Source organism: Martes martes, assembly GCF_963455335.1.
Source record: "Martes martes genome assembly, chromosome: 4".
NCBI lineage: Eukaryota > Metazoa > Chordata > Mammalia > Carnivora > Mustelidae > Martes > Martes martes.
In genome coordinates, this window is record NC_137891.1 from 93,231,901 (window position 1) to 93,303,581 (window position 71,681).

The window sequence follows — 71,681 nt, forward strand, 5'->3', positions numbered from 1 at the left end:
TAATGAAGCGTTTTTCAGAGTGCGTTTTCTAAGTTCTCCCCTCTTCCCCCCTCCTGACCAGGCTCCCTTCACTAACCTTTTATTCACTGCGAACACGTAATAAATGTGGGCTGAATTTGTGAGCTCAGCACTGGGCTTAGCCGACTTTGCTTAGAGAATTCAGCTGTAAGCCACTTGTTGCCCAGCCAGACCCTCAAAATGAAATCCAGGCGTTCAGGGACCTTGGCTGTGCCGCAGCAGGGACATTATGATATGGCCTCCTTGGGTCCTGCCTCAGATGCTTTCCATCTACCTGTTCTAAGCAATGCACTTGCCCTTCCCCACAAGTTCTTGGGACAAAACGTCCTATGCTTTCACCTTTATGTGGCTTCAGATGTTGGATTTTAATTAACAAAAATTCTGCAGCAGAAATGTGGTTATGAGTCAGGGATGTGTACGTGTGTGCTCGCCTGTGTGTGAAGCCAGTCTCTCAGCACCAGCTAAAAATGTGAAGCTGCCTGTCGGTGCCGGGAATTGAGGACACCATATGCTTGCATTTCTAGGTCTTCCTAAGAGTTACATAACTGCCCCCAAAGCCAGGGGGCAGGAGCAGGGCCAGCCGTGGGAGATGTTTCCAAAGAGGAATGCTGAGGAAGGACTGACCTTGAGAAGACCGGGAGTTCTGGAGTTCGCCAGGCCATGGAATGTTCCCAGCCTCAGGGCTTAAACAAAAACTGTATTCAGAGAGCGAGTGCTCTGTTGAGAACAAGCCCTGTCTGTCTCCCTGCTTTGTCTTGGGGGTTTATCAAGGTGAGCCCTTACTCTTTGGGGCACTGACTACTGAATTTAGAGCTGGACACAGCTGCCAGACCAGAGCCCTGGTAATCCTCCCAGCCATCTCTAATTAGCAGGCTTTGGGGCCCAAGCATCTTTAGGGCCAGGCAGAGGTGAGATAAGAGCTCTAGCCTCACCTAGTCACAGAATATGGCTCCAGAAAGGCATTGTTGGGAGAGGAGAGCTGTGGGAGGGGACAGCCAATCAGCAAGGGCTTATCAGAGGCTTGCTCTGGTCATCTTTGCGGGAGGGAGGTATCTGATTGGCCCCTTGCCTTGTAGAGAACTCTCCTCACCACCCTCCCTGGCCCCTGTCGTGCTTGACTAGAGCTTATTTTTCTTTCAAGGCTTCAGTTCTGAGGTCTGAGACCTAGAGCAGCATTTTTCAGACTCTGGGTCATGACCGTTAGTAGTGGCTCACACCCAGCATTAGGAAAAAAAAAAAAGATGAACAATAAAGTAAGCTATCCAAGCACATCAGACATAATAAAGGTCATGTTATTTCAGGTATATGTATAAAATTAATTCTTACTGGTGATGATAGTTAAAAAAAAAAAAAAGAAAGCCTCTGGTTTAGAAGCTATCTATGTTCATATCCTTCTTACTACAACATCAGAAGCCCTTGCTCAACCTAGTTTAGACAAGAAGGGTGTTTATTATATCACTAAAAAGGATGTTTAGAGATGGAGCAGGCCCTAGGGTCATCGATACAGGCTCTACCATGCGACCAAGGATGCCAACACTTCCTGGTGGGTTTTAGCCTCAGGCTGGTAGCAAGATTTGCAGAAGCTCTGTGTCTGGCTGTCCCTGTGTCTCTGCAGAGTGAGGACATCCTCCCTGGATGCCTTCTGGCTACTGTCTCTCTGTTGGTGGAGAATCAGTCACAGCTCTGGTCTCAGACCTGTCACTGGCAAGGAGGGCGTGACTCCCATGAATAGAAGAGCCTGAGCAGGAGGCCTCCTGGATCTGGAACCAGGAGGGAAGGGGGCATATCTGATCAGAAAGAGGGTTCTGACATGCGCTAGAAGGCAGAATGGGAGAAGGTACTTTCAGAGGCCTAGAATACACGAGAAATTCCTCCAAGTTAGGAAAAAGAGAGCAACCCCAACAGAAAAGGAGACAAAAGATGGGCAATTTTCATAGACGAATTAACCCTAAAAGCTGACAAATAAGACAAAATACCCAGTCCTTATTAATCACCAAAGAAGTATATATTTAAGTGAGGTTGTACACCATTAGGTTAACAGTTAGAAAGCTGGGTAACTCCAGTTGCTGACAACCCAAACACACTGCTGGTGGGAGTGTGGACAGATGCAGCCATCTTGGAAGGCAGTCTGGCCTTGTCAAGTGATGTAAATGTGTGCACTATATGACCAGTGGTTCTGCTCCCAGGGAAATTCTGACAGAGGCCACTGGGGACGTGTGTGATGATGTTCCCTGATGCCTTATCTGTGGTGGAGGGGACTCGTCCACAATTCTGCCATCCATCCCTGAGAAAGAAAAGGTCAGATACGGTGGGCACACCACCAAGGTACTATGCATCACTTAGGGGGGATGGATTAGACGTATCCATGGCAATATGGATGGATCTTAAAAACAAAGTTTGTTGTTGTTGTTTTTTAAAGAATCTGGTCATGAAATTTTTAAAGGTCATTTTTTGATGTTGGAGACACGTACTGGATTTTTCTGGGTGAAGTGACACGATGTCTGGAATTTGTGTTCAAATACTGAAAGAAAAAAGTGAGCATGGGAAAGGGAGATTAGAGGGAACAAAACTGAGGAATGTGGGTAATTGTTCAGGCCTGGTGATGGCTACATGGAGCGTTACTACATTGTCTCTACTTGTGTGTACCTTAGAGATTTTTCATGACAAAAGCTTGAAACAACACATTCAAATAAAAAGCTGCACATTAAAATGGTACCCGTAGTGCAGAAGAACACAGTGAAAGGTGGTTCTGGCAAATGAAAGACAAAAGAAAATAGAGAAAATCTTTGGTGTTCCATCTGAGAGGCTGAGAAGACTTGCCTCCCTTGGAGCATGGGCCTGGGAACAGGGAAGGACACAGCATTTGCAGGCCTACAAGATCTGCTCAGTGCCCACCTTTATTTTCTCCAGGAGCCTCCCTCTAACGCCCAAGGCTTGGTTAGGCTTCTCTTGTGGGTTTCTGCAGCACTGGGGGCTCTCCTATTCTGCCATTGACTCCGCGGCGTCTTCGTGCACCCTCTTCCCAGCAGATGTGTGTAACAGGGCCTGGGACTGTGCATTGTGTTTTGCTCAGTGGTCTGTCCCCAGGATGTGGCACAGGCTCTACTGCATTGGCTGGTCTCTGTAAAATCAGCTGAATGGAAAATAATAGCCAAGGCTTGTTGGTCATGATCTCATTTTATTCTCACAACTCTGCGAGGTCGGAAATCCTACTTTCCCTATTCGATCAACAAGGAAATGGAGACTCTGAGAGGTTAAGAGATGTGCTCAGTGTCAACTAGCTGAAGCAGGGCAGAGCCAGGATCCAGCCAGACCTTCTCCCTGAGAACCAATATTTTCCATTACTGTACTATACCATCCTGGGGGAGGGATCGCAGCCCCGGAGGCTGAGAGGAGAAGCTATCTTACCTGAAGCGCTTTGAGAGCCGCATCAGGTACTCCCAAACCAGGAGCTGAAGGTGGTGGTATGGGCTCTGGAGTTAAAGGCATGGCTGAAAGGGAAATGGTGTGATCAGGGAAATGGGAAGCAAAGGAAGAGAGCTTGCTGTAATAGACAGCTGCTGGAGGCCAGCAGGTGATGGAATCCAAGAACGCTTTTTCTAAATTGTGCAGGGTTTGAAACTAGAGGGTGAGATCCAGTGCTCCCAGATGGTGTGTCTTTCTTTCTAATGGTTCTTAATCAGTGGTTCTCACTGGGGGGGGCGGGGGGTGGTGGTGTTGGCCCCAGGGGTCATTTGGCAGTGTCTGGAGAGAGAAGGGGTAATTAATGACATCTAATGGGTAGAGGCCAAGGGTGCTGCTGAACGTGCTATAATGGAAAGGACAGCCCTCCCTGCCCCCCAACAAAGAATTATCCAGCCCTGAATGTCAGCAGTGCCAAGAATGAGAAACCCTGCTTTAAAGCTATGGATTGCTCTTAACCTGTAAGATTGTTCTGACCATTCACCCTCTTTGCTTCCTCCAGTCATCTCTCAGCCTCCAGAAACACTGAATACAAGGACTTGGCAAAGACAGGGCATTGTCAGGAGAAGCCTGCATGCTGGCAGGGCCTAGGGGGTTTCATGTGTTGGAGGCATCATCTCCTCTGATGGTTCTCCACAGTCCTGGACCACTGCGCCATGCTGCCTTCCCACTCTCTGATACTTAGTCCTGGTTAGTGGTTAACAACCAGCTCTGAGAAAACAGCCCTGGTTTGATAATTTCCACACTGTACATATTCCATCCTTGGCCAATATCAAGCTTGCAAAGGACCTGAAAATTGAACAGTCAGATGAGCTGGTGGGAGTTAGCTCTCACACACCACGGGTTAGACCCAACTTTGGATCTCCCGTATTCTCTCTTCAGTCACACAGACATGTACTGAGACGATGGCTTAACAAAAGTTTCTCACTCTCCCAACATGGGTATTTCTTTCTCTGTCTTTTTAAAAAAAGATTTTATTTATTTATTTGACAGGGAGAGAGACAGCGAGAGGGAACACAAGCAGGGGGAGTGGGAGAGGGAGAAGCAGGCTTCCTGCTGAGCAGGGAGCCTGATGCAGGGCTTGACCCCAGGATCCTGGGATCATGACCTGAGCCAAAGGCAGGTGCTTCATGACTGAGCCACTCAGGCGCCCCAGCTCGGGTATTTCTGATACAGCTCTCCTGTGTGGCCCTTCCGTGCAGCTCAGGACCCAAGCTCTTTCTGTTCTGCAGCTTACCTTCCTCTAGGGCAGTGGCTCTCAGCTAGAGAGCTGGAGACACAATTCCCTGGGTCCCTGATTCAGCAGCTGGCGGGTGGGGGGAGGTGGGGGGGAGGGGAGTGCTGGGGAATGGGCATTTCTTATCAGTCCCCAAGTGATGCTGCTGGATGGGGCACACCTGTTGAGAACCATGTTGGAATCACCTGGAGAGCTTTAGCAAATCCTGATGGCTGGGTTCCACGTTCTGACATCCTGATCTGATTGGTCTAGGAGGCACCCCAGGCGTGGAGGTAGATAGGAAAGTTCCTGGGTAGTTTCAGAGTGTAGCCAAGGATGAGAACCCCTGTTTTAAGAGCCTTGCTATGTCTTTTTTCATTCAGCAGATGGATGTAGAAAGAGAATGAGGACTTTATGGGCAAGGGCTTACTTAGGGCCAGGCCTGGAGGTGATCTTTGTATCAGTCAGCTCATATCTCATTGTATGCCTGCATCTCACAGGGGAGGCCAGGAAATGTGACCTTACTGGGGCCCTTGGGTGGAAAGGGTGCATAGTCTTTGTTGAACAACTAGTGAGTTGATGCCATACCTACCCGTAACTGCTACGTTGGAATGGTTATGAGTGGGCCCACAGATGTCGGTGCGTCTATGTGAGCTGTAGTAGTTGCTGGCTTTAGGGTAAGTTGAAATGAAAAACTCCCAGTGGCAACATAGGGTGTGTTTGAGTCCCTAGAGGGAGGCAGCTTGATGTAGTGGAAAAACCAAGGCTTATGGATCTGTGCTCAAACCCTTCCTCCACCACCTTCTACAAGTTACTAACCTCTCTGAGTCTGTTTCCCCTCTGTAAAGTGGGAATAATTTCTACTTCTGACTGCTTCATAGGATTAAATGAAATGACCATTAAGCTGCAAAGACAGTGCTGTGGTGTACAGGTCCCACAAATGTCTGTTCCCCTTCCCTTAGAAGATACTGTTGTGTCGGCACCAGAGCTCAGGGCACGGGGGCAGATGACCTGTAAAGACTCTGGGCTTCCCTCCCGGCGCCTGCGTGGAGAGCTGAGTGTGCTGCGGAAGGGCTAGCTAGCTGGCTTTCAGGGTTCTGCTCTGTTCTCTGGGAGAGGAGGAACCCACCCACAGGCGACTCTCATTGTAGCAAAGGATGAAACTATGTTTCTGGGACTATGTTCAGTTGGTGCGAACATCCTGGGATGTCTCATTTTAGGAAAACTTTAAGACCTTGCAGCCAGTTTTAAATGGAGGAATGATCTGTACTACAGAAAGGTTCTTGACGTTACTGAACTACTTCTTTATAAACCGTAATGCTTTCCAATGCATAAATTACACCAAGGCAGCCCTGACTTCGGGAAGGGCGGGGATCCTTGCTCCCTAGAGAAGGCAGGGCCAGGAAGGACAACGTTGGAACCACTGAAGAGTGGGCATAACACCGAGGTTGCAGGAGGTAAGGGACTTGCTGCCTTCCAGCTCACAGCCCTGCCACCGCCTGGGAAATAGATCTGTGGCTGCATAGCTGGCCTGGGATGAGAGCCACCTGCCCTCACGCTTCCCAGTTCCACAAGCTGTGGGCTCGGTCACCCAGCAGCGCCTGGAGGCAAATCCACTTGAGTAACTGTTCAACGGCCTATGCTTAATTTCCAAGAAACTTTCCGTGACCTTATGTTTTTACACCAACTCTACCCTTCCCTGTTCTTTTTCATAAAACCACTGTCTTTCTCTGGTCCTCGGCCCCAGCACCAGCCTTCTGCCACTAATGCCAACACTTGCTTAGTGTTTGCTTATAAGGTACCAGCTGCGAAGTTTTAGGAGGCTGGTCTCTGAGCTCAGCTGTCTGGGTCTGAGGCAGATTCCCCCACTTCTGCCACTTTTTAACTGTGTGACATCAGGCAAGTCAGCCCACTTGTCTGAGGCTCACTTTTCTCATTTGTAAATGCTGGCGGTTTAGGACATTGCCTGGCACAAGTCACTGTTTCTTGGACTTGGGAACACCAGGTAGCTCTCCTAGATTTATCTTCAGGGGACACTGGGAGCACAGCTGCGGTTGAGATGTGCGGAAAGCTGGGGGTGGTGGGGGCTTCGGAAGTAGGTCACCCGTTAATGAACCCTTATGAAGAGCCAGGCGCTGTGCCAAGCCCTTTCCACGATTTACTTCACCTTATTCTTCACAGCACCCCATTAGGGAGGAATGGCAGTCTCCTCCGTTTTGTAGGCAGAGGCTCGGGGAATGTAAATGCCTTGCCCAGATTGCCTACCTATTAAACTGAGGAAGCAGGCTTTCCCGACCACTGCTGAGGCCACTCCACTCTAGGCACATGGGGTCAGGGGCAGGAGGAGCGGACATGGACCCTGTACATGAAACAAGCAAGCCTGAGCCCAGCCAGGAGGCTCTCCACCCTATAAGCCTCTGAAACTGTACACAGCAGGTCGGCCTCCAGGAGGGCAGGAAACCAGAGCCCACCAGCTAGAGCCTTGCCTTCGGAAGCCATGTGAAGTTGTGGACAAGTCCCTATGCCTCTTTCCCCTTCTGTTTATGTTTTTTATACAATGATTTTATTGTGATTTTTAAATTGAGGTATAATCGAAATCCATATTAGTTTCAGATGTACAGTTTTTGTATATATTTCAAAATGATCACAAGAAGTTTTGTCGACCTCTGTCACCATGCATAGTTACACATTTTTTCCTCATGATCACTTTTAAGATGTAGTCTCTGATCCTCTCTCAAATGCACAATACAGTATTATTAACTGTAGTCACCATGCTGTATATTATATCCCTAGGGCTTATTTATTTTACAAGGGGAAGCTTGTTACTTTTGAACTCCTTCAGCCATTTCGCCCACCCCTCCTCCACCCGTGCTTCAAGCAACCACCAATATATTCTGTGTATCTGCGAGCTTGGGATTTTTATTTGATTTAGAATCAGTATAAGTGAGATCATATGGTATTTTTCTTTCTCTGATTTATCTCATGCAATAATGCCCTCAAGTTCCATTTACTGGGTCTCAAATGGCAAGATCTCATTCCTTTTATGACTGAATAATATTCCAGAATACACCACATCATCTTTATTCATTCAACCGTTTGATGGACACAGGTTGCTTCCAAATTTTGGCTATTAGAAATAATGCTGCAATGACATGGGGGCACAGAATGCTTTTGGAGTTAGTGTTTTCATATCGTGTGGGTAAATACCCAGAAATGGGCCTGCTGGATCTCAGGGTAGTTCTAGTTTCTTTAGCTTTGTTCTTGTTTGTCAAGGTTGCTTTGGCTATTTGGGGTCTTTTGTGGTTCCATAGAAATTTTAGGATTTTTGTTCTAATTCTGTGAGGAACATTTTTGATATTTTGATTGGGATTGTGTTGAATGTGTAAATTGCTTTGGGTAGTAGGAACATTTTAATGATATTCTTCCAGTCTGTGAGCATGGATTATCTTTCCAATTGTTTGTGTCATTTTTAATTTCTTTCATCAGGGTTTTATAGTTTTCAGAGCACACGTCTTTTACCTCCTTGGTTAAGCTTATCCTTAGGTACTTTATTCTTTTTGGTGCAATTGTAAATGGGAATTTTGTCTTAATTTCTCTTTCTGCTACTTCATCATTAGTATGTAGAAGAAATGCAGCTGATTTCTGTATATTAATTTTACATCCTGAAACTTTACTGAATTCATTGATTCTGATAGTTCACTACAGGAGTCTTTAAGGTTTTCTATGTATAGTATTATGTCATTTTCAAACAGTGACAGTTTTACTTCTTCCTTAGCAGTGTGAAGGCCTTTTTCTTGTCTGATTGCTGTGGCCAAGACTTTCAGTACTATATTGAATAAAAGTGGTAAAAATAGACACTCTTATTCCTGATCTTAGAGGAACAGCTTTCAGATTTTCACCATTAAGGATGTTGTTAGATGTGAGTTGTTCATATATGGCCTTTATTATGTTGAGGTGTATGTTCCCTCTGAACCCACTTTGTTGAGAGTTTTTTTTTTTATCATGAACAGATGTTGAATTTTGTCAAATGCTTTTTTTTTTTTTTTTGCATCTATCGAAATGATCATTTGTTTTTTATCCTTCATTTTACTTATGTGGTGTATTATATTGATTGATTTGTGGATAGTGAACCATCCTTGCATCCCCAGAATAAATCCCACTGGATCCTAGTGAATGGATCCTTTTAATGTATGTTTAAATGCAGTTTGCTAATATTTTGTTGAACAGTTTTGAATCTATGTTCATAAAGGATATTGGACTGTATTTTTACTTCTTTGTAACATCTTTGGTTTTGGTATCGGGTAATGCTGTCCTCAGAATGTATTTGGAAGCTTTCCATCCTCTTCCATTTTTTGGAATGGTTTGAGGAGATTAGGTATTAAATCTTCTTTAAATGTTTGGTAGAATTCATCTGTGAATCATTTTCATCCTGACTTTTGTTTCTTGGGAGTCTTTTGATTACTGACTCAATTTCATTACTGGTAATTGGTCTGTTCAGATTTTCTTTTTCTTCCTGATTCAGTTTTGGGAGGTTATATATTTCTAATAATTATCCATTTCTTCTGTGTTGCCCAATTTGTTGGCATATAATCTTTCATAGTAGTCTCTTCTAATCCTTGTGTTCCTATGATGTTGATTGTTCTCTTTAATTTCTGATTTTATTTATTTGGGTGCTCTTTTATTTTTTCTTGATAAGTCTGGCTAAATGTTTATCCATTTTCTTTATCTTTTCAAAGAACAACCTCTGGGGTTCATTTATGTTTTCTATTTTTTTTAAGTCTCTATTTCATTTATTTCCACCATGATCTTTATTATTTCCTTTTTTTCTACTTTCTTTGGGCTTTGTTCTTCTTTTTCTAATTCTTTTAGTTGTATGATCAGATTGTTTATTTGAGATTTTTTCTCAGTTCTTGAGGTAGGCCTGAATCACTATAAATTTCCCTCATAGAACTGCCTTTGCTGTGTATATTTCCTGTTTGATTTCTTTGTTGACCCATTGGTTGTTTAGTAGGATGTTGTTTAGCCTCCACATGTTTGTGTTTTTTCCAGTTTTTTCTTCTTGTAATTGATTTCTGGCTTTATATTGCTGTGCTTGGAAAAGATGCTTGATATGATTCCAGTCTTCTTAAATTTATTTTTTGTTTTGTGGCTTAACGTGTGATCTGTCCTAAAGAATCTTTGTTTTGTGGTTTAACCTGTGATCTGTCCTAAAGAATGTTCCGTGTGTACTTAAAAAGAATAAGTATGCTCCTGTTTTTGGATGTTGGAGTATTCTGTATGTATCCGTGAAGTCCACCTGATCTAATGTATCATTCAAAGACACTGTTTCCTTATACACTTTGTACCTGGATGATTGATCTATTGATGTAAGTGGGGTAGTAAAGTCACCTAATGTACTACTGTCAGTTTCTCCCTTTATATCTGCTAATGTTTACTTTATGTGTTTAGGTGCTCCAGTATTGGGTCCATACATATTTACAGTTGCTATCTCCTTTATTTGGATTGATCCTTTGATCATTCTGTATATATGGCAGCATAGAGGGCTCTTGGGCTTTTTTTTCCCCCCATTCCATCGCCCTGTGTCTTCTAATTGGAACATTTAGACCATTTACTTGTAAAGTAATTATTAGGGTTTACTTACTGCCATTTTGTTAGGTGTTTTCTGGTTGTTTTGGTGGTTCTTCTCTGTTCCTTTCTTCTCTTACTCTCTTTCCTTGTGACTTTAAGGTTATGCTTGGCTGTGCTTGACTTTCTTTCTCTTTATTTTTTGGGTATCTATTATAGGTTTGTGATTGCCCTGAGGTTCCTATATAACATGCTAAGTATATAGTAGTCTATATTAATTGTCGCTTAAGTTAGAGCATATTCTAGAAGAACTTTATTTTTACTCCTTCCTCTACATTTTGTGTGCATATTGTCATATTTTACATCTTTCTTATTGCGTGAGTTTAAATTTTTAGATATAATTGATTTTTGTTACTTTTAAGAATCTTTATACTAACCTTATAAGTGATTGCTCTGCTATCTTTACTGTATGTTTGCTTTTACTCATGAAATGTTTTCCTTTCTAACGTACTTCTTTTCTTTTTAAAGGTTTTTAATTTATTTCTTTGTCAGAGAGAGAGAGAGTGCGTGCGTGTACAGGCCGGCAGAGTGGCAGGCAGAGGCAGAGGGAGAAGCAGGCTCCCTGTCGAGCAAGGAGCCTGATGTGGGACTCCATCCCAGGATGCCGGGATCATGACCTGAGCCAAAGGCAGCTGCTTAACCGACTGAGCCACCCAGGTGTCCCTCTAATGTACTTCTAATTATGGCCTTTTCCACTTAAAAAAAGTACCTTTAACATTTCTTACAAGGCCAGTTTAATGGTGATGAACTTTTTAGAGGTTTGTTGGGGATAATTCTTTGTCTCTCCTTCAATTCTGAATGATAACTTCGCCAGGTAGAGTATTCTTGTTTGTGGGGTTCCCCCCTCCCCTTTCAGTACTTCAAGTATATCATGCCGTTCTCTTCTGGCTTGCAAAGTTTCGGATAGAAAATCAGCTGATAGCCTTATGGAATTTCCCGTGTATGTAACCACTTGCCTTTCTCTTGCTGCTTAAAAAAAATTTCTTTTTTACATTTTAATTATTATGTGTTATGGTATGGATCTCTTTAAGTGCTTGGAACTCTCTGTACTTGCTGAACCTGGATATGTTTCCTTCTCTAGGTTAGGGAATTTTTCACCTATTATTTCTTCAAGTAAGTTTTCTGTCCCTTTGTCTCTCTCTTCTCCTTCTGGAACTTCTATAATGTGAATGTTTGCTTGCTTGATGTTATCCAAGGGATGCCTCAACCTATCCTAATTTTTAAAAAAATTCTTTTTTCTTTTTGGTGTTCAATTTGGTGCTTTCTGTTCCTGTTTTCCAGATCACTTACCCATTCTTCTGCATTCTATAATCTATGGTTGCTTCCTTCTAGTATATTTTTCATTTCGGTTCTTGTATTCTTCAACTCTGATTGGTTCTTTTTTATATTCTCTATCACTTTCTTGAAGTTCTGAGTTCATCCACTCTTTTCTCCAGTCTGGTGAACATCTTTTTTTTTTTTTTAAGATTTTATTCATTTATTTGACAGACAGAGATCACAAGTAGGCAGAGAGGCAGGCAGAGAGAGAGAGGAAGGGAAGCAGGTTCCCCACTGAGCAGAGAGCCCAATGCGGGGCTCGATCCCAGGACCCTGGGATCATGACCTGAGCCGAAGGCAGAGGCTTTAACCCACTGAGGCACCTAGGCGCCCCTCTGGTGAGCATCTTTATGACTATTACTTTGAACTCTATTAGGTAGATTGGTTATTTCCATTTCATTTAGTTCTTTTTCTGAGGTTTCATCTTGTTCTTTCATTTGGAGCACAGTTCTCTGTCTCTTCATTTTGGTTGACTTTCTGTGTTTGTTTCTATGAATTAGATGGAACAGCTACTTCTTCTAAATTTGAGCTCCTATGTGTGGTCATCCCCTGTATGAACTGTGTTTCCATGGTGACTTTGGCTGGGTGGCTGCTTGGAGATGTGGCTGACATTGGCTGAGGGTCCTGGGGCACTCCATGCTGGAACTGCCCTGGTGGGATGGCTAGAGCTGAAGTGGGCATGGGCCAGGGAAGTTTCAGGGCTCTTTGTGCAGAGGGTACCCTGGCGGAATAGCTGAAGCTGAAGTGAGTGCAAGCTAGAGGGCCCTGGGGCACTCCACACAGGGGCACACTGATAGGGCAGTTGGATCTGAGGCAGGTGTGAACCAAGGTTTGCAGAGGCACTCCATGCTGGGGGTGCTCTGGCAAGTCATCTGGAACTGAAGTGGTACAGGCCTAGAGTGTTACAGGGTGCTTTCTACCTGTGTCACCTTGAGGAGACAGCTGGAGCTGTAATGAGCTCTGCCCAGGGATATCCTGGTGTGTACTACACTGGGACCACGTTGGTGGGATACCTGGGGCTCCCGTGGGCTAGGGGCTGAGGCTCACTAAAGTGGCAGGCCTGGGGCGCCTGGGTGGCTCAGTTGTTAGGCATCTGCCTTCAGTTCAGGCCATGGTCTCAGGGTCCTGAGATTGAGCCCCAACTTGGACTCCCTGCTCAGCAGGGAGCCTGCTTCTCCTTCTCCCTCTGCTGCTCCCCTGCTTGTGCTCTCTTGCTCTCTCTCTCTCTCTCTGTCAAATAAATAACAACTTTTTTTTTTTTTAAGATTTTTATTTATTTGACAGACAGAGATCACAAGTAGGCAGAGAGGCAGGCAGAGAGGGGGGGGAGCAGGCTCCCCACTGATGAGAGCCCGATGTGGGGCTCGATCCCAGGACCCTGAGATCATGACCTGAGCCGAAGCCACCGAGCCACCCAGGTGCTCCTCAAATAAATAAAATCTTTAAAAAAAAAATGAGCTGCAGGCCAGCTAAGGTGTTGAATTCTGCTCCTGTCCATGTTATCAAGGTAGAAGAGACTATATCCCTCTGGATCAGAGGGATTTCCAGCAGCAGCCCTGCCATTTTTGGGGTGCTAGGCTAGTTTCTTTATATTCTGGTTGCACTTTTAAACCATGGCTTTTTTTTGTGCCCCAGAGTAGACAGATCTGCTCATGATCCCTTGGTGTTATCCCTCCCCCGCCATAATTCATGGTGGTGGGGCTAGAAGTTCCTTTTGTTACCATGTTTCCATCTCTCTTGTCATTCTCTATGTGGGCTCTTGTTGTTGTGCAGAAGCTGTTCAGTCAGCCCTCAGTTCTTTTTCAGGGGGAATTGCTGTATAAGATGGTATAGATTTGGTGTGTCTGTGGAAGAGGTGACTTCTGGATCTTCTTTGTCACCATCTTGGACCAGAACCAATCTCGTTTCTTTTTCTTACCTAATTGCTCTGGCCAGGACTTCCAATACTATGTTGAATAAGTGGTGAGAGTGGGAATCCTTGTCTTTCAGCTATTGGGTTTGTGATATATGACCTTTATCATGCTCGGGTATATTCTCTCTGCACCCACTTTGTCAAGAGCTTTTTTAAAAATCATAAATGAGGGTGCCTGGGTGGCTCAGTGAGTTAAGCCTCTGCCTTCGGCTCAGGTCATGATCTCAGGGTCCTGGGATCGAGTCCTGTATTGGGCTCTCTGCTCTAGTGGGGACCCTGCTTCCCCCTTTCTCTCTGCCTGCCTCTCTACCTACTTGTGATCTGTCTCTGTCAAATAAATAAATAAAATCTTAAAAATAGATAAATACATAAAAATAAAATAATAGGGGTGCCTGGGTGGCTCAGTGGGTTAAGCCTCTGCCTTCGGCTCAGGTCATGATCTCAGGGTCCTGGGATCGAGCCCCGCATCGGGCTCTCTGCTCAGCGGGGAGCCTGCTTCCCTTCCTCTCTCTCTGCCTGCCTCTCTGCCTACTTGTGATTTCTCTCTCTGCCAAATAAATAAATAAAATCTTTAAAAAAAAATAAAATAAAATAATAAATGAATGTTGAATTTTGTCAGATGCCTTTCCGCATCTATTGAGATGGTCATATGGTTTTTATCTTTTTATTTATTAATGTGGTATATCGTGTTGACTGATCTGTAGGTGTTAAACCAGCTTTGTATCCATGGAATAAACCCTATTTGGTCATGGCATATGATCCTTTAATGTATTTAATGTAATACATCATAGTTAATGTATGTAATGTATATTTATTTTTTTTCTAATATTTTATTGAGGATTTTTACTTCTGTATTCATTAGGAATATTGACTTGTAAATTGTTCTTGTGGTATCCCTGTCTGGTTTAGGTATCAGGGTATTGCTGGCCTCATAAAATACATTTGGAAGTGTTCTCTCCCTTTCTATTTTTTGGAAATGTTTGAGAAGGATTAGTGTTAATTCTTTAATGTTGGGTAGAGTTCATCAGTGAAGACTTTGGGTCCTGGGCTTTGTTATTTGGGAGATTTTTGATTACTGATTCAGTCTCCTTATTAGTAATTAGTCTGTTCAGATTTTATTTCTTTATGATTCAATCTTGGTAGTTTGTATGTTTCTAAGGAATTTATCCATTTCTCCTACATTGTCAAATTTATTGGCATATGATTATTTATGGTAGTCTCTTATGATCTCATCTATTTCTGTGGTATCAGTTGTAATGTCCCTTCTTTCATTTCTGATTTTATTTGAGACCTCTTTCTCTCTCATTTTTCTTGGTGAGTATAGGTAAAGTTTTGTCAATTTTGTTTATCATTTCAAAGAACCAGCTGTTGGTTTCATTGATCTTTTTTGTTGTCTTTTTTATTTCTGCTCTGATCTTTGTCATTTCCTTCCTTCTGCTAACTTTGAATTATGTCCCTCGAGGTAAAGTTACATTGTTTGAGATTTTTTTGTTTGTTTCTTGAGGTAGGTATTTATCGGTATGAACTTCCTTCTTAGAACTGCTTATGCAACAACATAAGTTTTGGTATGTTGTATTTTCATTCTCACTTGTCTCAAGGTAACTTTTTTTCATTTTAAGTTTTTAATTTTAATTCCACTATAGTTGACATAAAGTGCTATGCTAGTTTCAGATGTACAATACAGTGTACAATACAGTGATACATTACTCAGTGTTCTTTATGATAAGTGCACAGTACTTTTTGATTTCTCCTGTTTTCTTTCTTGATGTTTTAAGTAGCATGTTGTTTAATCTCCACATATTTGTGATTTTCCCAACCTTCATCTTTTTTTTTTTCTTTTTTAAGATTTTATTTATTTATTTGACAGACAGAGATCACAAGTAGGCAGAGAGGCAGGCAGAGAGAGAGAGGAGGAAGCAGGCTCCCCATGGAGCAGAGAGCCCGTTGTAGGGCTTGATCTCAGGATCCTGGGATCATGACCTGAGCCAAAGGCAGAGGCTTTAACCCACTGAGCCACCCAGGTTCCCTCCCAAGCCTTCATTTTATACTTTAGTTTCATACCATTTTGGTCAGAAAAGATACTTGATGTGATTTCAATCTTTCATTTTTTAAGACTTATTTTTTGGCCTAACATATGATCTGTCCTGGAGAATGTTCCATGTGCACTTGAGAAGAATATGTATTCTGTTGCTTTATGATGGTATATTCTCTAGATCACATGAATTTTAACAGATACATAATATGCCATATGAGACTGATGTTTCCTTATTGATTTTCTGTCTGGATGATCTGTCCATTGATGAAAGTACAATATTGAATTTCCCTACTGTTACTATATTACTGTCTGTGTCTCTCTTTAGGTCTGTTAATATTTCCTTTATATATTTAGGTGCTCCTACACTGGGTGCATAAATATTTACAACTGTTAAGTCGTCTGTTGGATTGACCCCTTACCATTATATAATGCCCTTCTTTGTCTTTTACTACAGTCTTTGTTTCAAAGTCAGCTGTGAGTATAGGTATACCAGCTTTCTTTTGGTTTCCATTTGCATGGAATATCAAATGTCTTTTCCATCCTTTCACTTTCGGTCTGTGTGTGTCCTTATGTTTAAAATGAGTCTCTTATAAGCAGCAATAGATGGGTCTTTTTTTTTTTTTTAATTGTTTCAGCCACTCTGTCTTCAATTGGAGAAGCTAGTCCATTTACATTTAAAGTAATTATAGATAGGTATATACTTACTGCCATTTTGTTCATTGTTTTCTGGCTGTTTTGTTTTTGCTATTTTCTTTTGTCATCTGATGAGTCCGTTTAGTGGTATGCTTAGATCAAGTTTTGCTTTGTGGCTACCGTGAAGTTTACACATAACAACTGTATTTATAACAGTATATTTTAAATTGATAACAACTTAAGTTTGAATGCATTCTAAGGCTCTATATTTTTACTCCCCTCCCCACCCCCACGTTTTAGGTTATAATGTCACATTCTATGTCTGTTTATCTTACGCATCTGTTAAACATTGTAGTCTTTTAACCTCCATACTAGCTTTAAATTGATCCACCATCTTTACATTAGATTATTCTAAATTGTACTATATAATTACCTTTACCAGTGAGATTTATATTCTTATATTTTTGGTACTTTCTAATATTTTCTATCTCTTGTGAAGTTCTCACTGTGTTCATTCATTTTTTTCCCGAGTTTGGCGAGGCTGTTTCTTGACCATTACTTTGAACTCTTTACTGAATAAATCATTTATTTCTGTTTCATTAAGTACTTTCTCAAGGTTTTATCTTGTTTCGTTTGATAAATGTAACACATTAGATAAAACAACCCCGTCTTCCCATCTTTAAGGAGTGGCCTCATGGAAGAAATGAACCTTAGAGTTCAACCCTGCCCGAGCTTTGGATTATCTCAGACCTTTGTGGCTGTCCAAGCATTATTTTTGGTGGCTCCCAGTAATTGAGGGTGAGCCAAGATCTGCCAGTGTCCAAAGAGGAGGAGTTCAGTCAGCACCTAGGTTCAGGCTGATTGGAAGCCAGACCCTTAGGCAGCAGCTTTTAAAGAATGCAAATACATATGGTTCTGTGGAACGGCAAGCTTAAGTCCTCCTGGGCACCAAGAGGGCACCAGGGCACCAGGGCCAGGCAATCTTGAGGTGTCCTCTGGGTAGTAGTCTCAGACATTAGGGTGCCAGACAAATGTAAGAGTTCCTTTCTGGGAGATACTGGCAGCTTGGAGCAAGGCAGAGGGACCATGCAAAGATGATGTGTCTACTGGCCTCTATCCCCACAGCGCATCTTAGTAGACCCCTAGATATATACCAAACTGGAAGTCTGCCCCTCAGGCTGAAGCTCCTGAATGAGCAAATGGGTCTGTCACAGAGAGACGTGGTGTGTCTTTCGGTCTGCTGTCTGTGCAGTGCCCTGGTGGTGACAGCCAGACAGGAATCATCCCCCGAATTGTTAAGAGTCCCATGGGATCCAGGAACACGTGCCCTGCTGGTCACCAAGTGCTCGGTGATTGAGGGGCATCCCCTGGGTGACAGCCATAAAAGCTGGAGCACCAGACACATGGACAAGCTCCTCTCCAGGAGATACTGGCGCTCTGGAGTGTGGTGGGGGGTGGGGGGAAGTGAGAAGTCAGCACCAGCTGCTGAGGTCTCTGGAAAGGATGACAGTAGGGTGTTAACTGTGGCTTAATTAGAAGCTGGCCCCTCAGGCTGATGATTTAAGATCAGCAAACAAGCCTCTTTCCCTGAAAGCCTGGGTGCCTCTGAATCGGCTGTTCTGTGCTGGTCCTGGGGCAAGTAAGCCTGTGCACAGGCTTTTGAAGAGCAGCTTTACAGTTTGCTCTATAGCCCTAAGGGTCTCATGGACAGAAACCCCATTATTTTCAATGTTCAGTGTTTTGGGGGCTTGTGTCTCAGGGGCAGAAGCTCTAGTTGCCCAGTGTAGAGTACAAAACCTTTGCTTCTCAGGAAAAGCTCTGGGTTTTGAGTAGCTGCCATTGCGGGTGCTCATGCCAGGGGTAGCGTTAATGGCCAGATTGTGATTCAGCCTCCCATACCTGCATCAGTGTGGGTTTTTCTTGTTTGCCTGATGTGTGTAGGCCTCACTTTAGTTTTTAGGGTTGTTTTTCCAGAGGAAACTGTTTCAAATGCAGCTGTAGATTTCATGTGTCTGTGGAGGGAGGTGAGTTCAGGATCTTCCCGTGACGCCATCTTGAACTGAAACCTGCCTTTCTCCTTAAATAGGGAGTACTGGCCACCGTGCTAAATGCCAGCTTCTTTTTAAGGCACTGAGCCGAGCATGCGGGATGAAACAGAAAAGGTAGGTGCCTGGACCTCACAGAACTTACAGGTTAGCAGGGGAAAGTGGCTATGAAATTAATAATTACCCAATAGAACAGCACTGTGAGTTCTATGAAGGAGTAGAGTACTAATCAATTATCTTATAGGAGATAGTAACCTAGTTGGGGTGAGGGCTGGGGAGTTTTGGAGATCATGTGAGGCCCAGGACAGGGATTTACATGCTCTGGGACGCAGGCATGTCCAAGGACCTGTGTCCTTGGTGTCTCTTTGTCTGTAGATCTCTTTGCCTTCTACCATCACTGGCCATGGTCTCCCACTGCTTCTTGACATCTTGATTCCATGCATGGCTTCTTCTCAATCTTCTCTAATTTCCAATTTTAAAGTTTTGGGAGAGAGGCAGAGGCCCTAACTCATAGATTGCTGGTAGACCTGGGCATGGATTTCTCTTGGGTGAAGTGTCAGCCCTGATTTAAGAAACTGAGATTCAAGGTCAGGGTGAAATGTTAAAAATATAGGGGTGGGGAGAAAGTCTGGTAATGAACATTCATTCACTCAACAAGTACTGAATGTGCCAGATGTTGGGGGAGGGTATGGCCTGGACTGTATACTCATGAACTTGTAGTATACCAAGGAACACACTAATACATAGGCATAAGTGCCAGGTGTGCAAAAAACAAGGGCCCACTGAGCCTTCCTGAAGAAGGAATTGGGCCTGAATGGCATCCAGAAAGTTGAGTCGATTAGCCAGCAGAATGCTGGCTGGGCCAACACAGGGTGGGGGTTGCTAAGGGGACTTGCAGGATGCTGGGGACAGCACTGTGTAGCAGAGGGACTTCCTGGGATCCTGAATGGGGGAGCAGAGGTGTGCATATGTGCTAGAGTTGAGGGTGAAGACATGGACGGCGGGAGAGGCAGCCAAGTGGAGCTTGGAAGGTGGGAAGCCATGGTTCTCAGATTTTGGCACGCATCCGAATCACCCAGAAGGCTTACTGAAACAGATTGCTGCATCCCACCTCCAGTTTCAGAGTCAGTCTGCAGGAGAAGAAGCATTTCCACCAAGTTCCTGGGTGATACTGGTCCAGAGACAACATGCAGAGAAGCACTGGGTTAGAGGAAGGCCAAGAGTGAGGGGACTGGCCAGGAGGGAAGGAAGGCGCCTGGAGAGAAAGGGATTTATTGGCAGCCACGTGCTCGTCTCTTTACATATTATCGCAGTCCTGAAATGTCATCCTTATTCTAGAGTAAAGGAAGCACAGAGAGGCAAAAATCTGTGCCCATGGCCAGTTAGTCAGTGACTGTGTCTAGATTAGGACACAAAGCCTGTTCTCAGCCACACTGAAATGGACAGTGAGTGGTGATTGACGGCTTGGTGGCCGGGGCCCCAAGTAAGGGAGATAGAAACTTCATGGGACTTCCAGCTTTCTGTTTGGGCAACAGGGTGGTAGACGTCTTTGCCTAGAGCAGGTTCAATTTGGGAGACCTCAAAGTCGGGTTTGCCTTTGGGGTTAGGACTGGCGTGTTATGCTTTCTGAATAAGTACAGATGTCCGGTAGACAAGTGGATGCAAGAGTCTGGGGACTCAGGAGAGAGGACCGGACTGAGGGGCCAGAAAGCATCACGTGGGTGACATCATGTTAGGAAGCCCGGGGAATGTGAGGCAGGCAGAGGGAAGGGTATGGGGACCTCCCTGAGGAAATGAACAGCCAAGGAGCCGGCGAAAAGGGGGCTGAAAGCTAAGGGCTGGGCAGTGATGTTGATGGTGGTTTCGGGAAGTGTGTGATGGAAGCATTGCTGCTGTAGAGGTCAGGCAAGGACTGGGATGTGCTGCTGGATGTAATAAGCAGGTCAGTGGTGACCTCAAGCAGGCCAGTTTCAAGCGACAGGTTAATGGGAGGCAGGAGGTGGCGGATGGATCATGAGGAGGTGAGCAAGTCTTGGGAAGAGGCTGGTCGGGATGGTTCTATTGCGGATTTGTAGGTCTGAACAGTAGCTGGGGTCAGTATTCAGGAGCAGTTTCTGTCACTGTTCTGGAGCCTTCCTTAGCGACTACGAACAGGGCTTAAGGGAGAAGCCAAGTGCAACATAGAAATGAGCCCAGGTGTTGTCTTGCTTTTAGAAAGCTTAGAAAGGGGCGCCTGGGTGGCTCAGTGGGTTGAGCCTCTGCCTTCGGCTCAGGTCATGGTCTCAGGGTCCTGGGATTGAGTCCCGCATCAGGTGCTCTGCTCAGCAGGGAGCCTGCTTTCCCCTCTCTCTGCCTGCCTCTCTGCCTACTTGTGATCTCTCTCTCTGTCAAATAAATAAATAAAATCTTTAAAAAAAAAAAAAAAAAAAGAAAGCTTAGAAAGATCTGGCCCCTTAGGAGGCCTGGTTTGGGTCCCAGTTTTACCCATCACTTAGCTGCTTCCTCCAGAGCAAACTTTGGGCTATAAAACTTTTTATTCAGAGGACTGTCCGGAAGGTAGAAGTATCCTGGTGGGAAGGGAACAGGAGGTTCAGAGCCTCCCCTGGTTCTGCTCTTTTCTACCCTCCCTCCGGGTGTCTCGAAGCCTAGGGCTGCTCAGAACAGTGAGAAGCCCCAGCCTGGAGGCCACCTGGGGTCACCGACCATCATCATAGTAGTGTGTGTGTTCCCTGCTCAGTTCTCCGGGATGCCAGAAAGCAGACACGTGGTGAGTAGGGGCGGGGACAGCAAACCTGCCAGGGCTGTATGGGTTTAAGCACATGGCAGGGGTCTCCTGCCACCATCACGACAGTGAAGCCCAGCATGTCCTCCAGCAGCCAGTTATTACCTGTCTCATGGTCCAGTAATCCTGACAACTCTCTCTGCAGCTTTCTCCTTGTTTCCTTATGTCGGGCTGAGCAGATGGCTCTTTAAAGATGGCTGGCTTACAGGTGCAGAGCTCATCCCAGGGGAAGGGGCCCCGAGAAAGGAAGAGCTGCTGGGTTAAGGGCAGACCACCCCGCCCTCCCAGTTCCTCTGACTGGAGGGGGTAGGGCAGTTGACAGCCAGTATGTGGGAATGGTCTGTCCCCCCTTCCCCTCCCAACTGCACAGCTTGGAAGTGAATCGCAGGCAAGAGGCATGAGCAATGAATTAAACTTCGGAGGAGAAAAAATACTTGAACAACTTCTCTGATCACGCGCAGAGCACGGTCACTCTGGGGCCAGTGGTTAAGGACTCTGGACTGTTACCTGCCTGAAGCAAGGACAGCCTCGGAGCAACAGCACTCAGGCTGGAGTACGGAGCCAGGAGACCGAGGAGGGCGTTTTTCTGCTCCCTCTTTGAAAGCAGGCCTTCTCAGACTTGACCCCGAAGTAAACAGATCTCTTACCTTTTTTTCTTAAGTGCCTTCTGGCACATAAGCGCTTTCTGAAATGGAGCCGTTTGCTGCCACACTGGCAACATGTTATGTGAAAAGGGAAGCACGTGTAGAGACACACATGCCGCTGAGACGGTGTGCACGGGGGCTTCTGCCACTCAGACCCACCAAGGCCTCACAATGCTTGAGGCAGTTGTGGCGGGGACCCGAGAGATGGCAGGTGGGCTGAGGGCTGGGACCAGGCTGGCGAGAGTGTTATTACACCAAGTGACTTCATCTTTCACAGGACATGTTTTTCCACTGAGAAGCAGAGGATCAGCAGCAGCTGGAGTTACACCCCCACCCCACCCCACGCCCTGAGGTGGCCCCTGCAGGAGAGAATAGGTCGGGTAAGGCCATCTCCTCAGAACGAGAGGGAGCCTGGGCAAAAAGTTTCCCCTGAACAGTGGTTCTCCACTGTGACTGTGACTCCAAATTGCCTAGAGAGCCGAGAAAGCCAGACTGCCAGTTAGCTCTGGTTCAGGGGGTCTGGGGCTGCCCAGCTCCCCAGTTCCCAGTGGCGCCGGGGAAGCTGCTGGGACCGGGCTGTTGCTCAGGGAGCCGCACTCAGATGTCCAGGCCCCAAAAGGGAGGAGGGCACGAGACAGATTCCGTTATAATAGCCATCTTTATTTGTAAAAATCCAGATATAAAATGTATTCTTTCAGTCTTTCCAAGTTTTCCTTTTTACAAAAACAAAAAGGCACATAAAAACCATCCCCGCTGTCATTCCCATAGACGAGGTTTTTCAGGCAGCCCTCCCCCCTCCCCCCAATATAGCTACATGCTTCATTCCGGGACGTCTCGCTCCCCCACATGCTTCGGTGCTTTCCTACCAGGGTAGAGTTCCGAATTCCAAGACTGAAGTACACAAAAGGGGTGGGGGTGGGTGCGAAGTGTGTGGCGCGATGCTCCGCGGCGTGCAGGACACGGGGTCTAGTAGTAAGTCTCCTTCTCTACCCAGCCTGGAGGCAGCACAAACAGACACACGGCAGTGAGGCCTCCTAGCTCTAATGCAGTGGGAACGACAGGGAGCAACTGGGGGGTGGGGTGGGGTCACCCAAATTCAATATTGGGCTTCAACTGGTCTTATTGCAAATGTTTCTAGAAAGGACTTGTTAATTGGGAAGGTGGCTCCGATTTCTGACCAGCTTTCCACACTATCGTATTGGGTTTGAGTTCCGTTCAAAATAGGATTAATTCTGAAAGCCTTTGGGGATGGGACTGTGGCTGTAGGCAGTCCGGTTGCCTTAGCCCACCTGACTGATGAAACGGAAGCCACAGAACTACAGCCTTCCCCACACCCCTGCTGAAGCTAAAAGATCTATATTACCTCCAGGGCGTCGCCTGATGATGAGTTTTCGGACTTCATCGTACACGAAGATGAGAAGAGAGTAGGGGAAGGCACAGAACCACCAGGTAGGTCTGGAAGGAGAGGCAGGTACCAATTTAACCCGTGAACACAATTCAAAGGCAAGAGAAGGTATATCACAGTGACAGTGTAATAGTCTGGAAGGAGCCAAGCACAGTCACAACTAACCACTAAGCCCTTAACGTGGACCACACAGCAGGGTCTTAGGAACAGAACGCTGCTCCCTGTGCCCAGGGCCTAAAGAGAGGCAAGGCAAAGCTAACCACAGACTTTCTGCACAAGTCCCCTTCCCACCTTCAAGTCTGGTTTTTGTAATTTGGTTTATAGGAGGAGTTCAGATTTTTTGTTTACCATTCCACAGCAAAGGGACATTTTCTTTCCTCCCTTTCCAAAGTTTAAGAAGCCTGAGAGTGGCCTGTGTCTATGTCCTGGTCTATATGCAGATCAAGACTGCCAGTGTGGGTCAAAACCAGTTTCTCTATCCCTAGCATTCAGTCAGCTGTGTGTCGAATCTCTGTGCTGGGGAACAAAAACAGCCGAGCTCTTAACAGAGAGCAGAGGCCTTTGAGAGCCTGGTGGGCCGCAGCCACAGTCCCCAGCCTGGAGACAGGCGGCTGGGGCAGCCTCGTCGGAAGGCTGTGCTTTCCTGACAACCAGCTCCTGCAATCAGTGCGTGAGGGAGGCTGTCCCAAGACAGAGGCCTGGCACTCTCCTCCTCTTCCTGGTGCTAGGCATCCTCCTCCCCAGCTAAGAGAGGACCTCTTGTGATTCAGCCACAGAGTAACTAACCCACCTTTCGAACTGAACAGAACCTGTTCAGGAACAAGTTCCCTAGTCAGAACAAAACATGGCCTGAGGCACTACTCCATTTCAATGACTTTCCATCTTAGCCTTTTGGAGAGCTGGGTTCTCCTAACCTCTTCTTGACAAACAATGGCTCAAGCTGACGGGGCAAGCCTTGTCTACGTTGCATCCTCCTAGTGTACGCCAGCTCTGTGTAAGGTGCTGCAACAAAGATCCTATAACCCAGGCCTTAAAGATTACAACCTAGCGGGGAGCAGAAATAACAAGTAATAGCAAAGAAGGGTGCAAATGTATGTGTCCAAGAGGGCAAGATCACACAGGGCTAGCTCCAGGAGACAGGCCCTGCGGGACTCTGGTGTCATGGGGTGGGAGGGAGCATCCTTACCAAGGACCAATGCAGGGAGACAGAATACTGAATTCCCCTAACAGAAGCTTGGATGGCTACAAGAGAAGGCTGAAAAGACAGGCTGGACAGTAGCAGACAGAACCCTGGACGCCAGGCCACCCTTGCACAGAAGGGATGTCTGTAGAGACCCAGCAAGAAGCCGGTGAGGCCCACGGGGCTTGGCTCCTTCGGGGATGGGGTCAGGTTACTGGAATTCACGCTTTTGATAAACCTGCGTTTATCACCTAGAGGGTTTACCACCAAGTCCCTCACTGCTCCGGGCTGGTGAGTTTCCTTTGGTCTACACTACCCATGACCCCACCTCCAGCCTGCTTCTCCCGCCTCCTTCCTTCGAGAACAGAGGATTCAGGGGCCCACAGAGGTGGGGGCCTGACAGCACACACAGGGGCTAGGTAAGTAAATCAAGATGTGAAACCCATCCCCAAACCTCAGAATACCAATGACAAGTGGGACTGTTGCTGTGAGGGACCCGAGCACCCACGCAGTTAGCTGGTGAGCCATCCCAAGGTACCAGAGCCTGTCGGGCCTGATCTCAGCCAAATCCTAAGCACCCTGGTCAGTCCTTCCTAATTTCCAGTGCAGAGGAATTCTTGTACAGGCCACCCCAAACTCCTAAAAACACCAGCTACTAGTGCATGTCACAAGGGAAGTCCCACTTCTGTTTCATGCTTTGGGGAGCTGGGTGAGGAGCAACTTACTTGAGGGGGTACATCCTCAGGGCAACACCCATTCCAGGGCAGTAGGAGAGGAAAGCAGCAAGGGCCGTCTCTTCAAAGAGGCCAAATATTAAGATCTTGTTCCTAAAATCAAGAAGACAGAAAGCTTAAGAACACAAACAGAAGTTTATGTTCTAACACTGTTCTACGGCAGATCAATGTCTTTATGTATTCGTTGCACTTAGGAACTGGAGGGCAAAAGAAAAGAAATGCTGGAAAATCACATTTTGCTTCCTAAATCCGTGCCAAAGGGGAGATTCCAGAAACTGCCATGTGCCTCAGACCAGGATTTTACAAAGTGCTGAGAGATCACCAGAGCTGAGAGACTCACCAGAGTCTGAGGGCCCCAGCTGTCCTCTACTCACTTCATCCCCTGTTGGAAGACAGAGTTCCTCCTGGTCTTACAGATGACCAAATCAGCCCACTGCACCACGACGATACTGACAAAGAAGGCTGTGTGGCAAGTGAACTCCACGATCTTCCTCTGTTCATAGGTCTGAAACACAAAAGGCAGACAGATGAGCCCGGCTCTTGGCCCTCACGGCTGGTGGCCTGAGGAGCTCCTCATTGGTTAGGCCCTCACTTACCCACTGCTGCCCGTAGCTGTCCTCCACATCGTTGATCCAGCGATCATCCCAGTCCACGCGGAGGCCCAGCAGGTGGGTCGGGAGGAAGCCGTTCTCAGCCAAAATCACAAAGTACGTGAAGAAGCCCCCCAGGGCCTGGATCATACCTGCAAGTGTGGGAAACAATTCTAACTTGGTTCCAGGGCACCCGAACACTTGTCTGACCGCAACAGGCCCGGGATGGTACATATTAGGGGCTGTCTTTGGCACTGGTTGGGAGAGGAGCAGGAAGATGGAGGACCCCAGGGGCACAGCCCTCGCCCAGCAGCCTCTTCTCATTTTTGAGTCACTGTTTTAGAGCTTTAAAAGGGGAAGACACACAGGCCTTGCTCTGAAACACCCACTGCTGTCATATGATCATGTATCGACCAGGGCAGAGTCTCTTTAGGGGAAAAAGGCTTCCCTATTTTTTTGATTTCTGCTACAATGTGACTTTTCCCATCTCTGTTTTCACATTCCTGATAGTGTGGCACCTTCTGACCCCCCCCCCCCCCCCCCGCCTTTAGGACCCTTCTCCCCTGGCATCTGATCCTACCACACCACCCTGAGTTCCTCAGGGCCAGGTTTCATCCTATGCTCTGGCCCTCGTCCCCCTTAGAGTTAGGTCTTCCTGGCCCTTAGCCAACTCCTTGTCAGCAGCTGTTAACCAGTCTCTGCCGTATTTCCACCAGAAACTCTTCTGTTCCGCTTTACACAAGTGTTCAGTGATGTAACCCATTGATCCAAAGGCCTGGGCTGCTCCTGGTGGCCTCACCAGCTTCTCCTGAAGGCCACTAGGCAGAACACGGAGGACCAAAGGGCATTTTCACTGCCCATCCCCTGAAGACCACCTGTTAGCTGGTCATGCTTCAGGTACCGCGGGAATCAAGTCTTGGGGTGGGGAGAATGGGGGTGCAAGGCCATTTGATGGTGACCCGCCAGCCAAATCTTCAAGCTCGTGCAATTTCTTCAAAGCCTAAGCCTCTATCCAAATTAGTGACCGACACTCTATCCCCAGGAAACACTGCCTCTGAATGGACTGTGCCTGGCATGAGAAACCAGGCCTATCTGAGGCCTCGCCCCACGCTCTCCTCTCAGTGCTGGGGGTGCGGCGGCTCACCGATCTGCCCGTAGGCCATGCTGATCAGCCGCTCATTCACAAGCTTGTCTGTTTTGGGGTTTCTGGGCTGTCTCTTCATGATGTCGCTCTCAGCTTGCTCGTAAGCCAGGGAGATGGCAGGAACCTGGGGGAGAAGTATAAAAGCTGTCAGATACCCGGAAGCTGACAGCGCAAATATTTTATGATAAAGTCCTTGCCACCCTCCCCTTTAAAACTGGTTTTCATACCGTGAGATACTGTAACCAGTCCTATTACAAAACAAACAAAACAAAACTTCCTTTCCATATAATGCTGCTATCTGATAGGCGTTGCCAGCTGCCCCGAGGACTGGGACCGCTGCTTCCTGGGGGCTGAGGCCATGATGCACGCCAGGTGCCCATACGCCCTGCTTGACTGGGTGTTGCAGCACCGGGTGAACGAGGGCCTGAAGCTGCCACGCCAGGCACTTACCATGTCCGTGCCCAAGTCAATGCAGAGGATGGTGACGGTCCCCAGTGGTAGTGGAATGTTTGCAATAATAAATATCAGGAAGGGGGTGATCTCTGGAATGTTACTGGTCAGGGTGTAGGCAATGGATTTCTTCAAGTTATCAAAGATCAGACGACCTGGGAAAGCAAGAGGTTGGCTTTTTTATTTTTTACTATAGAGGGTAAAGGGATGGGCAGGCTAGGAGTAGACACAGAAGGGCAGTACCGGGATGAGGTTCTGGTGAGCGCTTTTAAACATAGTGCTGCTCTCTCACCTTCTTCTACTCCAGTCACAATTGATGCAAAGTTGTCATCCAGAAGAATCATGTCGGCAGCTTGCTTAGACACGTCGGAGCCAGCGATCCCCATAGCAACCCCAATGTCTGCCTTCTTCAGGGCTGGAGAGTCGTTCACACCATCGCCAGTTACAGCCACGATAGCCCCCTGCCAGAAGAAGGGGGGTGGGTAAGAGCCCCGAGGTCAGGGGTGGAGGCACACCAGGCACACACCTCAACTTGCTTCTCCTCACTACGACCCTGCCCCTTTCCTCGGAGACCCTCAGCAGGCTCGGAACCAGCTTAGCCAAGATGCCATCCAGCCACCAGCCAACCACAGAATTAAGGAGTGCTGGCAAACGGATCCCCTCCCCATACCAACAAGGGCTTAAGGACTTTTCAAGGGATGGGACAGGAGTCTCCTGGCCGTTTACATCCTTTGGAGACACGAAGAGCCTGGACTGGTCTTCTAGGCCAAGTGTGGAACCTGACTCTGGGCCACAGTGGAGACGTGTGTGGCCAAGTACAGGGCTCTGTTGGGTCGTTATCAGGTTCCCCTGCCCTGAAGCCATGCCCACGGCCTCTTTCCGGCACACAGGCAGCGAGTCTAAGAAAAGCTGGGCCGTCTTTCTGGCCCTGGCGCTGTGATCACGGAGGTCAGCAGGGCCTGAGAGCGCCTGGCCCTGGCTGCCCGCTAACCTGTCTCTGGCAGCCTTCCACGATGATAAGCTTCTGCTGAGGAGAAGTCCTGGCAAACACGATCTCCGTGTGGTACTTCAGAATGTCATCCAGCTGCTCAGAGGTCATGTCCTTCAGGTCGCTTCCATGCACCACGCAGGCCTTGGCGTCTCTAGGATTGGGATGGGAAGAAAGGTCCCCCACTGCTTCACCTGTGTGATGCTCCTCACCACAAACGGATGTTCTACTACACGGGAGGCTTTGTACGACAGCCCAGGGTTAGATGCGATCTTCCCCATCGCGTTAGAGCTACCATCGGGGCAGTAGTCCGCAGGTTACAAGCATGTTCCTACATACTAGATCTTGTTCAAGACTCACCACCTGTGGGGCAGCCTGCCTTTGCCTTCCTTATTGAGGACATGTTGAAACGATAGGACCAAGTTCTAGTCAGGAAATCAAACCCTCTCATAGCCCCACGCTGGGGGAAGGGGGCCCCACACTCCAACGAAACACCAGAACAATACCGCTTCGTCCCTGCTGCCTTCTGTACTGTACTGTCCAAAGTCCTTTTTGGCCTGGACTACCTGGAAAAGTTAGCGTGGCCCTGGAAACGGACTTGGTGCGAGGTGTTGGGTCGCATGCTCTGTGGTTAACTGCATGAAACTGAAGGATCGACTACAGAGTGTACCGTAAGATCGACTTCAGCTTCCCTGCTCCAGCGTGGGACTGATGCCCACCTTCACAGGTCACTGCAGTCGGTGCTGAGAATATGGAAGCACCACCCAAGTGTTGGCACAAGGACATGCTCTCACTGAAACCTTCCCCTGGAAGGACAGGCTGCCTGCTGGAACCGCAAGGGCCTTCCCTATTCAGAGCAAGCCCAGAAGCACACCATCATGGAACCAAGCTGATGATCCCCAACCACCATCATTTGCACATTCAAGGCAGAGCAGGTTCTGAGTTTCCTGCCTTACCTGGGGTTCACCTGGCTCACTGGGATGTTGAGGCGGGCGGCGATGTCTTCCACGGTCTCATTGCCTTCTGAGATGATGCCCACACCTTTGGCAATGGCTTTGGCTGTGATTGGATGGTCTCCAGTGACCATGATGACCTGGAACAAGAAACAGGGCAATTTATTTGAATGCAACTGCCTAAGCAGGCAAGAAGAAATATTAAGGATGCTTCATCTTGAAATAGCAAAAAGAAAGGAATGCAAACCTAAAATGGGTAAACGTTAACCAAAAATACAAACATGCACCTGTTTATGGAAAACACAAAGCAACATCCAGATCCTATCTTGGTATATGACAAAATGTGTAATGTCTGTTTTTCCTTTTATTACACAGTCACAAGAAAACTCAAATGTACTAAAATCAGCCAAAAAAAAAAAAAATCTGATGCTGATGGGACTACAGGGCAAAAGTGCCACATACTGCCTGGGGAGCATCCCCAGAGTGGCCCAATTTGGGGAGAGAACATAAATATGTAGAAAGAATTCAGATCTTTTACTGCTTTTCTGACCTGATGATTATATTCAGAAGACTACACTTACAAGTGTAGTCAAAGTGGTGGGGGAGTTATTTTTACAAAGCTTTTCAGGGCAATATTACCAACAAGAATGAAAGAGTGGAAACAAATCAGACAGCCAGCCCCAAGGCGGGCTCAAAAAACCACCTGTTATCAGTGCACTTGAACAATGTTCCGTGACTTAGAGAGACAGATACAGAGGACACCAAACATTCATTAAAAAACCAGTTAACTGAAAACGGAGAAGACCTGCTGTTCGCTACATGAAGTAGATCAATTTAGAATGCGAGTATTTCAAATTTAAGACCTTACGCCAAATCTTTTTGCTCTTTTCAATGATTTTCAGGCTTCTGTTTGTTTCCCCCCAAATGTGTGTTTTTTTTTTTTTCTTTTGAATCCCTCATCTGCTGTCTACACCAACATTTTAATACCATTTGGCCTTTTCTGGTGGTAACCAAAGCTTTAGAGATAAGAAACTCATCCTCCCAGTGAGAAAACAAGCTGGCCGCATGGCTCCCGTGGGGCCACGTGACTAATCAGGGAGCCCCGAGGAACGACAGTGATGTCAAGGAGGCACGCTGCACACTTACCTTAATGCCAGCACTGCGACATTTGCCCACAGCGTCAGGGACAGCGGCCCGTGGAGGGTCAATCATGGAGATGAGGCCCACAAAGCAGAGGTTTTCAACAGGGAAGTTCACATCATCTGTGTCAAACTGGAACCCTTCAGGAAACTGTTCATCGGGCAGAAACAGGTGGCAGAAACCTGCAAGGAGGGCGGTGGGGGGGGTGGTCTGTGAGGACCTCACAGCAGGTGACAGCCCATGACAGTAGCCACTGGTCATTCAGATGGTCTACCTCTGGCTCCACGCTGAGTTTAGAATATTATTTCAAGTTTTAAAGCCGTGAGGTTTTATTTAACAGGTACAGATGCTACAGAGTCAGAAAAACCATGCAAATGACAGAGGCCATGGCCAAACCTCAGCGGAAGCACCCTGTCCAGCGCAGAGAAGATGGACAAGGACAGGACTGCTGGGCACTGGGACTGCAGGGTTCTAGACCTGCCACTCAGGTGCTTGGATTGGGCAAATCATGTAATTATTTGTCTCTGCTTCTTTCTTTAGAAAAATTGAGCTCCCATCTTTGCTCGCTGTTCATCTAACCACAATACATTACTGCCCACCAGCAAGGGCCAGCCTGCCAGCCATGCTGAGGATAAATACCAAGCAGACACATTCTGCCCTGAGGCGCTTATCACACAGTATCACTGCTGCAAGATCAGGACATTCCAGAGGCTCCCGCAATGTGGTATGAAGGTTACAATGTTCCTTAAAGTGGTAGGAGGTGGCAAGTGGGTTCGAGGAAGAGAGAATGCTTCTACTCTGGGCCCGCAGACATGGGGGAACAACACTGGACAGTGATTTTTCAGTGAAGAGAGACTTATAAGAGACACCTCAGATCAGATGAGGGAGCAGGTAGGAACCAGAGGACAGGCCCAGGCAATCAGTTCTGAGTTACTAAGCTAAGCGGAACAGGAACACATCAATGATGGCTTTTTTACCTGTCTGCCTCCAAAAGAGCGCAAATGTCTTTCTCAGTTACATTATACAATGAGTGTAATGTACTTATCATCTGCCCTTGCTGACCTACGCGGAAGGACAGGTGGCTCTCTAGATGAAAAGTTTGCTGCCAACGTCATTTGTGAGCTGACACGTACGGTCCAGTGTAAATTCACAACTGTTGGGCCAGTCAGGAAATGATTTTACTCTAGGCATTAATTTTAATTTCATTAAGTTTATAGGTCATAATCCTAGCAACAAAGGTTTGATAATAAAGCTCTTCCCTTTTTTTTTTTCCCCCAGGCAAACAGAACTGACCAGCCTGAGACCAAAGGTCTAAGTACGAATCAGAAGCAAACCACAACAGGGTTTTGTTGCTCCGAGGCCCCCAACACACCAAACATCTCTCCAGCCCTTCCTATTTTCAGAATAGCGGAGCAGATCGAGGAGGAGGAGGAATCCTCTGGAAAGGCTTAGGGGAGGTCAGGACACTGCAGAGGCGGACCAGACCGACGGCCGTGCTGCTGGCTGTCCACGTACGTACCTAGCACACGCTCTCCGAGGCCGCCGAGCTCCAGGTAGGCGTTCTGAAAGGCATCCTTCAGCTCCTCATCCAGGGGCTGCTCCTTGCCGTGCAGGAGGATGGAGCTGCAGCGGTCCAAGATCCTTTCCGGGGCACCCTTCATCACCAACAGGTGTCGGGGCTCAGACGTGTTGGGGTTCTTGTGGATGGACAGCTGTAAAGGACAGTGGAGACGTGAACACCAGTGGCTGCAGGGAGCTCAGCTCACCTACTGCTGAGAGTGTCAGGACAAACACCCAGGTCCCCTACTTCTTAACTTTGGTGTCCCACACCTTGTAGCATACTTTGAATGCTACCCGAAAAACCAGAACAGCAATGTCGCCCTAAATCCCTGGCCTGTGTTCCTATGGAAACCTTTCCTAAAGGGAAACTGGGAACAAAAGGACAGGCCGTACGTGGCTGCCTCGCCCCCTCCCCACACCCCCCTCTCCAAACCACAAGTACACCAGAGGGCCCCAACACGTTAGGATAGGGTTAGTTTTTCCTACTGAAACACAAATTAGCATTTTCTATACCTAATTCAGGGTCAAATGTAAAAGCTCACAGAAAGTTGGGAGAATTCATTTTTTGAAGCCATTTAAGCTTGTAACATTTCAAATGGGCAAACAGCTCTCCTTCTGGCTTCCAGTCCTCCCCACCTGCCCCCTGGGCTGCCTGTGCCATTGCTAGGCCACCTGGTACTTGTTGGTGGAGTTGAAGGGGATCTCCACGATCTTGGCGTATCGCTCTCGCATCTCCTTCACAGAGCCACAGCACAGCTCGATGCATTTCAAAAGCGCGGACTCCGAGGCATCGCCTGCCACTGCCCGCTGTGAACAGAGATGTCACCTGTGAGTAAGCCTGCAGCGCACCACTGATCACCTGGAGAGTTACGCGGATCTTGCCCGAGGTGGAGCCAGGGCAGGCGAGGGGGAAGCAGCGGTGGCAGCAGGGACCGGCCTCCCACTGCTCAGACACACCCCAGCCTCCTCCTGTCTGCCCTCCTGCCCCACCCCAGTTCCAGCTTCCAGTAGAAGAGGGGTGCCTAAAGGGGCTACCCACCCTTGAGAGGAGCATAACACTCTTCTAACCTACTTTAGCCTTTTTTTTTTTTTTTTTTAAATCTTCTTCTGTTGGCAAGGTCTCAAAGCCAACACTATTCTGAAAGATGTACTCCTGGTTGTGAATCTGAAAATACCAAGTGAGAGTCCAAATACTTACAGCACCTACAATTTAGAAGAAAATTCCTTCAGTTCCCAGGACTGGGGGCAAACTGTCTGTGTCAAGGGCAAAATAGAGGGCTTTAAACATTATTCAACTGTGCAAAATTATCTTGGCCTGAATGGTGTGAATGGAAAGCTATTATTAGCTCCAACAGTCATATAATCAGCTAACATTTTAAGTTAAAGCCCACACTTGAGGTAACACATACTTCTCTTTTGTGTGATATACTGGGACCCACTAAGAACATTTTTTAGGTGTAGCCAGCTTTTATATAAACACTTGAGAACTCCGACTGCTTTAGGACTGCACAGGCAGATGAAAAGATTAATGCTCACAAACACAGTAGCCCCATTTAATAAGCAAGGTGGCTAGGTTTGTTAAGAAATGTGGAATCAGTGGGATCATTTTTAACAAAGGCCAGTTAATAAAGCACAATAGAGCGGCATGCCTTTTGTGGGGGGGGCGTGGAGGAGGGACAGTAATAATGCCACTGACACGGCCCCACCCCCTGAAATAGTCAAATACAGGCCATGCTCCCTCTCTGGCACTTTTAAGTGGGGAAAGATCTGATACCTATTACGTCCTATGCTGAAAACCTAGAAGATTTCCACTTTGAGGTAAGGAAATACATGAAAGCAGGCATCTCAAGTTCTATCCCAGGATAAACAATATCTTCCTCTAATCAACATTAATTCAATGCCAAGAACGCCTCCTTCAAAGGATACAGGGGTCCCATCTTCCCAGGAGAAGCCCTCAGGTCCATCTAAGTGCACCTTCCTTCTCTCGGACAGCCTGGTCTCCACCCAGAACCACCCCCAGCAGCCCTGCTGAGAACAGGAGCCCAGAGGGCCTCCTCACACATCTTCCACAGCCTCTACAACCCTGTGCAGCTATGACCTTTCCAAGATTGTCTCCACAGGCAGCACAGTGAAACCTCAATCATTTTGCATTTCACATGAATTCCATGAGCCTGAGCTTATTTTTGCATCATTAGTAAGCAAGCAGAGAACAAATAAGATAAGAGAAATAGCTGGGCTATTTTAAGAAAATAAATGGCTTAAGGGATTTACTGGAATCTACTGTATCCTAATATGCAAATACTATTATCGAGTCACAAAAGCAGCCCTCACTGTCTGCTCGGTTAGCAGATATCATACTCAGGGTGGCAAAACTGGGTTTTACTCATTCGGTTTCTCACGGTAAAGACTGCTTCCCACTTCTGGTCAGAGTCCCTCTTCTTGAACCTCTGCAGACTGCAGGTAACCCTGAGGGCTTTGGGATCCCCAGACAACACTTCACAAGGAGGGTCCCATGAGGAGCGATCCCCTTACAGAACCCAGAGGGCACATGCTTTCTGAAGGAAGCACTCAGGTGGTGGTTCTTGTGGGGTACCTACACCCCCACACGGCGGCCTAACAGCAAACAGAACTCCTGAGCATACCTTAAGGATAGGTAGGTTTTCCTGGTTTGCCTGAAACACTGCCCTGTTACAGAGACCCGCAATTCTGGACAAAGCAAGCCAGGTGGCTGAACTCTTGTCAAATGAGACACCTGGTGGAGGCAGGAAAAAATAAAAGACAGAAAAATAATGTATTACCTTTGTATTAACATCCCATAAAAAGGGAAATGTTTCATCTCATTTCCCAACTAATGAAACTAGTCAGGTTTCAGGGCAAAGTCAAGAGAAATCTCAAACCCATTCCCTTAACTCCTTACCAAATGATAAAAAACAAAAACAAGGACTTAAAAAAAAAAAAAAAAAAGCCACATGAGGTGAGGCTATGGTGTGGGGTGGGCCTGGGCCTTACCACTCTGATTCTCTGTCGTGTCGGCTTCATGGATTTGATTGTCGAACCACATGTGGGCCACTGTCATCCGGTTCTGAGTCAGAGTTCCAGTTTTATCCGAGCAGATGGTAGATGTGGACCCCAAGGTCTCCACGGCTTCTAAGTTCTTCACTAAGCAGTTTTTCCTTGCCATGCGTTTGGCAGTAAGGGTCAGACATACCTAAAAACCATTAGCAACCAGATTATTTCAATCTCAACAAGAATGGAATTCTATAGAAACTCCGGGTACTTACTAATATGAAGATGCCGGTCTAAAATTAAACCTCTCCGGCCATCCTCTGAAGTCTAAATAATAATGGGAACATGTATAGAGGGCTCCCCTCTTCCCATAAAGCACAGATTAAGAAAAGTGAAAATAGCCAGGATTTACCAAATTATAGTGCCCCTGCTCACCCCTCTAATTCTTCTCCTTTGTTATACTGCTGTGGATCATGTGATCAGATCAAGATTTAGGCCTATTTAGGCTTTGGAGTTACTATCTTCCATGTAAAAACCACGCCAAGCCTCCCCATTATCTAACCCTACCACGCACAAGCACGTGGGATCAACCTTGAATCAGTGGCCACTTGGGGGGAGGGGGCGGTTCTCAGGTGCCGGCTGATGGAAGAGTGTGCGCGGTTTTCCCCGAGCTGTTTACCGTGACAGTGGCCAGCAGACCTTCGGGCACGTTGGCTACGATGATGCCGATGAGAAAGATGACTGCCTCGAGCCAGGTGTACTCAAGGATCAGAGAAAGGATGAAGAAGGACACACCTAGGAACACGGCCACACCCGTGATGATATGGATGAAATGCTCAATTTCAGCAGCAATGGGAGTCTGTCCTCCTTCCAGCCCGGAAGCAAGTGTGGCAATTCTTCCCATCACGGTGCGATCCCCGGTGTACACGACAATGCCGCGTGCGGTACCTTAAAAAAGGAGGGAGGGGGAATTGTATCATGTTTCATCAAAGAAGTCACAGCTTTTGGACGATTACCTGTCATGGTTAAAAGAGACAAAACTACGCATTTCCAAGGGCCAGCTCTTTGGTGGGTTATGCACGGTTTCACACCACGGAGACTCTGGCGAAGGGCTTTATATCCAGGAACAGGACAGCAGCTCCCAAGGCCACTTCCAGGTTAGCACACCCAACAGTAGAGGCGTGTGGGGGGTAAGGACAGCCAGCCCGCCAGCCCCCAGGCTTCCAGAGCCTTCCTGCCAGCGACTGAACTGCATCTGCTGTGCTTGACTACAGCAGTCAGACAAGGGGCCAACAAAACCAGAACAGGAATTACGTCTCTGGTTGTTGTTGTTGTTATTAATGCCCAAGATAAACAGCACGCTGTGAACGGAACAGCGCCTTAAAATGGTCTGTCTACCTTCCACACAGTTGGTTGAAAAGAAGGCAATGTTCCTCGTTTCCAGGGGGTTTTCATTTGTGAAGTCTGGAGACCTAGTCTGGGGCTCTGATTCACCAGTGAGTGAGGAGTTGTCCACCTGTCCGTGAGACAAGTAAGAGGGCTGTGTGAACGCACGCCGGGCCGCCCTGCGCACTCCGCCTGAGCCCCGGGGACCCCGCTGAACCCACCTTGCAGCCGTTGGCAGAGATGATTCTGAGGTCAGCAGGAATTCGGTCCCCTCCTTTCACTTCCACCAGATCCCCAACTACAACTTCCTCTGCGTTAATGCTCATTTTTTCACCATTTCGAATCACCAGGGCTTGCTTTGGGAGAAAACAGTTTACACTATTCAATCAGAGAAAAGAGGCTGCCAACAAGGACTGGGTAGTGTTGAAACAAGAAAGCCAAATTCCAAAGGGATCTCTAATATGAATTATACAAGTACACGACAAGGAGATTATTCATCTATTTACACAAGTTACAAAAGCTTGTTGGGTTATTTGCGAGGTGGCCCTCCTGTTCCCATTGACTCAGAAACCTTAGCTCCACACTAGCTCTCATCCCCGGGGGTCTCAATGGAGAGGGCAAAGCAATCGGTACCTGGGGGACCATGTTTTTGAAGGATTCCATGATCTTGGAACTTTTAGCTTCTTGATAGTAGGAGAAACAACCAGTTATGATGACGACAGCTGATAGTACCACACCAAGATAAAGCTGGAAGGGAACAAACAAGTTAGAGCCTCAGGCTTGTAGTAAGGAGCTGGGACCATTCACTTTTGACCAAATAAAAACCAAATTTTTAACAGGTCAAGGCTTCAGAAATAAATATGGAGCTCGTGTCTTCAGATTTATCTTCCTAGAGACTGAGTACAGGAGGGTCAGAAATGAGGGTCCCAGAGACACTTGGTCATGACACCTTGACTGACTTTTGAAATGTTCTACATGAATCAGTTTCTCCCACTTTATTAAAATAAAGATCTTTTGGGGTGCCTGGGTGGCTCAGTGGGTTAAGCCTCTGCCTTCGGCTCAGGTCATGATCTCAGGGTCCTGGGATCGAGTCCGGCGTCAGGCTCTCTGCTCAGCAGGGAGCCTGCACTCCCCCTCACCTGCTTGCCTCTCTGCCTACTTGAGATCTCTGTCAAATAAACAAACAAGTAAAAAAAAAAAAATCTAAAATAAATTAAAAAAAAATCTTTTCAAAACAACTTGTGACTTCTGAAGAGGGGCTACCAAACGCTTCAGGATGTGCATTACGGGCCAACAATAAAAGCCGTGCTCTGCGGTGTGCATGGCGGCTGGCCCCGGGCCGGAACCCGCACAGAGCTACCTGTTCACTGCAGCCACATGCACGGTGGATGTCCAGCTTGGAAGAGCATCTAGAAGGTGGGAGATGGAGAGACAAAGTGGAAACGAAGAAGGAAGAATGGATGGGCCTTGAAGGCCATAGTTGCTAACACTGCTTTCCCTCGTGTTTATTTGCTTTTAAAGACCTCTATGAAAGAGGGAGAGAATCCCAAGCAGACTCCTTGCTGAACATGGAGCCCAGTACAGGGCTCGATCTCATGGCCCTGAGATCATGACTTAAGCGGAAATCAAGAGTCGGGCGGATGCTCAACCAACTGAGCCACCCAGGTGGCCCTCTCCCTCCTGTGTAAAATGATCAGCTAACCAGTGGTAACCAGTGCAAAACAAGGGAGTGGAAAAGACGAGGATACCTCACGCAAACCTAGTAATCTAAATGAGGAGCTACAGAACTCACGTTATCATTTTGAGGTTCCTCTTCCGTGGCAGCCTGGATGCCGTAAGCTAAGAAACAAAGAATCGCTCCGATCCACAGTAACATCGAGAAACCCCCAAAGAGCTGCCGACAGAACTTGACCCATTCGGGAGTGGTGGGAGGCGGGGTGAGAGCATTGGGGCCGTCTCGAGCCAGGATTTCTGCAGCTCGAGCAGTTGTCAAGCCCTGAGAAGCAGAGGAATGGAAGTTAGACACACTGCCCCAGAACGTACAAGCACATATACCTACCTGCTAGCTTGAGGGCCCCAGTAGTGGGTTTGGGAAGAAACAAAATCCCCCAAGCTAGAGAACCTATAAAACCTGGCAAGTTCTGACAAGGAACCTCTCCTGGTCCGGGCACATAGCTGCCCAAACTTCCTGAGGATCCCACAACACCCAGACTCATTTTAAATTGATCCATGGATAGATCTGCATCCAGTCTGATCTAAGTTAGGTAAGGGACTCAGGCCAAATGGTATTTTTACCAAAAAGATACAGCAGTGTTAACTCATCGATTCAGTTTTGCAAATTAAGAGCTTTGAGTTTTTTTGCATACTGAATCTGTCAGGGACAGGAAGAAAGAAACCCTCTGTAAACATCAAAAAAAGAGAAAAACCTTCTCTGTAGGAATCCAACCTGTGAATGGCTTAATAGCCAAGTTTTCAGTACCGAAGTCTACCCTGTGAATGGTAACTAAAAGCACGGTCTGGCTGGGAGGGTTCACACAGGTGCACATTCCAGCCCACCCCCAGGAACCGGCCAGCTTCAAAGTATTCACTGAAAAAACCTCACTGCACTAAAGCCTCATGCTGCTCTAAACGGGCCTTAAAACCAAGATACGTGGATGGCACACAGTAGATACAAGGCTTCTATGACAAGGGGAAGAAAATGTGATTACTTTTGTATTATCAAAATACCCGAGTGGGGGCGGGGGGGACAAAACCCATGTCTGCCCAAAGTATCTGTTAATACAGAGTTCGTATTCATGTCATTTTAAATACTGGAGTTGCCTGGGGAGTATGAGAAACAGGGAGATGAAGCCAGGCAGTTAAGAGAAAGTGAGGACTTGGCTGGGACCCTCCCTCAAGTTCCCGGCGGAACCCCAGGGCAGAGTAATGGACACTCACCATCCGAGCGCTCCGCGCGTGCCAGGCACGGAGGCCGGGGCTACCCTCACTCTCCTGACGCCCCTTTCCCAGGCGTCACTACAAGGGAGAACATGTGCTCAGCCGCCCAACAGTGAGCGGCAGCTCCGTCTGGGAGTCAGGCCTCCCCTCTGAGCCCAGGGCACCCATGCCAGCAGCGCCACTGACAACTCCTTGAGGATGTGTTGAAATAATGGCTGCACGGTGGCTGGCACCCATGAGTCCCCAGAGTTTTTACATTTTGCACAGAAATAACAAACTGCACCCTTCCCCGACTGTTTACTTTTATGTCATTCGTGCGGCAAATTTAATACCAGATAACAAGGACCCACAACAGGCTTTGCAGAAAGATTTCTTTAAATGGGGTAAAAAGACAAGTTTTGGATGAATGCTAGAATAACCAAGGTTCTGGAGCAATGGAACTAGATGGCAAAAGTGCAAAAACTGAAGTGCTGAAGATTCATCTCACTCAAACATTCAACTCCATGTCATGAACGCAGAATAGAGACAAAAATCTGTAATCGAAAGGTCAGGGAAGGAGCGCGGCTGTGGAGCCATTCCATTTCAAATCTGGGTGCTTCCCCTGGTTAGCTCTCACCTGTTATAAAACGGAGACAATAATGTCCGCTTTCAAAGTGTCAGGGGCCAAGGAAATACTAAAGAAGCACCCGAAAGCCTGAGCTTCACCCGGGGCACAGGGGATACTCAGAGAGTGCTTGTCACCCTTCTCCTCCCAGAGGCTCCAGGCTTAGGTTTGTGACATGGGAGAGGCCCCAGGGAATGATCCCGTACAAGTGAGACATGACAACATACTCGACTCAGGTCTGTTCCATATTTGCGATGAAGTTCGTCAAGGCTAAGTTTATGGTCATCCTAAGGGGAAACAGAAAACGAAAGAATTAAACACTGTTCCATGAAAAAAAAGGTCGGAGGAAAGCATCAATGTCACTCCTGGCAGGTACTGACTCAGCTCAGCTAACAGGTTTTCCTTCCCTCGCAAGGCGGGAGGCCTCTCACCGATCTCCAGCGGCTCGGAAGCTGCACAGCCCTATGCTGAGAGCCTGCCCTGGACGATGATGGAAGCTGTGGGACGAGCCCCTTGTGACCCACCACGGCTTCAGGAAGGCCCAGGAGTCTCAGCACTGGAGGGAAACCTTGCCTGCCTTCTTGGATGACCAGCATGTTCTAAACAGGCTGTGTCGGCGGAAGCCTCCACAGCTGGAGGGGCTCGAGGTCCCCCCTCTGTCTGCTATCATCCAGAAACAGAGAAAAGTGGAGGCCCCCCTGATATCAACCACAGTTCCTTCTGTGGACCTTTGGTTATGCCAGGGCGGTGGATAACCTTCCCAACGCTCCAACAGCCTGGAAAGTGAAAATTTTCCATATTGACCTCTACAGCTTGGTAAGGTCTGTAGAAACAACCACAGTAATGGCTTCACTTTTCAAATAAAGCCTCTGACTGAAGGATTCGGGGGACGGGGGGTGGATATCGAACGCCCAACAGATAGGATTCAATTAGCTTACAAGGAGAATAGAAAGCAACCTGCCTCCTAATACTCACCATAGAAACTTCTTTCTTTAGTTCATCCATATCCCGCTCTTTCTTGGCCTTCTTCTTGTCGCCATGCTCTGAAACGGCTGCGGGTTCATATTTATCACGTCCGACCTACAGGAGAATATGGGAGAGGTGAGGCTGTGTATGACGAACACACGGGAGATTCTGGAGCAGGGAATTTCAGCAGGTTTTGGGACGGCCAACAACAAGAGAGTACTCGTGGAAGCGCACGGGAATATACGTGCACAAACCACAAACTAAACAAGAGCAACTACGACTGTAAGTACTGCGTGTGCATGACACGCCGTCTGTGCCCAAGGGCATTAAGACCAGGGGAGAAGTCACGGGAGCCACAGAAGGGTCTCGCCAGGCACTTCCATTTGGGGTGAACAGGGAAAGGGCGGTGCAGCCGAAATCTCTGCGCCACCCCCTTCCATCTACCCCATTGAGAGAATGCAACCATCTTGACATTAGTAACTGGGGTGCTGATGCCTCTGCGTTCTGAGCCAGCCAAGTCCAATTAGACTCCTGCTCTCTACCTCCCAGCAGCTATGCATCCTCGGGTGAGTCCCTGACTCTCAGGCTTCTGCTTTTTCCTCCCTAGCATGGAGAGAATAGCTGTGCCTACCTCCATGTAGTGTTTCTGGGAGAACCAATTAAACAAAACCCTTAGATGCAAGTCACTTCTATCATTATGTTTAAATTCTCAGCTTTGCCAAGAAGCCATTAAAGATCCAATTTAATTTTTTTTAGGTCTTACATAAGAATAGTGACCTGTTCATCTTTTCTTATATGTAAAAAAAGAAGTTAGCCTAAGAATACTTAAAATTATTTAAATAAAAGAGAGAGAGGAAAAAAAAAGTCCTCTCCCGAGTCTACATCCTGAAAATAAAGCCCCCAAATGAAAAGTCGCTGGAAATGTTTTGACATAAGCAGGGTGGAGGAAAGCATGTGCATTATCACACAATTCACAGGATCCACCTACGCCCTCGTGAAAACTGGAACAATTTTTAGAGAAAATGGTGATTCTATAGTTTAAATTTAGAGTGTTCCACATACCCCTCCCCCCACTCCGTTTAAAATGCTGGAGCTTATCTACACAAAGCCTGAACTTGGTGCTTCAGAGCTTGGTCAGCCCAGAAGACGCCTTCCCTCCGGACACCCCCACCCCACAAACTGCCTCCCATAACCGCCACCTGAGAGGGGGCAGGGGAAGGAGAGAGCAGCATTTTTCTTAAAATGGATGCTCTGTCGCGCTACTGCTCCATTATCTTGTAGCTCTCCCTTACTCACTTCCAACTAGCAGAAGTGCACTGCTCGCTATGAAAGCAATTAACTGAGAACGTATGTCCAGATCAAAATTTTACTGTGCTTATAAAAAAAAGAAAACAACAACAACAAAAAAGGACACAGGTGTATCTCAGTCACAACCAAGACGGCTGCAAATAAAATACAACATTCACTTGACTTTGGAAAACATCCTCTCTTAAGACTCTAAAGAGAAATCCTGCCCCAAATGAGTTGGTGCGGCCCACAAGCAGAGACATTTGTGTTATTCATGCTGTTCAACTCCTGTGGTTCCCTCTGCAGTGTTCCTTGACTAACTTCTCCCACCAGAGTGGAGTTCTTTTGTTTCTATCTTATCTGTTAAGAATGAAGCAGGTCTAAAGATAGTCAACATTCTTGAAATTCTCTCCACTGTGGAGCAACCACATTTGTAAGTGCCTCTTTGCAGAGAGCCCTCCGTGCCAGTGTTAAAATGGAAAATAATCACACACTGAAAGCAAACACACAAATAAAACAGAAAGAAAGGACAGGGCTTCCACCAAACAAGAACCACAGCCTGAAGTGAGATTTCTTTCCCATATTTAATGGGAAAGCACATCACTTAAAAATCACTTTAAACGCATTGACTAGGGAATCTCTAAAAGACTATGTGGTCAGTTTGTATTGACTTTTAAAACAGAGTTCACAATTTCTCTTTTAAGCAAGATATCATTAATACAAGTTTAATTTAAATATGTGAAAACCAGATTTCAAAAATCCCTCTGCCTCACCACCTATATGCTTGATGCTCAGACTTTCAGTATTTTCCGCTCCAAAAAATGGGGGAGAGAATGATTAAAGAGCTAGAGGCCCTGGACAGGTTCCAAAGTTGTATCCCCATTTACAGAAAAGTATCCTGCCTCCAGACTCAGTCATCAATGGTTAAGTTGGCTGGGAGTTTGAGTTCCTAATAGCTCCCATCCTCCCTCCTCATCAATTCATGCTATATAAGGCCGAGTTTTAAATGAGGACATCTGTAAGAGAGACATGGCAAGTATTAATATGTGGAATTTCTTCTCCTTTAAGATCTTAATTTTTTCAATGGGCAATGTTTGTCCAGAAGACCAGAAGGCTTTTACAATTCAGTTCTTCCCTACAAGTAAAACAATGATTTAATATCCGCTTATTGTGACAGAAACGAAATATTTCTTAAGTTTCCATTAAGACTCGATTATCATAGATTCAAAGCAGAAAAATATGTGTGTTTGGGGTAGAGGGAGTGTAGGGTGGGATGGGGAACAATGCTAAAAATTGGGTGAGACAGCATTTTCTTTATTATTTCCTTTAAAAACATTTCGGAAAAATGACAGAAACATGGTTTCCCCAATCAACTACAAGAACCTTTCCTGCTCCTCTGGGCAGTGGGCACACATTCTTACTTCTTCAATTAGAAAACTCAGATCACCTCTCCTACACCCACCATGCTCCCTGCGATGGCACCCCCCCCCACACACCCCAAGGTCTCTTAGGGAGGATACAATGGGAAGCTCAAGGTTCCCATGAGGCCCCACATAAATGGGACACTGACTAGTGAAAATGATGAAGTGAGTTAGGTTCTGGTTTGTGTGTGTTTTTTCCATTGCTAATTTAGGAAGTGGGCGGTCACAAGGAGGGCAGGGGCGTGCCCAGTGTGACACGGCTGAAAATGGGTCATCACTTCATCCTGTGCTTCCCAGGGATTCCATTCTCCCAAAGATGCCCTAAGGAATTCTGCTACTGTTGGATCTGGGCAGTGGGAAAAGGTACCCGGGACATGGGAGGAGAAAACTCCTGACAAGAGAAACCAAGGTGAACACAAGTAATGAGGTTCACTCATGTAAAAACACGGACCACCCCCTAAATGTGCTCCTTTCTCTCTGTCAGTAATGAGAAGCCTAAAGAGGGGACCCATCCCACCACAGCAACAGATGGCCCTGGGGGCAGCCGGGAGTTCCATGAGCTTCAGACTTCTAGAACTGCCGAAGCCACCTCCACCTCCGGGCTATTGGGAAGCTCTGGACATCCATGCCCTTTCAGCTGGCATCGCTGACGTGGTTGAGGTAAGCCACACATCACCCCACCCCCTGCCCTCCCGCCGTCCTGGATGGCTGCGGGACCCTCAACAGTCAGCCTTAGCTGCCTGTCCCTCCGGAGGGCAGTAACATTTGGTGTGATGACTGAAGAGTCTAGAAGGCATTCTGATCGTCTGATTCATCAAGGGGCTGCTGTCAAGCCTGAAAACAAAACACCTAAAACGTGGCGTGCCTGGCCTAAAGCCTACACACAAACTAATAAAGCTTTGGACCAGCAAGAGGGGCCAGAAGGGGCGCTATGCCTTCCTTCATGTGGGGGGAAAAGGGAGGGGGGACACGGGGTCTTCCATCTTCCCGGGATAGTGCATTATTAAATCATGCTCATACACAACAGTGTACTTAGAGGTACTCTGCAAAGCACGGGACCATGGTTATCATAGAGCTGGGTTTTAATTAACATATAAATTACTGCCATTCCTCGCCTCCTATGAAAAGCCCTTTCAACCTTAAAAAAAAACAACCCATTCGGGTTATTTTTTAAAATCTCATCAGTTAAAACTTAAAGTATCAAGACCCAGTTCATTACAACCCCCAGTTGCGCCTAAATGACTAAGTGGTTTAGTTTACATGCAAGGAATTTTCTAGCCGGGGACCCAGGGCTCCGAGGTGGCCGTGGCCGGGGTTGAGGGAGGACACACACTGCCTGAATATTACAGCTGCTCTGTGCCTGGAGCAGCATTTAGGGCAGTTAAAGAATGAATTGCCTTCTTCTGTAGGAGGTGACCCAGGGGACCACCACGCCACGCCTTCATATTCCTTGTCACTCACCTGAACGTGCAGCAGGCTGGAGAAGGTCGTGGAGCAAAGCCAGAGCAATGGGTCCCTTCATGAGACCAGCTCAGGACCCCCCTACTTGGACTGTAGCCCACCAAGCTGGGTGTGCGGAGAACCCAGCTCCAGCTCTAGCCAGCAGGCTCCCTCAGCCTCCCAAACAAACTAGGCTTAACCTTCCTCCCCAATTTCTTTTTTTTTTTTTTTTTTTTCCCAGGACCCTGAGATCATGACCTGAGCTGAAAGCAGAAGCTTAACCCACTGAGCCACCCAGGCGCCCCCCTCCCCAATTTCTTAAGGAAATTCTTAAGGAGCTTGCCAGCCCGCCTGACCTGCAACAGTGTACACCCATAATCAAAAAAATATTGTAGAATGTCTAAACAATCTATACTCTTTTAAAATTCTTAGTTCTAATATTCTTAGTTCTTTCAGTGATTGAAAAGAAAACAAAACAAAACCCAAGCCTGTTTTTTTCACTGGGGTTAACTCAGTCAACCTCCATCATTAGGCACCGGGTTATGAAGAGTTAAAACTTTCTGCCTGTTCCTTCCATCCGCTGCCCACTTCACCCCTTTTCTCATTTTTACAGAGCACTCTTTGGCTAGTGCTACTCAAAAGATGCTGTCAGTTTGAGAGACAAGGATTACTAGCTGGCACCAGCATTCCAAGGGGACTGAATAAATTCCCAGTCATCACTCCTCAGTTGGTACACGAAGTGTAGGGTACGAAGTAAACCAGCTGGCAGGCTGAAGAGGACAAAGGCAGCACAAGGCTCCAGACACAGGTCACCCGAACTGAAACAATAAAACCAATATGGCCCCACGGAAGGATCATGTGGAAGATGTAAGAAAAACAGAAAAGGCTATGGCCCCAAAGTGCCCAAGGGCGCTGGCCACGATGACAGCCTGGAAAGATAAATCCGACACCAAGACCCACTGATCCCCACAACTGACACTCTCCACTTTTAGGCCCCCAACAATACAGGCCCCAAAGACAAAGCACAAGCCACCATGAACCAACGCTTTGGGTCACTACTAGAAAACACCAAACAGTTGTTACTCAGTAGAGTTTGGATTAAACCGGATTCAGAGATAATTAATGTTCAGATACAATTCATTGTAGAGTCACAAAGGAAGTAAGGAATGAGGTGTACTGGCCTCAGTTCCCAAGGCTCAGGATGCAAATGAAACCCAAGAGAAAAACTGCAGGGTGGGTGGATGGATGGGTGGGTGGATGGATAGATGGGGGCTCTCTTCTCACTGATCGAATTTGCTACCCAAACATCAGTCAAATAAATGTGAAGAACTTCTTGCAGATTCCTGACAACAGATTTCAGCACAACTAATGAGGTGAGTCATATGCAAAGAACAGTCTCTCTGAGATTCCAGCCAAAGAATACACTTCCTCTCATACACTCAATTCATAGCAACGTGAGAAAGTTCAAACCTGACTTGGTTACGTCTCCTCTTCCAAAAATACAGAAACGAAGGAGAGCGTGTAAAAAAAAAAAAAAAAAAGGCCAGTGGGCTTTCAAATTCTCTTTGCTTCGCATTATCGCTTACTGGCCATGTATTTTCAAAGTAACCCAGAACTGGACAGCTCTGGCAGGGATGGGGAAACATTCTGCCCAGCGTCACACTGTCCAAACGCAGCCACTCTGATTACTGTGAGCCCATCTGATCTGACACTTGTGTTTCTTCTTCTGGCCTGCTAGCTGGCAGAGAGCCCTGGGCAGCTAGAAGGCACCGCAGCACAAATGTTCACACTCCCTTCCCATCACAGAGGGTTGAAAAGCAACCCCTCTCACCCCCCCTTTTTTTCTTTCAAGTCTTACAAAAAGACTTAAAAAAAAAAAAAAAGTCAAGTTCCTTGCTTGAAAAGTGAAAGTAGACGAAAGCTCTAAGATGCTGTTAAATTAGGAGGTCAGCAATGTTGAGGGATACTTCCACTTGGCTTTCCTTTGGAGGGTAATTAATAGTAGTTCCCATTATTTTCCATCCTTAATATGTTTTTCAGGTGAAAGAAAAATTCCTGTCTGGCTTTGGAGGCCTTAAGACTAACCGATGAACAGGAAACCTATAGTTTATAAAGATCTGATCTTTTCTCCATGCCAAATCCTTGGTAAGCCTGACCATAGCTGTGATATGTGCCTGCACTGCACTCACTTTGGACAGAACAGAGATGACTGCATTTGGTCCTTGGGGCCAGGAGCCTACTTAAAGGGCCAGTTGAAAACCTGAAGATTGAGGGCTTTAAAAAAAAAAATTTTTTTTTTTACCTTTTCATTTTTAAATGAACAAACTAATTTTTCTTACTTTTGCCTACAAAATCCTTCAAACAGTTAAAGCCTTTATCTTATTCCTAAGTCTGGATATCTTTAAGACAACACAGCCTGATTTTGAACAGAAAGTCACTTAACTGTTAATTTGTTGCTAAAATAATCAGGAAACAAGGACTTGGAAAGGTTCTGGGATAGAGCATGTTTGGGTACCAAGTCTACTGTGCCTTCTAATTCTGGGTTCACTTTTTATTTTTAAATGCAACTTAGTGGTAACACTTCCAGAAGTTTACAAGAAGCTTGGGGGGGGGGGTGTCACCCTCTGTACCAAACTGTACCTCTTTCTTCAGTTTTAGCTCTCACCTGAACGCACATTTACGGAATTTTTTAACCCCCCTGTAGGGTGGGGGGAGGGAGGTTACAGGGGTTAGCCTCCTCTCAGCCTCCTCATTTACAATGCAGACCTCCCCCTTCCTTACCCTCCCACCCAAAGGTGAGTCACTAGAGTGTTACAAACTTACTGGCAGAGAACACTACAAATTAACAAACAGTAAGTTACCAAAAGAGGATACACCCTCAGAACAGGGTACAGAAAGAACCCTGAGCTGGGAACTGTCACACTCACACACTGAACACTTCAGAGGCAAAAAGAGTGTGATGCAACCCGGGCCCTCTGCTCCCAGCCCTCTGGTCCGGCCCCCTGGCTGGTCAAGGGTTCCTCCAGTAACCACTCTCCACTTGCTCCAGGCCAGGCCCAGGCAACTTTCCACTCTGAGGACTCTGCCTTCCGATGTTTCCAGTCTAAAGTGCTCGCTTTATAGCGGCCAGAGGGGATTTAGTCACACTTTCAAGTTGAGCTCCCAAAGGGCAGCTGATAATGTCACCATAGGATTTCTGCTGACATGTGTATCCCTTGTGCAACCTTCACCTGAATCTTTTTCCCTTGGCTCCTCTTGAAATCACCACCCATAAGCTAGGATTTATTTTCCAGGTAACTAAGTTAATATTCAAACAATGGGGAACCACACGGAAGGACCTGGTGACATCCCCCCCCACCCCTAGCTTCTGTAAACTTGAGAAAAGAGAAAGGTTTTTTTGTGTACCTTTTGGTGAGCTAGTTGTGGGTGGCAGGCCTGGCTGTGGCTTTAGGCCAAGTCACTGGCAACAACACCCAATATGAAAAAAAGGGACAAAATCCTATTTCATCCAGGAATGATTCAGCAGGAGCTGTTCTTTCATTTTCCTACCGAGAGTTTAGGAACTAGATTTTTAAGGAGAAATAAAATCACCTGAAATACTATCAAAACTTAGGCCCCCAAGGCAGTGGGAAGAGGAGGGGAAGAAATTAACAATGACCTTAAAAATTAGCTGCCAGCACAGGCTTCCTGGTTAACCAATTATCAGGAGGGCTTTAGTCACCACTCCACCCACATTTTAATCCCCATGTGGAAAAATCCCAACATTTCAGCATAAAATATCCTTCTGAACACTGGACTATCACAGTAAGTCACTGGGGACAGAAAGGGTGACTTTATCTCAGGAGAATCACCAACACACATCTCCCCCCTATTTAATATTCAATTTACCAGAGTCCCCCAAAACGCTTACTACGAAACCCAGCAGATAAGGAGCCTATCATCCTGGGAACCAGCTGTAATTCATTTTTGTGTTTGCAGCCACTGGCTTTTTATTAAGATCCCTAAGACATCCCGAGTTCAGAACCTCCACAACCCCGGTGTGCGAATCACCACTGTTGTGCATGGGTTCGGTTACGAAAGAGGCAGATAACAGTGGATAGAACTTCGTTACTCAAACAGCTCTTAGGGACATTAACTCAATTATCACAAATACCCCACTTTCATCTGAATGAAGAATAACACTGGAGTTCTGCATATAAGGCAACGTTAAGTGGGTGAGTGTTCAGGCTGGGGAGGCCACAGGCTGTTCAGGAATCAGGCAGGCTGGTATGTCACTAACCAACCATTTGACCTTGAACAAGTCACTTCACCTTCCTAGGCCTTGAGTACATATCCCTGATCACTACACCTCCCTCCCTCCTCCAAGCAGGAATGTCCAGCTCAGGATATCAACTTTTCTCTTTTTTTGAGGGAGGGGAGATAAAGGGGTGAGCTAAAAAGGTCTTGCTTATGGGAATGACCCAGGGTTTGTCAGTGTGGCCTGGGACCACTAACCCACTTTTATATCGTGGGGAGTATGCTGGCTGGTTCTCAGCTCTTTGCCTCCAGCTCTGTAACCCGGGCCAGCCTTCCACATTCTATGCTTTTAAAAGATGGTGATACATGCCACTTCTCCCTACCCTCCCTACCAGGTTCAAGGCTTTCTAATCACCTCCTTCAACACCCAAAATTAAGAATCCCCAAAGAACACACCCTGCCTCTTCGCCCACCACTCCCGCCACCCTGCGGAGCCCTGAAAATCTCCAAAGACCTACTAGATGCCCGCATCGTGCAAGCCCTGGAGATAACGGAGCGCCTGTCCTCCTGCCCATGTTCTCACGACCTGGTCATTTACTACCAGAACTGATACTTTGTGGGGGGGGCGGTTATCTTGTATAAACTTTTCTCAACTTGACTTTGGCTCCGTTAGGGTCTGATACTCGGTCTTTTGCCGTGGCTAAAGGTTATCGCAGCTACGAGGCACAGAGACACAGAAACGAGCTGTGGCTCTGGTCTCGCCAGAGCTTCGTGGATTCTCCGCCCCTGCCCCGAGACCCCCTGGTTCCTTCGGGAGCCGCTCTCTGCCGCGGCTCTGCGCTCCTACCACCTCGTCCCGCCCGCCGCCTGCAGTCCTTTTTCGGGTTTATTGTACCCAGAGGCCCTGAAGAGCCAGGCAGTCCTCCTTCCAGGCTCATCCCTCAAAAAATAAAACAAAACTCTACACAACCCTCCCCGCCAGGGAAACGACCGCTCCAGCCGCCCCAGGGCTCATCCAGTGTTTATGGAAAGCGGCCCATTGAAGCTCTCAAAAGTATACCTTAAAGGCCATCTTAGGGCGGTGAAGACACACCCTTTCTGGCACCAGCCAGCACGACCAGCTCCGCAGTGAAGGGAAGCCAGTTTTTGTTGTTTTTTCCCCCCCCTCTTTGGGGAGGGCGGCCGCCTCTCCGGGGAACTGGCTAAGCCCCAGCGCCACCGAGAGTGGGAGCCTCACCCCCTCAGGGCCGCCCCCGCGTCGGAAGCCCCCGCGGGCGCCCGGACCCGGGCGGCTGTGGGAAGGCAGCCCGGGAGGGGCCCCGGCGGCGCGCCCCAGGGGAAGGGGAGGAGCACGCCTTTCCTCCGGGCACGGAGGGCGGAAGGAAAAGGGAAGGCAAGAGATGGGAGGTGAGGGCGGGCGGAGGGAGGGGAGGGGAGGGGAGCCGGCTTCGGGGATGCCGCGGCCGCCAGCTCCTTCCCGGGGCCGCCCCGCGCCGTCCGCCCTCCTACTCCGGGCCCCGCGGCTCCCGAGCGCCGCCTCCAGGAGCCCCCGGCCCGCAGCGCGCTGGGACCCGGGGGTCCGCGGCCCGCCCCGCGCCGCCGCCCGCCCGCCGTCCCCCCGGCGCTCCCTCCCCCCGCCCGCCCTCCCGGCCCCCACTGCTGCGCTCCCTCCGTTTCCAGAGTGCGTCGTCTTTTAAGCCCGGCCGCCCTGCCTGCCCGTTCCACGCCGCGCCGCTTCCTCCTCCGCCGCCTCCGGCTGCGGCGGGCGCCCTCCTGACTAGTTCTTCCTCCTCCTCCCTCCCGGCGCCCCCTCGCCGGACTCGCCGCACACTCACCCCTTTCCCCATGGTGGCGGAGGTCTGTGCGCGGCGCCGGGTCCTGTCGCTCGAGAATTAGAGAGGAAAGAAGAGAGCAGCTCCCGGCCGAGCTAGCACGGCCGGGGGAGCGGAGAGGAGGGAGCTAGGGCTGCCGCGGGGCGGGAGGGAGGGAGACCGGCCGGCGGCTCGGCCCGATGCCGCCGCTGAGGCTGCTACCGCTGCTGCTGCCACGTGTCCGCCTCCTCCCGCCGCTGCTCCGCGCCCCAGACCCCGCCGCAGCTCAAGCCCGCGCCTCCTCCTCACTTCCTAAAATATGCAACCTGCGTGTTTGCCCCGCCCACGCCGCAGCACGTCACCGTTACCGGAGCAACCTGACACCGGCCGCCGGCCTGGCTCCGCCCCCGCCTCAGGCCCCGCCCCCGGGCCCGGGCTGGCCGGCTGCGGCCCTTCGGGGCTCCAGGCAGGAGGGCGCCGGGACCCGGGGCGCGCGTGCCCAAGTCCCGGGAGGCCGCGGTCGCGCCACTGCGGGGCGCGCTGGCTGGCTGGGCCGCAGGGACTCTATGCGGCCGTGCGGCTACCGCGCCCCTCCTCTCGCCGTCCTGCGTGACACCGGCCTGCTTTGTAGGACACGCGAGGTCCGCAGTGGGTGCGGGTACGCTTTCGGAACTGGGCTCCCCGAATCTCCGCGGGCCGTGGAAGGAAACCGCAGAGGGGCCTTTGCAGTGTTTCAGGGAGCTCCTCTGGGATTAAGGAACGAGCCGGGGTGAGGGTGGGGGATAGGGTGTGATTGCACCCGACGCCCGCCTGAGGGACTCCGCCTCCCTCGCGGTCCAAGCCCAGCGCCCACCTGCAGATGGCCTGCCCAGACTCTCGCTGCCCTCCCAAATGCCTCCTTTGCTCTGGGACTCGCGTGATCCACTTCCCAGTCGGCCCCAGGAAGAATGGGTCTGGGCTGGCCTTGCAAAAGGTCCCAAGCGCCCTCCCCCTGCTTCTCTTCGTGACCCCAGTGACCGCCCAAAGGGCTTCCAGTGAAGTTTTTCACGATATTGTGCGAAAGAAAGCTGTTTGCCGTTTGGGGGGATTCGATTTTTAGGGAAGAAACAAGAAGCCTAAAGGAATGCTTGTCTTTAGCAAACGGGGCTGTCTTGATGGGGAGATGTTCCAGGACCTGTTTGGATCCTCTCTGTGCCTCCCACCTGGCAGGGCAGCGCCCTTACCTGGGCAGCCTTGGGTGCTGTGAGGGACTCCAGGCCTGGTGTGTGATGATAAGCTCAGGAACCCCCAGAGAGGCAGGGCCTGGCTGTTCTGTGGGACTTGCCTCCCATCAGAGCTTTTTAGCAGAGGCTGCTGTGGTTGAAGGCCTCCAACATTGAGAAAGTCGGGGAGTCAGATATACTCTGGGAAAGCACAAGATTTGCCGGAGAAAGTCTCTATGCGTCTCTGGGAATTCCTACAAGAAACAAGGAAAATATTAACTTCCTAAGCAAGTTAAAGCTGACCCTCTGAACTCTTGAGTATTAATTTAACATGAACAAATAAAGATGCGAAGTTTGAAAGAAATAGAGAGGAAGAAAGGAAGGAAGGAAGGGAAAAAGGAAAAACTAGCAACTGTATTATCATTACAAACATTAGGGTAATTTTTATTACCTCTTCAAAGATAACTGTTTCTTACAGGAGTCTCTGCCTCTTGCCCAAGAATGCATTGTTAAAGGCTAACATCTCCCCTAGGGACCATCAGGCTCGGTTACATCCCTCCAGATCATGAAAAGCAGCGGAATTGTGATCTGGATTCAGATTCAAGACTGCTGGGGAAAGAGCCCTCAAGTCCAGAACAGAGTTCCCTACCCTGCTAATTCAAAGACAGTTACGGTGTGTTACCAGTGCTCTGCTCCAGGGCTCTAGAAGATGGTTCTTTCACAAGCCCTTAGAGCCCCCATGACTGCTTACCCCTAGAAAGCATTTGCTGGCTAAACATCTCTTAGATTGTTCAAGATTAATCATCCCATGGGCTCCAGTCTGAATGGGAGAAGTGCAACAAGAACGGCAACAAAATGGAGAAAGGAGATGCCTGAGAGATGTAGATTTTTCCTACCAACTGATCTCCTTTTTCTCCCTTCCTAAGTAAAATTATCTCTTTTTTTTCCGTTCGAGACTATAACCTCAACAGATCAACGCATTTGCCTTTGTCTCTAGAGCTGTTTATCTGGCCACTGGAAGATTGCTGTAGCTCCTTCCAGGAGGACCTCAAAGTTCTAGCTGAATTCCAGCATGGGGGAAAAGGCATAAACATATAGGAAATGTTAACTAAAATCTTAATGTCGCCTTGCCTTTGCAAAGCGCTTTTCCATATAAAAGCCCTTTGGGGCGTCATAAGTCAGGAGGGTAAAGGGTTTTAGCTGCATTTTACAGAGTGGGAAACTGGAGGCTCAGGGACTTTCTTCTCACAAAGCCGTTCAGTGAGTGGGAGCCATCTTCCTGCTTCTAAAGTTTGGTCTCAGCACAGCACCAAGGAAGTTCTGGTGGGGGAAGAGCAGTTGCTTCCAGCCCTGCTGTCCTCACACTTTTCTACGTGCTTCCCTTTTGTAATCAAGAAGACCTCCACTAGAGCCTTTTACTCTCCTGGCCTCGCTCTTCCAAGGTCTGCTGTGGGGCATCTAAAGCAGAGAGCCATTATTTTTGTAGAAATGCCCCATATAGATGAACACACACTCCCTCCACTCCACTCCTGAACCACTGGATCCCCCCGCCAGAGGCAAATCCCAATCCATTTTCAAGGTACTTGATAGTGTGTCACTTTTCATTGCAGTCTTGTTGAAAGAAACATAATTCAATGAAAAAGTTTCAGCATATCAGAAAGGGCTTTATTATTACCCAAATAAATTTGATGCTTTCTCTCAACAGCACCTCCCCCCAAGTGCTATGGTCTAGGCACTTCTGGGCAGTCTTCCGGGGTGTTTTTAGGAGTAAAGTTTATTGCCAGGAGTCAATGGCTAATTTTAAGAGGTGAAGGGGAAAACTGTGGTCAAGAAGCAAGTGACTAAAGGGGGAAGGTCCTTCTCTTGGGAAAGCCTTCTTTCTTCCTCTTGGGAGAGGTTCTGAATGGAACCTTAGAGATCGAACACTCCCTCATTTTCTGATGAAGAACCCAAGGCCCAGAGAGCAAGTGACACTTTTGTCAGTTGTCCCAGGAGATGGGCTGAGTTTTGTGTTCATTTTCAAACTCCCAGAGCAGTGCAGGGGATACACACTACTTCCAGAAGAGAGGGTGGGGCAAATTCTGCCTCTCCATTGTATCTGCCTCTTGTCCTATCAGCTCTTTTTAAACTCCTCACTCAGGACACAATTAAACTGATCAGCCCAGAGAGTCGGGCATTCTCTGACCCAAGACTGCCAAGTGTGCGTGGCCTAGAGGAGGATTTGACACAACCATGGAGGCTTGGCCCAGCCATTGTGAGCCGTCAGCAGATGTATGAAAAATATGATGCAAGCCCGTATTTTGAGCCAAGAATGCTAGCGCTTTGAACAAGCACTTGCTGAACTGAATAAACACACCATTGCAATTAAGGGCTTTAGAACATGAGTTGGAGCATATACCAAGTGAGCATTTTCCATAAGGAGCAAGAACTGGGGGAGATCAGTGAGCCAGGGATCTTCGGCCCAGCTTGCGCTGGAGCCGGTGTGGAAACAATTGTAGACACGCATCTTTATCTTTCATCATTTCCTAGGTCCCCCAGAAAACCACCTAGCCACCACTGTCACTGTCACTTCTCGCTGTCCCTAAGTTCCTCCTAGACCGTTTCTATCCCATCATTACAAATCCACTTTTTCCTGCCCAGCAGCTGACGGCTCACCTCCTACTTTTAAAGCACAGCTCTGGGCACACCACCAACATAGGCAATCTGTCGGTTAAATAAGTCTGACCCCCCACCCCCACAACTTTTCCTCCCAGCCTCTGTTTTCTGCTCATCTCTTCATTTCCTTTTAAGGCTCTTTAGGACTCTCTTGAACAGATCTTCTTCTGTTAATGATTTTTGAAGCCCTCAAGTTTTGCTTCTGAAAATTCAGAAGAGTCAGCATTTCCTTGGTGCTTGTCCTGGGAGCTGCGATCAGCCGCTCAGCATTGGATCCTCAGTCTTCCCCCTCAGCCTCCCTTTCCTCTGACTGCCCCTCAAATCAGTTGTTCTTCTGAAGCGGTCTGTGTAAGTCAGATGCTATGGCTTTGACGCAGAATCCTGAAATTCAGAGCCGGGATGTGCTCCTCTCCTCCACCGTCCACCCCTCACCATGCATCCATCCCCTCATTCCAATAAAAACTCTATTGAGTGTTACGATATCCTGACAAAATCAACATCCACTGGGGCATTGCAGACAAAAATGGCAACAGAGGAAGGATCTAGACGGGAAAATATTCTATTGCCCAAGTCCCATCTGCACTCTGATGGCAGAGACTTGGCGTCCGGCAGGCTTACAACCCAACCCAGCGCGGGGAAGCCTGCCCCAGAAGAGGCAGCAGGAGAGAACGGCTGTGTAACCCTTCTTGTTCTCGGGGGAATACAGTCAGGACCACCAAGGAAATGAGCGCTACCATTGGGGGTGGATCGATTTGCTATTCCTGGCCTTTAAGTATTCCATGGAAAAACAATTGAGGAGGTTCTGTGGAGAGCAACACTCTTCCACAGATGCTTGGGCACAAGAGCTGGGTTGCGGGGACTGTGCCGATTTTCCTTGTGGTGGAGTGAAAAGGAAAGAAGACAAAACCATGGAAAAGGCGTTTGGTTCGTTTACAAAAACTCCCAGAGCTTTTCTACAGCAGTAGAAAGTAACCAAAAAGTAGGTCAGGTACAAAAATAGTAACCAGCTCAATTCATTTTTAACAGCTTAGGTTTTCCTCTAGAGGCTGCCATTTTGGGTGATGGGTGACCTCCCCATGTGGACTCCCACAGATAAGCCCAAAGATAAGGAAGGTTTCCTCTCTTTCCTCCCATCTCACGGAGATGCCCCTAAGAAACCCCAGAATAGCCCTTCTTGGGCATCTCCTTTGAGCCTAGCACTGTGCCTGGTGCTCGCGACTAAAGATGACCGAGACACATTCTCTGCCCTCAAATGGTTCACCAACTGGCATAGAAGAAAGACATGCAGAGATACTGGTACCACACTGAGAGGGGCCGGCAAGGATCTCTGACGGAGGCATGAAGGGAGAAGTGGTCAGGTCTGTCCGCAGAGGTGGAAAGCCTTCTCTGGCTGGGTCTTGAAGATGGGTAGGAGTTGATGAAGTGGAGCTGTACGTGTTGGGGTGCAGGGGGGAGGACATGGGCGGGCGATTGCAAGCAAAAGCAACAGCGTAGGCAAACCCTTTGGGACATGAACTTCGTGTGTTGGAGGGCAGTTGTTTCAAATGGCTAGAACGTGGGTAGTGAGGGAGAGCACAGCAGGAGAGCAGCCTGAAGAGGTGAGCAGGGTCCAGATTGTGGAGCACCTGGATGCCAGTCTGACAGCCCAGACTTTATCCTGTTGGCCCTGAGGAGACACTGCCGGGTTTAGAGCAGGGAAGTGGCATGATCTGCTTTGTGCTTTGCAAAGATTTCTCTGGCCGTCTCCAAGCACTGGGGTAAGCCTTCACAATCAGTCCATTTATCAAAGCTCTTCTGACTGTATTATTGAATTCAGCTTCCCAAGACATCTATGTCTCCCCATATATCTTTGAGATGGCGCACTAATTTTATTTTCTTCCTTTTCTACGCACACACATGCATGCTTCATTCCCATTATCATTCCCATTGGCCATGACTTCCCCCAAACAGAGGCTTTAAAATTGCTGGATACGAAAAACTGGGATTTCGACCTGATTTTAACAATCTGTCAGCACATGACCACCTGACCCTGGAAGACAGCTCAATTAGCTGGGAAGGTGCGGGCATCTCACTCTGCTTTCCTAATAGTTTTTGTAAACCAGAATTTCACGTAGGCCAAGGACTCGGTTGGCTTCCATTTCTATCACAGATCAGTTCTTGAGGCAATTCCCCAGACTAAGAAAAGTTAAGCTACTGGCTCCCAATTCCACATGAAAAGACTGGGACCAGAGAGGAGAAAGAGAACAGTGTAAAAGGCCAAATTAGTGAAAACTTTAGCTTCAGTTGTCCAGATAGTTCAAGTAAAAGATGTTCACATATAAATGAATCTCAGCTATTTGTATTTGGGGGGACAACACTGTCCATCTGACATTTAGCATCTGGTAGCGGACGTGGCAGTAGAGGTCGGGGGGAGCCGGGGCAGGAGGTGGGAGGGGACTTGGCCATGATGATAGGGAGTTGCTCGAACAATAGGACCCCATCAGACCCCTCTTTCAAGCAACACTATTCTCCTTCTTCACATGAAACTTTTGAGCTTTTCTACCTGGAACTAGATCACCAGGCTGCCAGGACCATCAAGTGACATGACACACTTGAATAATTAAAACATTGTCTGCCACATAGTAACTGTTCCGAACGCCTAAGGAATTCTCCTGATTTCAACTTTGTCCCCAGTCTGGGAGAAACAAGATATCAAGAAGGAGGAAGGCATCCACAAGAACGTGTCTGGAGGAGAAGGGAGGGAACACAGAACCTACTCGATGCTGGCTTTTCTCTTCCTCTGCCAACCTCCTTTCCCCAAGGGCAGGCCTGTCTGCGGACACACAGCCAGCCCGTGGCCGTCGCTGTGAGCAGAGTGCTGAGCGCAGGAGTGGGGTGGGTGGGGGTCGGTCAGCTCTCCACCTGTCTGAACTGCTAATCCCGCATCCGCAGGTGGGGACCAGGCAAAGGAGCCCACTAACGCACCATGATACCAGCCCAGCAAGGCCATTTGCAGGGTCAGAAGAAGCTGCCCCAGTAACCGGTCTGAACTGGTGGGACCTATGATACAGCACAGCCTCCTTAGAAAAAAGAAGGCATTGTCTCCAAATGCAATTTCCTTTTCTGATTTTTCCTTTTCACTTAAAACAAAACAAAACAGAACAAAACACAAAAAGAAAGATACCATCTGCTAATGCAATCACGAAGGAGTGAGGGAGCATTCTCACAGCCTCCGAAGAGCAGACCTGGGAAGAGGGCAGGGCTTCAGGACCATCACTCCTACTCCTGGAATAAAGCAGCCGGGGCCATCAGGCACTGTGCTCCAGACCAGAGCTGCAGGGAGCTGGCAGAGGCCCGGGATCCACCGCCCTACCATACCTCTAATCTCATCAGCCAGAGTGCTTGGATATTTTCTCCTCCTCTCATTTTTCATAACAGGAAAAAAAAAAAAAAAAAGAAGAAGGCCATGTTAAAGTTTTGAATTAAGAAACAGTTGCCATCTGGGTAATTGAATCCTGCTCGCAGCAGGCCACCTGGTTCACATCAGCAACTCCTGGCAGGTACGGATGTGTCAGCTAAGGTCCCGCGTGGACTTTAATTAAACACAGTCCACGCACAGTGCAGCCACGTCGTTTCCTAAAAATCGCACGTTGTTTTCCAGTGCGTTGCCTCAGTGCCTGGTGGATTTCTTAGGCTGTAGACATTTGGAATGACTGCAGTAATGTTGGTTTTGTCCATCCCCAGCCACCTGGTGCCTTAAAAAAACGAGATCTGAAAAACCAGTTCCCTTTGGTTTCCTGTTTGGACATCGTGTCATGGAAATATGTGGGACTGAAATCACCTTGTTCCCCTAGAGGATTCAGGAGGCTGCTTCCAGCTCCTCACACAGTGGAGAGAGGGGTGTGCGCTTTGGGAGGAATGCCCAGGGTCTGTCTATGGGCCGCATGCCACACCTTGCCCTTCTCTGCAGCTTTCTCTTTTGCTAGCCGCTCCTGTTCCCCAAAGTGGGGTGGGGGGGTAACCATCAAGTTGCAGTCCTGTTCCCCAACCTCCAACACCCACAGGCCAAGAGAAAAGGAACCTGGAGCATTGCACACGCGCCTCCCAGCCAGGGCCCAGGGCATCTTCCATTTTTTATATGCATAGACAGAGCTGGTGTCAAGGGGCAGGGCTGGCAAGGACAAGATGCAGAAGGAACAAGACCCAGCCCCTTGACTTGCCACTGGACTGTGCTGTTTCCTTAGCCTAAGGACCACTAGAAAAAATGTCAACTCGAAGGACAGAAATGTTTTTCTTCCAAACAACAACAACAAAACAACAACAACAAAAAAGAGGGTTATCCAAAACATGTAGTTTAAAGGGACAGCTCTTTTAAAATAGAGTTTTTCACGACGCCCTGGGTACTCAGATAGGTTGCTCTTAAAAATCCCTCTCAAGGATTCATCCTTATTTCCAGGGAGCCGTATCTGAACACACACAGGCACACAAACACTCACAGAGATATACACACGTGCGTACATGTAGACAAACACACACACTTACACTACTGTTTGGAATTTCAGAGAATTTAAGGATGCTTCTCCAGCTCTTTGCAAAATGGCATTAAGGTAACGTTAAATTAAAATCACTTGCGGGGTTCTTAGCTCAGGAAGAGCCCCTCTATTTCTCTCTCCAGGGACAGCACTGTGGGCTCTGTGTCACACCTGTTTGGGGTCTCCTCAAGCTACTGGGTGATGTTGCCCAGCAACGCCTCACGGCCATTTTGGCTCCAACGTCCTCGGACTTTTCCCTCTGCCAGCTGCTTCAGGAGGACAGTTCTGAAGAGAATATGGAGGGCAGTAGCTAGGGGTCAGGGCCCGACTATGGAGCTGGGGTAAGGTTCAGCAGATACTGGAGGCAGAGTGGATGGTTTGAGGTGCCCAGACAGCCTCCAGCAGCCCGTTCCAACTCCCTACAGGCTCACTTATGAGCCTTTGGCCTCAGATCTCTTTCCTTAATCCAATAAGGTGGCACTTGCCTACATTTGAAAAAGTGCCATAAGATTATTTTATCCACAATATCCTGTCTTGAAGGAGTCAAGTTCACCAATTTCCTCTTCAAAACTAGTTTTGGAGAGGGCTCTTTTGATATCGATCTAGAATCATAAATCATTTACAGCCCCTGAGGCATTATTGTCTTTTTACTCTCCCCTCTCTTGCCAAATGGACAATGTCTCCACTCTCCTTGTCTCTTCACCCACTCTCGTTTCTCTCTCTGTTGCTATGTCTTTGCCTTGACACAGAACAGCCTCTGCCCCCAGCTCCTCTGAAAACGAGTCAGAATAGACTCTGTCTTCCCGCATCTGGATTCACGCATGATGGTCAGAAGATCGGGTCCCCACACTGGGGAAGAGAGGGGGGTGGCGGAGAAGCACTGATTCTAGACCCAGTTGCTGGGAGGCTGGAGGGACCTGGGAGCCCCAGGGCTTTGGGGGCGAGGGCTGCTGGCCGGAGCAGCAGGATTCTTCCCTTTCAACACAGGATCAGAGATTTCTTGGGTAACTGCGTTTTTGTTTTTAAAGGCTGCTCTTCTTACCGTAAATCGTATCCCACTGACAATAAAGGGTTGGATTTTTGTCATGGAGCTGCATCACCATTTCCCCTTCGTGTGGTCCACAGGCTCTAAAAACATGAAGAAAACAGATCTGGTGAAATATTGAAAATGTTCTCTTGGAGCTTGGGAATGAGTGACTGATAGCCATTTTCACCACTTCTACCCACGATCACAGAAGTCCCGTCCTGCTCGGTTAGCTGCTCAGCCTGTGCCCTCAGGTAACTTCTTCCTCCGTGCCCTGCTTGGCCACTGCTGCAGGTCAGCTTGGCCCACCCCCCCCGTTTCTCCATCCCTGGTGGATGGCGGCTTCCCATGGTGGCCACGCCACCTCACCTCCTCCAGGGAGGGCTGAACCTCAGCCTTGGTGGTGGGGAAGGGGGTCCTTTTGCATTTCCAAGTATCTTCACTTATTCACTCTCCCACCATCTCCCATGATCCAGAGGGAGTCGCTACTTTTGCTCTTTCTGTACCCCTTAGAGCCATCTTTGACCCTCTTAAATAGATGTCCACCTTTTTCCTGGTTGTACTGGGTCACACAATTTTTCTATTAAAATTTCCCTGTTCAAATGACTGGTCTGGTTTCTGACTCCCCATTGGACCCTAACTAATACAAGGGACTAAATAAATTCAGGAACAAGGAATATTCATGGTTTGGAAGACACAATATTGCAAATAAGTCATTCTCCCCGGTTTGAGCTATAGATTTAAGAACACGGGTTTCTCCTAGGTGCTTCTTTTGAGGGTAATAGACAAACAATGTGTCCAACCGTACTTGATTGTTGCTGCAGTCCATTTCTGGGAACCACATGGGAAATCCTAAATCTGATCTTACCCATGGAATCTGTGTTATAATTGGATGTTGCATTCTTGACCAAAGACTTGCCATTCAACAAATCAGAGATACTAAATATGTTGTAGAGTCAAAAATTCAGAGTTCAAATTAATAGTTCTCAACCCTGGCTGAGCATTAGAATTATCAAAGGATATTAAAAAAACAAAAAACAAAAAACAATGCCTGGGCTCCACGGGGGATCAGCTGAAGCAAAATCTCTATAGCTGAGCCCAGGCAATCAATTTTTTTGTTTATCAAGAGCCATGACCAAAAGAAAGAAACAGTTACCATTTGCACTTCCAAAAATTAAAAGAGCCACTTGAAAGTAAATCACAAGATTTATTGACTTTCCCAATGGATATTTAGAGCTCCCACGTTGAAGCATGAGTCATCCCACATGGTAATAAGATGTTGAACATTGCATACGCTGTCCACCAGGCCTGAATTTGAATCAGTGCCCTCAAGGTACAATGTTCTAAGGCCAATGGTTAATGAGTTAATGAGTATTTAGAAAGATTACATGACAAGTGTCATGTCTCTGTTTTGGGAATTTGGCTGGGAGCCTTTGGAAAAGAATAGACGCGGTCTCTGTTCTTCAGTGTTGAAGGAGAGAAGAGCACAATGTCTCTGAAGTTAGGCTTCTGGTAATTTAGGAACATGGAACTGTTGTTCTTTGCTGACAACAGCGTTTGTATCTGAAGTGATTTCAATCAGATAGAGCCAGTTATTTGGAAATCATGATAATCCAGAGATATGTTTCAGGATTCTTCCTTTCCCTTGGCAGAAGGCTGGAGAGAGCTGACCGGGTAGGGGAGTCTTGCTCCCTCCTTGGGTCTCCTCCAGGTCCAGTCAGTACATGGAGGAAGGCTGCCCCTTGAAAGCTAGCCACCGAGAGGCTCGGAGAAGAGACCAGCCCTCTGCATCTCTCACCAGGTTTCTGGAAGTGGGGCCAGGACTGAATCCACAAGGTTGGTTTCTCTTTCAGATTCCAGTTCTTAGTCATGAATTATGTGATTTATGACAGGGCACTTCACGATGTCTTGGTAATCTACTATTAAAATAGAAAAATGGTGTCTATTTCCTATCAAAGAATACCCTCAAACAAATTAAATTCTATCAAAAAGACATCTGAGTACTTTTTTCATTTTTTGTCCTGCTTGGAAGAGAGGGATTTATCAGAAGAGAATTTGGAAATTACAGAGAGTGGTTACAGAAGGAAGAAAATAAAACCAGCCTATATCCCATAATCATTATTTTAAACATTAAAAAATACAAAAAAGAACATTGTCCAGATGTGGGTCTGTATCTTGTTTTTTAATACAAGATTATATAATAAACTATTCCAGATATCTTAAGATGCTTTAAAATACTATTTAATAGCTGCATAATACTCCATTTTGTGGCAAAATGGTGGTTTGCTTATTCATGGTCAGATATGCAAGAGGAGTATTTTTTAAATATAAGAGCAAGTTAATAATCCGAGAAATTTTGATCACTATTATTTATAACTGTACATTTGGAGATCTTAAAAATAGAGAGATAACAGTTGGAAACCATCTCAGGAGCACAGAAAATGAGATTTAAAAAACAATCAAGAGCAATTTTATTTTTAAAGGTCAATTCGCTTACAAGGGACACAGAGAACATACAATAATTGTCTATAACTGCATTTCCATTGACTTCTGAGTGGTAATTTTACCTTTAACACCCCCTACTGGTTTGCCTTATGGTTTTAGAGTTACCATTTTCCCTAAGAAAAAGGAAAAAAAAGAAAGAATTGTGATTTCATTAGAAATCTGCCACCTTTCCAGCCCTAACCTCTTCGTTCTTGCCCTCCCACCAAATAAAGTGAGAGGAGTAGGAGCCCAAGAAAAACAGAACAACTGGTTATTACTTTATATAAATTTACCCCCTCAAGTCCACCCACTAGATACAATGAACAGAGGTTGGAAAAGCAGAAGAGAATAAGGAGGCGCTATCTTCCAACCTTCCTGTAAGAACTTTGTAACTTGTTGCATTACTCATTCATTCAAGACCATTGCCATAGGCTCTATATCTCAGGTTCCTCAGTTTATCAGAAAGATAAACTCAGGAATGTGTGGATTCACTGGAACTGAGGGTTAAGTCAGGTCAGGGGCAGTGTGGATTCATCCTTCTAACTGTTGGAACTCCAGGCAGATCAATTCAAAGCTCTCCTTGAGATGGCTGCGAACTAGGCAGTCCTTTGCACCATCAAAGCACTTTACAGTCAGTTTCATCCAGGGACTGGACTTCTGCCACAGAGGCTGGTGGATGCATAGGTGTGTTGTGAGTTTCTAATGGCATGTGTGTTTCTGATGGCTCTGGCTTCCTTTCATTCATTCAAAAAGCATTTATGGGTGTTCATTCTGTGCCTGGCACCAATCTCAGCCCATGAACGAGACAGACAGTGTCCCCTGTGCCTGTGGCGCTTCTAGCCTAGGGGCAAAGGTGTACAATCACAAAATGAAAAGAGGGAGTCCTATTTGTTTCAACTGCGCTTTGCTATACCTGCAGCGTTTGCATTTGAATACAGATAACTCTTGGTACTACTTCGGATTCTGCTCCCCAGATAGCTATAGAGTTCATTACAAGTCCAATCAAAATCACAGCAAGAATTTCTGGGCTTCTGATGAACTGATTTTAAATTTTTATATGGGAGAACAATGGCTTTTGAGGAACCAAGCAACTTTGAAAAAGAAGAACCAAGGGACGGACGGGACCATTCTACTTGAAATTAAGTCATTTGAGAAAGACGTAGCAATGACAGGTGGAAGGCTGACATGCAGAACCAGCAAATAGGCTAATGGAAAGAATGAAATAAAACTATGCAGCTATGAGAAGCAAGTAGACGATAAGGACAGACTCATGAGTATCTATAGTAAAAGGATAGATTATTTAGAAAATTTTGAAGGAGATGGTCTTACTTAAATGGAGAAAAATAAAATTGAATTCCTATCTTGATGCTTCAAAGTACCTCTAAATGCAGTAATTTCAAAATGAGCAAGTAAAACTATAAAGCTAATAGAAGAAAACATTGGGGAATACTTATTTGCCTTTGGGTGATAGAGAAACTATTAGGTAGAAACCTCATCGGCTCAAAATGCCGAGATAAACTGATGATTGACAGGGGGCACCTGGGTGGCTCAGTTGGTTAAGCCTCTGCCTTCGGCTTGGGTCATGATCCCAGGGTCCTGGGATCGAGCCCCACATCAGGCTCTCTGCTCAGCGGGGAGCCTGCTTCCCCCTCTCTCTCTGCCTGCCTCTCTGCCTACCTGTGCTCTCTCTCTGTCAAAATAAAACAAATTAAAAAAAAAAAACTTAAAAAAATTGATGACTGACAATAGTAAACAATGGAAGTCTTGGAGTCGATAAGAACATCACAAAGTTGATAGTGACAGGTGTCTGGTGACAGTCTAGAAGTTATTTGCAATACTTAAAACTTCAGGATGTTATGAGTCGGAACATATAGGGAAATTGTGCAAGCCAGCAATAAAACGACGGAAACAGTGACAGAAAAGGACAATGTCTACGCGCAGGCATTTCAACAGAAGGGGAATCCCGAGTGGCTGATAATCATGTCAGGAGACAGAAGTTCAGCCCAACCAGCAGTCAGAGAAGAGCCCAAGGGAACCCCACTGAGATTGTATTTCACAACAGATTGACAAAAACAGTAAAGTCTGACAATACCAAGTGCTGGTGAGGATGAGTTAGAACAAAAAGTTGCACAACTGGTGGGGGAAGGTAAGTGACTGCACCTCTCCTAGGGGACAATCAGGCCATTTCTATTGAAATTATATATTCATGACCCTATGACTCAATGATCTCCCTCCTGGGTATATATCTCAGAGAAACTGTCTATAAGGAGAAACTGCACATGTCCTTCTAGGGAAGGTTCCTCTGACCAGCATGGAGAAGAGTTTAAGTACAGGAAATTTACATGGAAGTTCACAGAAATGTTTTGGCGGCAACTTGAGGGCTTGTCCTGAAATATATGGATATGTACAGTTGGTATGTGCGTTTGATAGAACAGTATGCAGCAGGCAGAAGTATGGAAACTAGATTTACATGTAGCATATGGATATCTCTCAGAAACGTAAAGACGGAGGATTAAAGATATAAAATTTATAGCATAATATTATTTATGTAATTTTAAACCATAGACCTATAAACGCTTTTTAATGGATGCACATTTCTCTGAACGAATGTACAGGATGGACTGGAAGAATATACATTAGGCACACCAGAGAGGGTATTGGAGAAGGGACGGAAGTGGGGCGGGGGTGGGGGGAGGCTGTGAGCACGAGGGTGACAGGGAGGAAAGAGAGCAAAGAGGAACCCCGTGCAAACCAAGAAGGACATACCATGGACTGAGAAGAATGAGTAATTCTGTTCTGCTGAGAAACTTCAGAGCAGGGGAAAGATCCTCACGGTTTGAAAAGACCCAAAAGATTTTTCAAGGAAGAGGTGGGATGTGAAGGGGTTCTGGGTACAGTAATTAGCACATAAAATGACAGTACATCACTTCCAACATCTCCAGAAAATATTCCCACTGAGAGTATAATTAGAAAGACTCAAAACATAATAGAATACCCTACATAAGAAATGTTTGTGTTTCCATGACATTGTATATACTTTCCCTTCTCATCCATCTAATTTTTTAAAAGATTTTATTTATTTGAGAGAGAGACAGAGACAGAGAGAGCACAAGCAAGGGGGAGGTGCAGAGGGAGAGGGAGAAACAGGCTCTCCACTGAGCAGGGAGCCTGACTCAGGGCTCAATCCCAGTACCCTGAGATAATGACCCGAATTGAAGGCAGATGCTTAACCAGCTGAGCCAACCAGGTACCCCTCATCCATCTCATTTTTAAAACATAAATTCATTAAAAGTAGCTGTTACTATGAAGCAGAGTTGAATACATACTAGAGATATGTCCCTGTATTGGTTATGAAAAATAAAAATACGGAATTTTGTAGATCTCCTCCATTAATTTAACTTTTTATTATATATTATTAAATATAAATTTAAATTTTATATATTTAAAGATTTTATTTATTCATTTGAGAAAGAGAGAGAAAGAGCACAAGCAGGGAGAGAGGTAGAAGGAGAGGGAGAAGCAGACTCCCCAAGGATCTGGGAGCCCAATGTGGGGCTCAATCCCAGGACTTGGAGATCATGACCTGGGCTGAAGGCAGACGCTTAACCTTCTGAGCACTCCAGGTGCCCCATTAGTTTTACTTTTGAGGTGCTTGCTTTTTTTTTTTTAAACAAATTTCACACATTGTAATTGAGGCTCCATATTGCCTATACAAATGTCTGAATTCATTTTGATTCCAAAAAAACAAAAACCATAACGGTTAAAAAAAAAAAAAAAACTACCTTCTTGGATATTTTGACATCAAGATAGGGTTGCCAGGGAGGTGAAGTGAGGTGACAGGCTTAAGATAAAGTATTATTTTTATAGACGGCAATAATGCGTCTTAACTGACAAGTTGGAATTCAACATGGATAAACGTTAGCTCCAGCATTTAGGCTCAATAAAATCAATTGCCCAAAGAGAGAATGGGAAAATCTGAGCTCTGTAATAATCAATGAGAACAGGATCTGGGACATTGCCATGGACCACAGGCTTAATTTGAGGCTACTGCGTAATGCTTCTGCGAAAAAAGTTAGCCCAACATTTTGCCTGCGTTAGTACAAGTACAGAGTACAAATTACAGGCAACTGTGCTTACTGTAGTCTGTGCTGGTCAGATGTCAAATGGATGATTATGTCCAGTGCTAGATATTGAAATCTTCTAAAAGATACCTTCATTTATTGTAAAAATGACACAGGTTACCAAAAATATATATAAGTGACCAATATGAGCACTCACTGAGAAGGTGCTAGATATCCTTAGTTATTGGGAAATGCAAATCAAAACCATAATGAAATACCACTCCACGCCCACTGGAATAGCTATAAAAAAGATGATGACAGTAACAAGTGTTGGCAAGAATGCGGACAAATGGAAACACTCATAAATTGCTGGTGGAAATGTAAAGTGGTACAATTACTCTAGAAAAAGACTTTGGCAGCTCCTTAAAATGTTAAACATAACATAAACATAACATAACATAAAAATAACATAACATAAACATCATAGGACCCAGCAATTCTACTCCTAGTATTTATCCAAGAGAAATGAAAATATATGTCCACACAAAAATTGGCTTACAGATATATATAAAGATATTATTTGCAATACTCAAAAGATGGAAACAGCCCAGTGTCCATTAGGTGGTAAGTAAGGGTGAAAAAGGGTAAGTATGTGAGTTGACAGATGTACTAATGAACTTGATTGTGATAATCATTTGATAGAGTATATGTGTGTCAAATCATCACCTTGTACACTTTAATTACATACTACTTTATGTGTTGGTTATACCTCGATGATGCTGAAAAAAATTAATTTAAAAAACCTGATGCATGGGTAAAGAGTGTGCCATATGTCCATACTCTGGAATACGACTTATCAATAAAAAGGACCAACGTACCAGTACATGGTACAACATGGATAAGGCTCAGGAACATCATGTTCAGTGAAAGAAGCTAGATGCCATATACCACATATTGTATGATTTTAATTTACACAAATCGTTCATAATATGAAAATATAAAGAGACAGAGTAGATTAGCGCTTGCATAGGGCTGAAGGTGGAAATGGGGAGTGACTAGAAATGGGTTCAAAGTTTCTTCTCAGGATGAAGGAAATGTCCTAAAGTTAGACTGTTGTGATGGTTGTCCAGTTCTGTCAATATCCTAACGCCCTGAGGTCTATGCTTGAAATGAGTGAACATTGTATATAAATGATTTCTCAATAGAGCCATTGAGAAAGACAAAAACAATAACGCATGCTCCTCGTCAAAACTCAAGGAGCATATAAAGTTCAGAGAAGAAAACAAAAGACAGTAACAAAAAATATAAACCAAAAAAATCTTACAAATTCTATCACCTGAAAATAACCATGGCCAGCACTTGGGGAGCAGCATTCTAGTTGTCTCTTTATAAACATTGACAATCAGAAGAAGCTATAGACAAGTATAGGGAGAGAAATAATTTAGCACGATAGTATCATACTGTATATGCTGTTTTTTTTTTAAATAATTTTTTTTAAGATTTTATTTATTTATTTCACAGAGAGAGAGATCACAAGTAGGCAGAGAATCAGGCAGAGAGAGGGGGAAGCAGGCAGAGAGAGGGGGGAAGCAGGCTCCCTGCTGAGCAGAGAGCCAGATGCAGGGCTCGATCCCAGGACCCTGAGATCACGACCTGAGCTGAAGGCAGAGGCTTAAACCACTGAGCCACCCAGGTGCCCCTGTATACGCTGTTTTTATCAGTTCAATCATTAAGTCAGATTTTGCTTGATGTTAGTGAAATAGGTATGATATTTTTAAGAGATGAGTAAGAAAGTAAGCTCCTGAATCAGACTACTTGGGTTCATATTCTGGCTCTGTCCCTTGCTGCCTACAAGACCCTGGCAAGTTCTTGAACCTCTCTACACCTCAGCGTCTCAATTACACCCAGTGCCGATAATAATATCAGTCTTGTAGTTTTGTTGTAAGGATCAATGAAACAATTCTGTAAAGAGGGTGGTATAGCCATTGGCACAGAGCAAGCATGCGGTAAATATTTACTACTGATTTACAGTGATTATTTTCCTAATATCTTTAAGGCACACAGAGTGGGAAGCCCAGGATGACAAAAAATCTAATACCATGTCATCCAAGAATGGTTAATGGTCATTGGAACAGTTCATCTGGAGAGAAGGATAAGGGGAAATAGCACGCACGACTCTATATTTGAATGTCGAAAGTAAACCCAAAAGACATATCATGCAAACAGCCATATACACGGCAAAATTAATTCTGCAGATGTGATTAAGTAAAAGATTTTGAGATGAGGAGATTATTCTGGATTATCTAGGTTGGCCAAATGTAATCATAAGGGTCTTTATAACAGGGAGGCAGGAGAGTCAGGGACGGAAGAGACATGATGACAAGAAGAAGAGAGAGTGGTTGGGACGTGGAAGGGGAGGGAGAGAGAAAGGTTTAAAGATGTTGAAATTCTCACCATGAGGATGGGGGAAGGGGCCAAAGAATACGGACTGCTTTGAGATGTAGGAAAAAGCAAGGAAAATGATCCTCCCTAGAGCCTCTAATAGGAATGCAGTCCTGCCAATTCTGGTTTTAGAACTTCTTACCCTCACAAATGTAAGAGAATAAATTTGTGTTGCTTAAGCCACTAATTTGGGATAATTTGTTTGGAGAGGCAATAGGAAACTAACATAAGAGATTATACTAGTATCAGACAAAAGAGACTTCAAAACAAAAACATGTTACCAGGGATACAGAGGGACATTTTGTAATGAAAAAGTGAAAACTGAAAAAGCTCAGTTCATCAGGAAGGTATAACAATCATTCATACAGATATATATGAATGATATATATAGATATAGATGATATATATAGATAGATATAGATATATAATGATATATATATTATTATATATAATATATTATTATATTATATATATTATTATATTATCTATAATTATATAGATATATAATGATATATATCTATGGATATATAAATAGGTAGATATTTTATATATATAAAACAACAGAGCCCCCAAATAAGTGAAGCAAGAACTGATGGAATTGAAAGGCGAAATTAAAGAATAGTAACCAGAAACTATAGTATCCCACTTTTAACAATGAATAGAACAACTAGGCAGACAGTCAATGGGAAACAGAAGACATGAACAACATTATCAAACAACTAGACCTAATAGATCTCTAGAGAACGCTCTACTCAACAAGCGCAGAATATATTCTTCTCAAGATTCTGGAATATTCTACAGAATAGACCCTATGCTAGACAATAAAGCAAGCCATAAAGAATTTAAAAGAACTGAATCGTATGAAGTATGTTCTCCAACCATGATGGAACGAAATTAGAAATCAGTAACAGAGAGAAATTTGGGGGATTCACAAATATGTGGAAAGTAAACACCTAACCCCTACATTGCCAGTGGATCAACAAAGTTACAAAGGAATTTAGAAAATACTTGGAGATGAATGAAAATGAAAACACAAGATACCCAAACTCATGGATGCAACTCACAAAGTGTTTATGTTATTTTTTTTTTAAGATTTTGTTTGTTTATTAGAGAGAGAGAGAGAGAGACAGCATGAACAGGGTGAGGGGTAGAGAGAGAGGGAGAAGCAGTCTCTTTACTGAGCAGGGAGCCCCATGTGGGGCTCTATCCCAGGACCCTGAGATCATGACCTGAGCTGAGGGTAGATGCTTAACTGACTGAGCCACCCAGGTGCCCCTCACACAGTGTCTAGAGGGAAATTTAGGAATGTAGGAAAGAAGAAAGACCTCAAATCAATAACCTATCCTTTCACCTTAGAAACTAGAAAAAGAAGAGCAGACTATGCCCCAAAAAGCAAATAATAAAGGCTACAGTGGGAAATAATGAAATAAAGAGTAGAAAAGGATTAGAGAAAATAAACAAAACCAAAATTATTTCTTTGAAAAAAATCAACAAACTTAGCAAACTTCTAGATAGAAGAACCAGGGTAGGGAAGGGAAGAAAAGACTCAAATTACTAAAATGAGGAATGAAAGAGGGAATATCACTATCAATCTATTATAAATATAAAGGATTATAAGGGAATACAATGAATAATTGTATGCCAAAAATTAGATAATGTAGGTGAAATTAACAAATTCCTATAAAGACACAAACCACCAAATTGATAAGGAAATAGAAAATCTGAATAGACTTACAACAAGTAAAGAGATTGAATCAGTTAAAAACAAAACAAGCAGAATAAAAAAACAACAGAAAAACCCAAACAACTTCTTACAAAGAAAAACCCCCAGCCTAAATGGGTTCATTGGTGAATTATACCAAATGTTTAAAGAAGAATTAATGTGAATCATTCACATACTCTTCCAAAAAATAGAAGAGAGAATACTTCCCAATTCATTACATGAGGTCAGTATTACATTAATACTGAAACCACACAAAGACAATAAAAAAAATCTTGTAGATCAATGTATCTTATAAATATAGGGGCAAAAATCATCAACAAAGTATTAGCAAACCAAAACCAGCAAATTCAAAAAAAAAAAAACAACACATCATTACCAGGTGGGATTTAATCCCAGGAATGCAAGTTTGATTAAACACACAAGAGCCAATTAATTTCATATACTATATTAATAGGATAAAGCATAAAAGCTACATGATCATCTCAGTAGAAGCTGAAAAAGCTCTTGACAAAATCCAACACATTTCATGACAAAGGCACTTTACAAAAGCACTTAACAAAAGCACTTACCTAGACTAAGAATAGAAGGGAACTTCTTCAACCTGTTAAAAAAGTATCTATGAAACCAACAGCTAACATAGCAAAAGACTGAA

At 46.4% G+C, this 71,681-nt stretch overlaps 1 protein-coding gene across 1 annotated transcript; it reads right to left on the reverse strand.

Annotated features, from left to right (window-relative positions):
• Positions 1–22,328: 22,328 nt before the first annotated feature.
• On the reverse strand, positions 22,329–51,248 carry ATP1A1 (ATPase Na+/K+ transporting subunit alpha 1). Its single transcript, XM_080799997.1, has 23 exons — positions 50,952–51,248; positions 40,742–40,846; positions 39,994–40,053; positions 38,018–38,221; positions 36,859–36,972; positions 36,447–36,581; positions 36,238–36,355; positions 35,519–35,787; positions 34,843–35,041; positions 34,476–34,585; positions 32,506–32,640; positions 31,793–31,985; positions 30,280–30,455; positions 29,137–29,273; positions 28,184–28,334; positions 27,485–27,653; positions 27,193–27,347; positions 26,743–26,866; positions 25,605–25,750; positions 25,383–25,513; positions 25,000–25,101; positions 23,053–23,144; positions 22,329–22,684 (listed from the first exon to the last, which is right to left on the reverse strand). The coding sequence occupies exons 1-23, from the start codon at positions 50,961–50,963 to the stop codon at positions 22,656–22,658; spliced, it is 3,066 nt and encodes a 1,021-aa protein (XP_080656123.1). The 5' UTR covers positions 50,964–51,248; the 3' UTR covers positions 22,329–22,655.
• Positions 51,249–71,681: the final 20,433 nt, after the last annotated feature.

Bases quoted from the DNA above. Each gene is read 5' to 3' on its own strand.
- ATP1A1 (XM_080799997.1), bottom strand. The intron at 25,751-26,742 runs GTGAGCCGCCGC...CCACACTTGCAG, and splicing joins CATGGCCTACGGGCAGATCG to GTATGATCCAGGCCCTGGGG. The intron at 23,145-24,999 runs GTAAGTTGCTCC...CTCTCCTTCCAG, and splicing joins CTGAGGATGTACCCCCTCAA to ACCTACCTGGTGGTTCTGTG.